General features: G+C 53.0%; 1 protein-coding gene across 2 annotated transcripts; it reads left to right on the forward strand.

Annotated features, from left to right (window-relative positions):
• The first annotated feature begins 4,324 nt into the window (after positions 1–4,324).
• Positions 4,325–46,193, forward strand: LOC102454835 (Na(+)/citrate cotransporter-like). 2 transcript variants are annotated; one of them, XM_075904904.2, is made up of 13 exons: positions 4,325–4,462; positions 5,256–5,421; positions 12,436–12,564; positions 20,779–20,915; positions 23,766–23,956; positions 25,749–25,920; positions 29,576–29,698; positions 32,357–32,569; positions 34,385–34,506; positions 35,397–35,515; positions 38,580–38,741; positions 41,336–41,473; positions 42,396–46,193. In XM_075904904.2, the coding sequence occupies exons 1-13, from the start codon at positions 4,389–4,391 to the stop codon at positions 42,522–42,524; spliced, it is 1,875 nt and encodes a 624-aa protein (XP_075761019.2). In that variant the 5' UTR covers positions 4,325–4,388; the 3' UTR covers positions 42,525–46,193. The 2 variants fall into 2 exon arrangements, with proteins under 2 accessions (XP_075761019.2, XP_089628225.1); XM_089772099.1 differs by lacking the exon at positions 29,576–29,698.
• The last annotated feature ends 23,897 nt before the right edge of the window (positions 46,194–70,090 follow it).

A 70,090-nucleotide genomic window follows, 5' to 3' on the forward strand; every position in this document is an offset into this window, starting at 1 on the left:
GTGAGTGTCCCACAGAGCTGGGGGGGAGGTAGACGAGGGGCAGTGTGGCAGGGCTGTGAGTGTCCCACAGAGCTGGGGGGAGGTAGACGAGGGGTAGTGCGGCTGGGCTGTGAGTGTCCCACAGAGGTGGGGGGAGGTAGACGAGGGGCAGTGTGGCAGGGCTGTGAGTGTCCCACAGAGCTGGGGGGGAGGTAAACGAGGGGCAGTGTGGCAGGGCTGTGAGTGTCCCACAGAGCTGGGGGGGAGGTAGACGAGGGGCAGTGTGGCAGGGCTGTGAGTGTCCCACAGAGCTGGGGGGGAGGTAGACGAGGGGCAGTGTGGCAGGGTTGTGAGTGTCCCACAGAGCTGGGGGGGAGGTAGACGAGGGGCAGTGTGACAGGGCTGTGAGTGTCCCACAGAGCTGGGGGGGGTAAACGAGGGGCAGTGTGGCAGGGCTGTGAGTGTCCCACAGAGCTGGGGGGGAGGTAGACGAGGGGCAGTGTGGCAGAGCTGTGAGTGTCCCACAGAGCTGGGGGGGAGGTAGACGAGGGGCAGTGTGGCAGGGCTGTGAGTGTCCCACAGAGCTGGGGGGGAGGTAGACGAGGGGCAGTGTGGAAGAGCTGTGAGTGTCCCACAGAGCTGGGGGGGAGGTAGACGAGGGGCAGTGCGGCTGGGCTGTGAGTGTCCCACAGAGCTGGGGGGAGGTAGACGAGGGGCAGTGCGGCAGGGCTGTGAGTGTCCCACAGAGCTGGGGGGGAGGTAGATGAGGGGCAGTGTGGCAGGGCTGTGAGTGTCCCACAGAGCTGGGGGGGAGGTAGACGGGGGGCAGTGCGGCTGGGCTGTGAGTGTCCCACAGAGCTGGGGGGGAGGTAGACGAGGGGCAGTGCGGCTGGGCTGTGAGTGTCCCACAGAGCTGGGGGGGAGGTAGACGAGGGGCAGTGTGGCAGGGCTGTGAGTGTCCCACAGAGCTGGGGGGGGAGGTAGACGAGGGGCAGTGTGGCAGGGCTGTGAGTGTCCCACAGAGCTGGGGGGGAAGGTAAACGAGGGGCAGTGTGGCAGGGCTGTGAGTGTCCCACAGAGCTGGGGGGGAGGTAGACGAGGGGCAGTGTGGCAGGGCTGTGAGTGTCCCACAGAGCTGGGGGGGAGGTAGACGAGGGGCAGTGTGGCAGGGTTGTGAGTGTCCCACAGAGCTGGGGGGGAGGTAGACGAGGGGCAGTGTGACAGGGCTGTGAGTGTCCCACAGAGCTGGGGGGGGGGGTAAACGAGGGGCAGTGTGGCAGGGCTGTGAGTGTCCCACAGAGCTGGGGGGGAGGTAGACGAGGGGCAGTGTGGCAGGGCTGTGAGTGTCCCACAGAGCTGGGGGGAGGTAGACGAGGGGCAGTGCGGCTGGGCTGTGAGTGTCCCACAGAGGTGGGGGGAGGTAGACGAGGGGCAGTGTGGCAGGGCTGTGAGTGTCCCACAGAGCTGGGGGGGAGGTAGACGAGGGGCAGTGTGGCAGGGCTGTGAGTGTCCCACAGAGCTGGGGGGGAGGTAGACGAGGGGCAGTGTGGCAGGGCTGTGAGTGTCCCACAGAGCTGGGGGGGAGGTAGACGAGGGGCAGTGTGGCAGGGTTGTGAGTGTCCCACAGAGCTGGGGGGGAGGTAGACGAGGGGCAGTGTGACAGGGCTGTGAGTGTCCCACAGAGCTGGGGGGGGGTAAACGAGGGGCAGTGTGGCAGGGCTGTGAGTGTCCCACAGAGCTGGGGGGGAGGTAGACGAGGGGCAGTGTGGCAGGGCTGTGAGTGTCCCACAGAGCTGGGGGGGAGGTAGACGAGGGGCAGTGCGGCTGGGCTGTGAGTGTCCCACAGAGCTGGGGGGAGGTAGACGAGGGGCAGTGCGGCAGGGCTGTGAGTGTCCCACAGAGCTGGGGGGGAGGTAGATGAGGGGCAGTGTGGCAGGGCTGTGAGTGTCCCACAGAGCTGGGGGGGAGGTAGACGAGGGGCAGTGTGGCTGGGCTGTGAGTGTCCCACAGAGCTGGGGGGGAGGTAGACGAGGGGCAGTGCGGCTGGGCTGTGAGTGTCCCACAGAGCTGGGGGGGAGGTAGACGAGGGGCAGTGCGGCTGGGCTGTGAGTGTCCCACAGAGCTGGGGGGGAAGGTAAACGAGGGGCAGTGTGGCAGGGCTGTGAGTGTCCCACAGAGCTGGGGGGGAGGTAGACGAGGGGCAGTGTGGCAGGGCTGTGAGTGTCCCACAGAGCTGGGGGGAGGTAGACGGGGGGCAGTGCGGCTGGGCTGTGAATGTCCCACAGAGCTGGGGGGAGGTAGACGGGGGGCAGTGCGGCTGGGCTGTGAGTGTCCCACAGAGCTGGGGGGAGGTAGACGAGGGGCAGTGCGGCAGGGCTGTGAGTGTCCCACAGAGCTGGGGGGGAGGTAGATGAGGGGCAGTGTGGCAGGGCTGTGAGTGTCCCACAGAGCTGGGGGGGAGGTAGACGGGGGGCAGTGCGGCTGGGCTGTGAGTGTCCCACAGAGCTGGGGGGGAGGTAGACGAGGGGCAGTGCGGCTGGGCTGTGAGTGTCCCACAGAGCTGGGGGGGAGGTAGACGAGGGGCAGTGTGGCAGGGCTGTGAGTGTCCCACAGAGCTGGGGGGGGAGGTAGACGAGGGGCAGTGTGGCAGGGCTGTGAGTGTCCCACAGAGCTGGGGGGGAAGGTAAACGAGGGGCAGTGTGGCAGGGCTGTGAGTGTCCCACAGAGCTGGGGGGGAGGTAGACGAGGGGCAGTGTGGCAGGGCTGTGAGTGTCCCACAGAGCTGGGGGGGAGGTAGACGAGGGGCAGTGTGGCAGGGTTGTGAGTGTCCCACAGAGCTGGGGGGGAGGTAGACGAGGGGCAGTGTGACAGGGCTGTGAGTGTCCCACAGAGCTGGGGGGGGGTAAACGAGGGGCAGTGTGGCAGGGCTGTGAGTGTCCCACAGAGCTGGGGGGGAGGTAGACGAGGGGCAGTGTGGCAGGGCTGTGAGTGTCCCACAGAGCTGGGGGGAGGTAGACGAGGGGCAGTGCGGCTGGGCTGTGAGTGTCCCACAGAGGTGGGGGGAGGTAGACGAGGGGCAGTGTGGCAGGGCTGTGAGTGTCCCACAGAGCTGGGGGGGAGGTAGACGAGGGGCAGTGTGGCAGGGCTGTGAGTGTCCCACAGAGCTGGGGGGGAGGTAGACGAGGGGCAGTGTGGCAGGGCTGTGAGTGTCCCACAGAGCTGGGGGGGAGGTAGACGAGGGGCAGTGTGGCAGGGTTGTGAGTGTCCCACAGAGCTGGGGGGGAGGTAGACGAGGGGCAGTGTGACAGGGCTGTGAGTGTCCCACAGAGCTGGGGGGGGTAAACGAGGGGCAGTGTGGCAGGGCTGTGAGTGTCCCACAGAGCTGGGGGGGAGGTAGACGAGGGGCAGTGTGGCAGGGCTGTGAGTGTCCCACAGAGCTGGGGGGGAGGTAGACGAGGGGCAGTGCGGCTGGGCTGTGAGTGTCCCACAGAGCTGGGGGGAGGTAGACGAGGGGCAGTGCGGCAGGGCTGTGAGTGTCCCACAGAGCTGGGGGGGAGGTAGATGAGGGGCAGTGTGGCAGGGCTGTGAGTGTCCCACAGAGCTGGGGGGGAGGTAGACGAGGGGCAGTGTGGCTGGGCTGTGAGTGTCCCACAGAGCTGGGGGGGAGGTAGACGAGGGGCAGTGCGGCTGGGCTGTGAGTGTCCCACAGAGCTGGGGGGGAGGTAGACGAGGGGCAGTGCGGCTGGGCTGTGAGTGTCCCACAGAGCTGGGGGGGAAGGTAAACGAGGGGCAGTGTGGCAGGGCTGTGAGTGTCCCACAGAGCTGGGGGGGAGGTAGACGAGGGGCAGTGTGGCAGGGCTGTGAGTGTCCCACAGAGCTGGGGGGGAAGGTAAACGAGGGGCAGTGTGGCAGGGCTGTGAGTGTCCCACAGAGCTGGGGGGGAGGTAGACGGGGGGCAGTGCGGCTGGGCTGTGAGTGTCCCACAGAGCTGGGGGGAGGTAGACGGGGGGCAGTGCGGCTGGGCTGTGAATGTCCCACAGAGCTGGGGGGAGGTAGACGGGGGGCAGTGCGGCTGGGCTGTGAATGTCCCACAGAGCTGGGGGGGAGGTAGACGAGGGGCAGTGTGGCAGGGCTGTGAGTGTCCCACAGAGCTGGGGGGAGGTAGACGGGGGGCAGTGCAGCTGGGCTGTGAGTGTCCCACAGAGCTGGGGGAGAGGTAGACGAGGGGCAGTGTGGCAGGGCTGTGAGTGTCCCACAGAGCTGGGGGGAGGTAGACGGGGGGCAGTGCAGCTGGGCTGTGAGTGTCCCACAGAGCTGGGGGGAGGTAGACGGGGGGCAGTGCAGCTGGGCTGTGAGTGTCCCACAGAGCTGGGGGGAGGTAGACGGGGGGCAGTGCGGCTGGGCTGTGAATGTTCCACAAGGCTGGAGGAGGTCGGACAATTGGCAGTTGGAGGAGCAGAGGGTGGCCCACAGGGCTGGGCAGGTGAGATGAGGGGCGGTGGGGGAGAGGTGCCTGTGAGTGGCCCACAAGGTTGGGGGGGTTAGATGAGGAGCAGTGTGGGCGAGGCTGTGAGTGACTCACAGGGTTCGGGTTGGTATCCTGGTGGCAGCGGGGGGGGCTGCGAGTGGGTCAGGTGGGGGGCGGGAGTTAGATGAGGGGCAGGAAGGGTTGTGAATGGCCCAGGGATGGGGAGTTAGGCCATGTGACAGTGTGTGTGGGGGGGGTGGAGCAGGGGTTGTGAGTATGCCACAGGGCTGGGGGAGGGGTAAATGAGGGGTGAGTGGCCCAGGGCTGGAGGTTAGAGGGGCAGGGGAGGGCTGCAAGTGGCATAGGACTGGGGGACAGTTAGAGGGCAGCTGTGAGTGGCCCAGGGCTGGGGGGGGGGGCTAGACGAGGTGCTGTGAGTGGCCCCAGTGACAGAGGTAGATGAGGGGTGTGGGGAGAAAGTGGCCCCAGCGTGGAGGGGTTAGAGGTACCACCGGGGGAAGACTGTGAGTGGCCTAGGGCTGGGGGGGGGGGGCTTGAGAAATAGTAGGGGGATTAGAGGAGGGGCGGGAGGGCTGTGAGCAGCCCAAGGGGGGTAAGATAAGAGGGGGGAGACTGTGAGGGGCTGTATGTGGCCAGGGCGGGGGGCAGGTAAGAGGATGGGTGGAGGGGCTGTAGAGGAACAGGGAGATAGGAGGAGGGGGCTGTGCCCAGAGGGGACGCTGTGCCCGACATGGCACAGTGGCAGAGCAGGACAAGCCGGAGTATTTAAACCATCCTCTACTACCAGGTCCTGCTCGCTTGCTGCCACAGCCACGCCAAGCTCGGATCCCCTCGCTGCGCCTCAGGCCATGGCCCCGCCGTACCTGAGATTCCTGCTGCGGATCCAGTCCTGCGTCATTCTCTTCGGCACACCACTGCTGATGCTGCCGCTGCTCCTGTTCATCCCCACCCGGGTAAGCGCCTCTGGGGGCTCCTCTCCCTGGGAGGGGTTGGGGGAGCTCCTCTGCCCTGGGAACCCTGGCTATCTAGGCACTGGAGGGGTCGCACCTGTCTCAGGACTGGCCAGCAGGGTGTGTGGGGGCGGGGGCGAGGGGACTGTGGGTTAATACTGAGGTCACTTTTGTCTGCTAGCAAAGTCCCTCTTACTCTGGTTTTCCTGCAGGAGGCCCCTCCCCCCAACCCTTGTTAATTGCACGAGCAGTACCAGGGGATGCTGGTGTCTGTGCTGAACTCCTGCCCACGGCTGCTTGTTCCCCCCTGCAGCCAGCCAGCGCTGGGGGCTCTCCAGAGGTCATGATGAGGCTTGGTCCTTGCCCCTGTCCCAGAAGCAACATGGGGCTGTCAGAGGCTTGGGGGATCCATTTCTCAGCGCCCAGCATCCATCGAGGAGAATAACGGGGAACCCCTTGCACCTCCAACAAGTCCTTCTGGGTAGCTGGCCACACTAGGGCTCGCCAGCTCCAAAACCCTGGTCAATGTAGCCTTTCACTCCCTAAACCAGGAAGGGCAATGCATGGACTTCTGCGGAGAAGTCTGCAGAGGGGAGTTGTTTCAACCAGTTCAAATGCGGTGTTGATGGTTTTTAACCCTTTACTACCTGAACTGGAGCGCCTCTTTGGATGACCAGTATTAGTAAATTTCAAGTTTTAAGGACTGGATAGGCATCACTTGCAGGATAACCCTTAAAAAATGCATGAATATCCCAGGCTATACCACTAGATAGTAAATCTCACAGTAGGAGCCTCTCAAATAGAATGAATGCAGATACTAACTGGTCGTAAGAAATCCCTCAGGGTATGTCTACACTACAAAGTTAGTTCGAACTAAAGGACGTTAGTTCGAACTAACTTTAATAGGTGCTACACTAGCGCTCCGCTAGTTCGAATTTGAATCGAACTAGCGGAGCGCTTAGTTCGAACTAGGTAAACCTCATTTTACGAGGACTAACGCCTAGTTCGAACTAGCTAGTTCGAACTAAGGGCTGTGTAGCCCTTTAGTTCGAACTAGTGGGAGGCTAGCCCTCCCCAGGTTTCCCTGGTGGCCACTCTGGCCAACACCAGGGAAACTCTATGCCCCCCTCCCGGCCCCGGACCCCTTAAAGGGGCACGGGCTGGCTACGGTGCCCGTGCCAGGTGCAAGCCTGCCAGCACCCAGCTAGCAGACCCTGCACCTGGCACGGCACAGAGCCACCCACCCGATGCCCGCCAGCCCACCCCCTCTTGCCGGGACCAGGCTGGCAGCTCCCGGGAGCTTGCCCTGGACCGCAAGAGGCGGGCACCTTCCTGGGCTAGTGCAGACATCGTGGACCTCGTCCACGATCTCCGCACTAGGCACAGGAAAGTGGCCGGCTAGGGCAGGAGAGCTGCCAGCCTGGCCACCCAGGAGCAGGTGTGCATGAAAATCAAGGGGGTCCACTGAGACCCCCGACCCTGAGCCCTGAGCTTACAATGGCCGTCCTGGGTCAGACCAAAGGTCCATCTAGCCCAGTAGCCTGTCTGCCGACAGCGGCCAACCCTAGGGACCCTGGAGGGGATGGACCGAAGACAGTGACCAAGCCATTTGTCTCGTGCCATCCCCCTCCAGCCTTCCACAAACTTTGGGCAGGGACACCACTCCTACCCTCTGGCTAATACCACTCCATGGCCCCAACCTCCATGACTTTATCTCACTTCCCTTTAAACTCTGTTCTAGTTGTAGCCTTCACAGCCTCCTGCAGCAAGGAGTTCCACAGGTTAACTCTTTGCTTTGTCAAGAACAACAACTTTCTCTTACTAGTTTCAAGCCTGCTACCCATTCCTTTCCTTTGGTGTCCTCTAGTCCTTCTTGATGGGAACTCAGGAAGAACTTTTCTGAATGCACCCTCTCCACCCAACCCCTGCTTTTAGAGACCTCTATCCTGTCCCCCCTCCGTCTCCTCTTTTCTAAGCTGAACAGTCCCAGTCTCTGTAGCCTTTCTTCATCTGGGACCTGTTCCCAACCCCTGATCATGTTAGTTGCCCTCCCCTCTCCCAGCCTTTCTCTTCCCCTCTCCCACCTCCTTTTCCCAGTCTCCCCCAGTTTTGTTCAATAAAGACAGAGTCAATGTTGGAAGAAACGTTATCTTTATTTTGTACATCAATAAGAAGGGGGGCTAGGGAAGGGCAAGTGGAAGGAGGTGAGGGAGGAATGGGGTACGAGCCCCCGATGGGGAGGACTGGGCTGGCTCTGCGGGCTTCTGGGGGTGGAAGCTCTCCTGCAGCCCCCCAATTACTCCCTCTCCCCAGATGGCAGCCTGCGGCAAGTGCAGCCGGGCTGATGGCCGAGTGGTGTGATGTGCCCAGTGTGGGCACTCAGGGCACTCCAAGCCAGAACTTCTTTGCAAGCGGGGCACCCCTTAGAACTGTGTGTCCGGGGTGGGGGTCGGGACCCTTTAAGCGCAGCCCTCGGCTAGCCTGAGACAGTATCTCCATGCTCTAAGTCCTCCTTTTATGCCCTGCCGGCACTGCTTCCGGCCATCCTTAAGCCCTGTTCAGAGTCCACTCAATGTGGACTTACTAGTTCGAACTAGCAAAACGCTAGTTCGAACTAGTTTTTAGTTCTAGATGCGTTAGTTCGAACTAGCTTAGTTCGAATTAACTAATTCGAACTAAGTTAGTTCGAACTAGCGCTGTAGTGTAGACGTACCCTCAGTACTAGGATCTGCATCACCCACAGACTCAAACATGCCATTTTTTAACCTTATGAGTGTTACAGCTTAGATACCAAGTTTGTTGGTCCACGAAGACATTGTTTCAAGTTTCAGCCTATGTTCATAGGTTTTTGTCAGAAGCATCCTCCTCTCCTGATTTTACCACTGACCTGTTGTGTTGCTGCCTCCATGCCTCAGTTTTCCCCTCTGTAAAACTGGCATAACATGGGTGTGGTATGACATTTGATATTTGTGAAGAGCTTTGAGATCTTCTCATGCCAACCTCCACAGATGTGCACCATGATTATTAATCTTGGAGAAGGTGAGGTGAAAAGTGAAACATTGTGTCCGATGATTTAGGACAACTGCACATCAATTGTCCACTGTTGTATTTTGAGTTCATTGGAACTATGCCAGTTAAAACCTCAAGGATCAGGCCTTTTATCTTTTCTGTCTCTTTGTTAAAATCTGCCACACATGTTTGCACCAAATATTATGGTCTGGCATAGTTTGTAGGACCTTCTCTAATAATAATGTTACAACTAGTCATTTTTGATTGACCTACAATGCTTGGTATATTTTAAACTTCAGAAAAACCTCAGGCATATTTGTCAACAATAAATGCCATCCCTTCTGGTTTACCTGCCTTTGTTTCAGCCCTGCCTTTTGGTCAGCCTGAGGGTACGTCTACACTTGCTCCCTATCTCAAGATAGGGATGCAAATGTAGGCGACCGAAATTGCTAATGAAGTGGAGATTTAAATACCCCACGCTTCATTAGCATAATCTCACCTGTGCACTATTCCGATCGCCAGCTGATTCGAACCAGGAAGTGCGCTCCGGGCTGCATTAGTTCGAATCAAACCCTTTGGTTTAAACTAACATTACTCTTCTGGGCTGGATCTGGTGGCTTGGCAGGCCACATCTGGCCCGTGGAAGGTATTTTGCCGGAGCTACATGGCAAATATTGTAGGATCGATGCCAAAGCTTGCGATAGGGCTGTGATGTACAAGAGTAGCGATGTGTGATTTAATAAGAGTCTAGTGAGGTGTTTTGTACTTTTTGAGCATGAGGCATAAACATTGTGTCATTTTTCCAGGAGATTGCAGGATTGCTTAACAGGAATTTCCATCAATGATCACTTTCACAACTGCTCTTCAAGAGGCCAGAATGTTATGTTTTCTGCCCCCTGTTCAAAGAAGCAAAATCAACATTGTACAGTTGTTAGTGTTAATCATAACTATATTTTCGTAACCTTAGTGCTTGTTTTTCAGTTTTCTAAGCAGGGCTGTGCTTGAATTGACTGCGTCTATAAGAGTTAATTTATAAGCATTGTTGTCTTTTTGAACTTTAAGTAAATTATTGACTTCGTGTTCTAAATAACCTGTGTTTGTTCTCTATTGTGAGATTTGTTCAAGAGTAGTATTCTCCTTTAGCCTCTCAACGCTGTTTCTATTTTTCACAGCGGCCAAATGCAATCACATTATGTAAATTCTGACACTTCGCTATTGCTGCAAGACCTCAGACCACGTTATAAAGACATAGATATTTTAATAGTAATAGAGAGGTAGCCGTGTTAGTCTGATCTTGCTAAAACAAAAGGAAAAACTATGTAGCACTTTAAAGACTAATAAGATGGTTTAATAGGTGATGAGCTGATGCGCTTTCGTTGGCCAGACCCACTTCCTCAGATCATATTCTGGAAGAGAATTGGCATGACCATATATACCAAAGGAATACAATGAAAAAAGTGAACACATTAGTAAACTGACAAATCAGATTTAGTACAGATGGTGGGGTGGGGGGAGGGAATATCTACTTGAGTCAATGAATGGCTAATCAGGGGTGATAAGTGGGAAGCTATCTTTGTAATAGTTAAGGTAATTAGCATCTTTGTTAAGGTCCATTCATAAAGTGTCAAATTTAAGCATGAAAGAAAGTTCTGAAGTTTCCCTCTGTAATCTGGTGTTAAAGTCTCTTTGAAGTAAGATGCATGGAGTTAGGTCGTTAAGACTATGTCCAGGTAGGCTGAAATTAAAAGCAACTGGTTTTTCCTTGCGAAGATGTCTGATCTGTGGGCATTAATTCTTTAGCAAAGTGTCTGAGAAGTCTGTCCAATATACACAGCAAAAGGACACTGTTGGCATAAATTATGGCATAAATTATATTTCTGGATAAAGAGGAATATGTGTTCTTGATCATATAACTGACATGGTGAGGTCCAGTGATGGTGTCACCAGAGTAAATATGTGGACAAAGTTCAAAGTTGGCAACGGGGTTTGTTGCAAGGGAAAGTTCCAGTGTTGGTATTAATGTGGTATGTCCTGTGGTTGTTGGTAAGAATCTTCTTGAGGTTAGGTGATTGTCGATAGGAGACTATGGGTCTGTCCCTGAGAGCCTCTCGGAGTATAGTATTTTGTTCCAGTATAGCCGTGGTCCCCAGTGCGGTGCCTGCTTAGTCTGCATTAGGCACACCCTAATGCAGGGGTGGACTGGCCCGGCGGGACAGAGCCACTGGGCTCCACACCTCTGCACTGGAGCCGGTAGGGGTGCTGCTGGCACTTACGGCCCCGCCAGAAGACCCCACGGGGCTGAGGGACTCCGACGAGGAGGCCAGAAAGCTGACCCCTGCCAGGGAAGGTACTGAGCCGGGGGAAGGAAAAGCAGGCATGGCAGCGAGAGGCGCGAGCATGCGCCGTCAACCCGGGTGGAGCCAGGGCTGCACCGGGGGTGAAGTCATGTGTGGCGCAGCAGAGGGGGTGGTGCCACGTCGGTGTGGCGTTGCAGCGCCATTTTTTAAAACAGCCAGATTTGAAGTGGGGAAGGAGGAGGAAGGAGATGTGCCGAGTGGGGCGTGGGGGATCAGAGCCTGGCTAGAGGCGGGATGGTGGTGAGCGCACCTGGTGGGGTGGTCGTGTTGTGATGGGCCGGTGCTCTGAACGGCAAGCGGCCCAGGTCCAGGTCCGGCACGTGGTCTGGAGCCCGGGCTGCAGGGACTTCTGGGGCCCGATCGCAGCAGACTCCAGCCCTGCAAACTGGAAGGCAGAAGGGAAGGGAGGGGAAGAATAGGGGGAAAGGGTGGGAGAGGAAGGGGCTTGTGCTGATGGGAGGGGAGTAGGTCAGGAGAAGAAAGGGGAAGGCACCAAGGGACAGGGTGGAGGAGATTCAAATGCCGGGGGTGGAGGGGGTGAGCAAGTGGAGACAATGAGAAAAAGGGCAGGAGGGGAGGTGTCAGTGGGAGGGGGGACAGGGTGATGCTGGGAGAGGAGAGGTGTACAGATAGTTCGGAATAGGAAGCCTAATCTGAACTACCTAGTCCGTGCCGCGTGTAGCCGCGGGCACGGAGTTCGGACTAGCCGGCATTTAAAAATGGCGGCGCCCGGCAACATGCAAATGAAGCCCGGGAAATTCAAATCCCGGGCTTCATTTGCAAGTTCGTATGACTACATTAACCACCCTAGTTCGAACTAGGGTGGTAGTGTAGACATACCCTAATATAGTGCCCCTCCTCAGAAGAAAGATGACACCAAGATTTTCAAGTGTTTGCAAGTGATTTGGGGTACCTCAGTTGTCAAGAGTTTGAGACACCTTAAAGATACTTGATGTTCAGAAAGCCATTATCTGTCCTGTGAAAAGCAGTGTCTTCAGATGAGAACCTACAAGTGGAGCCATCCAAAATCATGAATTGCTTCTAAACAGCTTGGCTACTAGGCATGGAATCTCCTGCTTGAATCAAATGCCAATTGGCATGTGAACATTTAGGTTAGCCATTTCTCTGGGAATTCTGGTTTTCCCGCATGCTACACTTTAGCCTGCAGCCTTTGTGCATTTACAATGCCCCTAGATTTGCCTATGCATTGTTTTCCAGGCGAGGCTTTAAGCTGTGACAGGAATGTTCACTTAGGCTAGTTTCTGAGTAACTGGTTGAGCTGTAAAGATCAAATGTCTCTTTCAGGATTTGGCTTCTTGTAGAGATGGGCTGGATCCAGTTAACTCCAATGGAGAGTTGCAGGTATTTAATACCACTGAAGTCTGTGGCAAAAATTGACTGACTTCAATGTGGCCAGGATGCCATCTCTGAAGAGTATATTTTTGCCTTTAAAATTTATCAGATTGCACCAGCTGTGTATCAAAGAATAGTTTCTTGGAGAATAAAATAACTCTCTGGTAGGAGTGTTGTTCCTTCCCTTCCCCTAAGGAACTAGAGAACTGCCATTTATATATCCTGGGATATAGAGGGAGACCCAGTGCATTCATCCATACGCTCGATTCCCTGTGCTTAAACCTTTGTTGTATTCCAGGAGGCCAAGTGTGCCTATGTTATCATCCTCATGGCCGTTTACTGGTGCACAGAAGTCATCCCTTTGGCTGTCACATCTCTCCTGCCTGCTATATTGTTTCCTATGTTTGGAATTTTGGAGTCTAAAAAGGTAAGAACTGATTCTAGGTCAGCTTGGATTTAAGCATAAACGTCAGAGGCCCAGATTAGACAAGCATACTCCAATGCACCGGTGTGTCTGTGCCTATCACATGTGATGTGTGGATTTTCATCGTGACAGTAACACTGAATAGAATCCCCTGGGTGCTTTACACTGCTGACCCTAAGTTCTGGTGCAGCTAAGGATCTGGTTGGGTTTCATCTCTGCCCTGGTTTTACCAACAAGATTTGAACTGGAGTGAGACTTTAAGGGTCAAATCCTGGCAGCAAGTTTGTAAAATGACATTCTAGCTGTTGTATGCTGTGCTGCTGTGTCGGTCCCAGGATATTAGAGAAACAAGGTGGATGAGGTAATCTCTTTTATTGGACAACTTCTGTGTGACTTGAAAGCTTGTCTTGTTCACTAACAGAAGTTGGTCCAATAAAAGAGATTGCCTCACGCTCCTTATTATTCTACCTATCAACATTTCCCCATCAATATATACTGGATGTAGGATTCTTGTTCACTTTCTAGTCTTCATGGTCATGCAGTGTTGCTGTGTGCTGTTAAATGGCCACTGTGCTGGACCCTAGAGGTGGTTGCACCATGTGGTGAGTGAATGGATTCCTCTGTCTGTAGTTTGTAAAAGTGGTTTGGGATCTGCTGAGATGAAATGTACCACATACATCTGATGGCTTTCTGCAAATCTCTCTCTATTGTGACAGGGTTAGAACAGAAGGCTATAAAAAGTAGTCCTATTGGATTCTGGGAGGTGACTAAGGGTACGTCTACACTACAGCACTAGTTCGAACTAACTTAGTTCGAATTAGTTAATTCGAACTAAGCTAGTTCGAACTAACGCATCTAGAACTAAAAACTAGTTCGAACTAGCGTTTTGCTAGTTCGAACTAGCAAGTCCACATTGAGTGGACTCTGAACAGGGCTTAAGGATGGCCGGAAGCAGTGCCGGCAGGGCATAAAAGGAGGACTTAGAGCATGGAGATACTGTCTCAGGCTAGCCGAGGGCTGCGCTTAAAGGGCCCCGACCCCCACCCCGGACACACAGTTCTAAGGGGTGCCCCGCTTGCAAAGAAGTTCTGGCTTGGAGTGCCCTGAGTGCCCACACTGGGCACATCACACCACTCGGCCATCAGCCCGGCTGCACTTGCCGCAGGCTGCCATCTGGGGAGAGGGAGTAATTGGGGGGCTGCAGGAGAGCTTCCACCCCCAGAAGCCCGCAGAGCCAGCCCAGTCCTCCCCATCGGGGGCTCGTACCCCATTCCTCCCTCACCTCCTTCCACTTACCCTTCCCTAGCCCCCCTTCTTATTGATGTACAAAATAAAGATAACGTTTCTTCCAACATTGACTCTGTCTTTATTGAAAAAAACTGGGGGAGACTGGGAAAAGGAGGTGGGAGAGGGGAAGAGAAAGGCTGGGAGAGGGGAGGGCAACTAACATGATCAGGGGTTGGGAACAGGTCCCATATGAAGAAAGGCTACAGAGACTGGGACTGTTCAGCTTAGAAAAGAGGAGACGGAGGGGGGACAGGATAGAGGTCTCTAAAAGCAGGGGTTGGGTGGAGAGGGTGCATTCAGAAAAGTTCTTCCTGAGTTCCCATCAAGAAGGACTAGAGGACACCAAAGGAAAGGAATGGGTAGCAGGCTTCAAACTAGTAAGAGAAAGTTGTTGTTCTTCACAAAGCAAATAGTTAACCTGTGGAACTCCTTGCTGCAGGAGGCTGTGAAGGCTACAACTAGAACAGAGTTTCAAGGGAAGTGAGATCAAGTCATGGAGGTTGGGTCCATGGAGTCCTATTAGCCAGAGGGTAGGAGTGGTGTCCCTGCCCAAAGTTTGTGGAAGGCTGGAGAGGGATGGCACGAGACAAATGGCTTGGTCACTGTCTTCGGTCCATCCCCTCCAGGGTCCCTAGGGTTGGCCGCTGTCGGCAGACAGGCTACTGTGCTAGATGGACCTTTGGACTGACCCAGGACGGCCATTGTAAGCTCACGGCTCAGAGTCGGGGGTCTCAGTGGACCCCCTTGATTTTCATGCACACCTGCTCCTGGGTGGCCAGGCTGGCAGCTCTCCTGCCCTAGACGGCCACTTTCCTGTGCCTAGTGCGGAGATCGTGGACAAGGTCCACGATGTCCGCACTAGCCCAGGAAGGTGCCCGCCTCTTGCGGTCCAGGGCAAGCTCCCGGGAGCCGCCAGCCTGGTCCCGGCAAGAGGGGGTGGGCTGGGGGGCATCGGGTGGGTGGCTCTGTGCCGTGCCAGGTGCAGGGTCTGCTAGCTGGGTGCTGGCAGGCTTGCACCTGGCACGGGCACCGTAGCCAGCCCGTGCCCCTTTAAGGGGTCCGGGGCCGGGAGGGGGGCATAGAGTTTCCCTGGTGTTGGCCAGAGTGGCCACCAGGGAAACCTGGGGAGGGCTAGCCTCCCACTAGTTCGAACTAAAGGGCTACACAGCCCTTAGTTCGAACTAGCTAGTTCGAACTAGGCGTTAGTCCTCGTAAAATGAGGTTTACCTAGTTAGAACTAAGCGCTCCGCTAGTTCGATTCAAATTCGAACTAGCGGAGCGCTTGTGTAGCACCTATTAAAGTTAGTTCGAACTAACGTCCGTTAGTTCGAACTAACTTTGTAGTGTAGACATACCCTAAGGGACCTGCTCCCAGCCTATGGGGAGTGATATCTAAAGGCTATCAGGACCCACAGAGCCCAGAACGCCAATGATTACTGAGGACAAATAAGGGAAAACAGGGAGGGAAGAATATCACCTTCCCAAACTTCTTAAAAGCTGCCACCACGGCTGTGGACCCCACCACAAGTGCCAACGCCTTCACGTAGGTCTCCACATGGGGCAAGGCTGATACCAGGGCAATGGACTCCATGCCTCCTGGTCAGGGTGGGAAAGGGGCTGCAGCCGTCAGAGACAGAATTCCGGGAGGTGGCCTGAGTGGATTATGAGGCAGCAGGTGGGGGCATGGTGGCTACCTGGGCATACACTCTGAGGGATGGGACACCATCGCCCCTGGAGCTGGTGGAGGGAAAAGGGGAGTGGGAAAGAGGGGAAACCTCGGCCAGCACCAGGGCCGTAGCAGGGGGTGAGCCACCTCTGCAGGGGTATGTCTACACTACAATGTTAGTTCGAACTACCGGACGTTAGTTCGAACTAACATTCATAGCCGCTACACTAGCGCTCCGCTAGTTCGAATTTAAATCGAACTAGCGGAGCGCTTAGTTCGAACTAGGAAAACCTCATTGTACAAGGACTAAGCCTAGTTCGAACTTACTAGTTCGAATTAAGGGATGTGTAGACCCTTAATTCGAACTAGTGGGAGGCTAGCCCTCCCCAGGTTTCCCTGGTGGCCACTCTGGCCAACACCAGGGAAACTCTATTGCCCCCCTCCCGGCCCCAAAGCCCTTAAAGGGGCACGGGCTGGCTACGGTGCCCGTGCCAGGTGCAAGCCTGCTAGCACCCAGCCAGCGGACCCTGCACCTGGAACGGCACAGAGCCACCCACCCGATGTCCCCCGGCCCACCCCCTCTTCCCGGGACCAGGCTGGCGGCTCCCGGGAGCTTGCCCTGGACCGCAAGAGGCGGGCACCTTCCTGGGCTAGTGCGGACATCGTGGACCTCGTCCACGATCTCCGCACTAGGCACAGGAAAGTGGCCGGCTAGGGCAGGAGAGCTGCCAGCCTGGCCACCCAGGAGCAGGTGTGTATGAAAATCAAGGGGGTCCAGTGAGACCCCCGACCCTGAGCCCTGAGCTTACAATGGCCGTCCTGGGTCAGACCAAAGGTCCATCTAGCCCACTAGCCTGTCTGCCAACAGCGGCCAACCCTAGGGACCCTGGAGGGGATGGACCGAAGACAGTGACCAAGCCATTTGTCTCGTGCCATCCCTCTCCAGCCTTCCACAAACTTTGGGCAGGGACACCACTCCTACCCCCTGGCTAAGACTACTCCATGGACCCAACCTCCATGACTTGATCTCACTTCCCTTTAAACTCTGTTCTAGTTGTAGCCTTCACAGGCTTCTGCAGCAAGGAGTTCCACAGTTTAACTATTTGCTTTGTGAAGAAGAACAACTTTCTCTTACTAGTTTGAAGCCTGCTACCCATTCCTTTCCTTTGGTGTCCTCTAGTCCTTCTTTATGGGAACTCAGGAAGAACTTTTCTGAATGCACCCTCTCCACGCAACCCATGCTTTTAGAGACCTCTATCCTGTCCGCCCTCCGTCTCCTCTTTTCTAAGCTGAACAGTCCCAGTCTCTGTAGCCTCTCTTCATCTGGGACCTGTTCCCAACCCCTGATCATTTTAGTTGCCCTCCCCTCTCCCAGCCTCTCTCTTCCCCTCTCCCACCTCCTTTTCCCAGTCTCCCCCAGTTTTGTTCAATAAAGACAGAGTCAATGTTGGAAGAAACGTTATCTTTATTTTGTACATCAATAAGAAGGGGGGCTAGGGAACGGTAAGTGGAAGGAGGTGAGGGAGGAATGGGGTACGAGCCCCCGATGGGGAGGACTGGGCTGGCTCTGCAGACTTCTGGGGGTGGAAGCTCTCCTGCAGCCCCCCAATTGCCCTCTCTCCCCAGATGGCAGCCTGCGGCAAGTGCAGCCAGGCTGATGGCCGAGTGCTGTGATGTGCCCAGTGTGGGCACTCCAGGCACTCCAAGCCAGGACTGGTTTTCAAGCGGGGCACCCCTGAGAACTGTCTGTCCGGGGTGGGGGTCGGGTCCCTTTAAGCGCAGCCCTCGGCTAGCCTGAGACAGCATCTCCACGCTCTAAGTCCTCCTCTGATGCCCTGCCGGCACTGCTTCCGGCCATCCTTAAGCCCTGTTCAGGGTCCACTCAATGTGGACATGCTAGTTCGAACTAGCAAAACGCTAATTCGAACTAATTTTTAGTTCTAGACGCGTTAGTTCGAATTAGCTTAGTTCAAATTAACTAATTCGAACTAAGTTAGTTCGAACTAACTCTGTAGTGTAGACATTCACTAAGGTTTAGCCCTCCAGGCAGGGCTCTTGTCCCTCTTGATCCCCTGGCCTTTCCTGCCCTTTAGGGGGGCCTTCTTAATGGTGACAGTGGTGGCAGGAGATACTGCAGCAGCAGCGGTGCGGGTCCTGGAATCCCCATCCATGCCCACCACCTCCACTGTATGAGCGGGTAAACTGGCAGCCTCAGAGGGGGCAGCATTTGCAGAGGTAGATGTGAGGCCGGGAGGGGAAGGGGCAGCAGTGGCATCACACGACAGTCCCTCCATTGTGTCCAGGGGCAGGGAGGGAACGACAGGAACAAACAAGTGGGAGAGGACAATAGTGCCAGGGGAGGGAGCAAGGGGAAGAGGAAGGTTCATTACTCCCTGCTGCGAGGCTGGAAGTGGGGTGGGAGGGCAGTGATACAGGAAGGAGAAACGGGGATAAAGGAACAAGAGGTCCGACTCCTAGCACAGGATGGCAAGACCGGCTCCTCTGGCTGCACTGGAGAGATGAGGGGGGAGATTATATTAACAACATTATGGGGGAAGTGAAACTCTGTGCGGGGAGGGTAACTAAGAAAAGAAGGGAGGTCAGGCACTAAACAGAAGAAAATGGGAGCAGGGACACACAGGAAAAACGAGGGAGGCAGTGGAGAGGGAGGGCAGGCAGCAAGAGAGGGCCTGCTATGGAAAAGGGGGGAGAGCACAGTGGGACACTGCTGGTGGGGGGAGAGGACAAGTGTGCCCATGGGCACCTGAGTGGCAACCACCCAGCAACTGCTGCAGGGCCCAGCAAAGCAAAAGGAGAGGGGGGTGAGCAAGCAGTGGGGCCAAGAATGGGGAAAAGGCCCCTGCAACAACTGAGGCTAGAGAGGGAACAGCAGTGATGGCGGCAGGAGTAGCAGAAATGCAGGGGGTGGAACCAGAGGGCGGTGATCCACCTGCCACCCCCAGTGCCCCACAAGAGCTGCACCATCCAGCCTAGTTCAGTTAGGACACCTGGGGGTAATTAAGAAAACCAGTTCAGACTGGCTATAGAAAGAAGCTTACCTGCAGTTGTAGGAGGAGAGCACCGCTGGGAGTAGGAGGAAAGGAGACAACAACTAGAAGGAAGAACCAGAGAGAAGGAAGGTGCTGGGGAAGGTGTGGGGAAATAGCCCAGGGGTCTTGGAGCTGTTTATAGCAGGTGCTGGGGATTGACACGAGCAGCTACTATCACGGGGCCCTGGGCTGGACCCCAGAGTAGAGGGTGGGCCTGGGTTCCCCCTAACACCTACCTCCCCATTTCCACTCGGGGAAAAGGACTGTGGAGTTTATTGTCCGTTTTACTATACACGAGTCAATGATGAAAAGAGCTCAATTGAAACGGTGGGCTGCTGTGAGCCTCTGAGGCTAGCAAATCCACCAGGAAGCGCAGGACCTGCTGAGTTTTCCTAGGAGCTTTGTCACACTATATATAAAAAAATGTTTCCTGTGGGACAAGAGAATGACATCATCATGTCATCTGCCTCCGCATTCTGCCACCTGCCTCCACCTCTGTCCTCAGCTGCTTGCTGTGACTAGCCTCAGCACCGCCCCTCCAGCCCAGGCTGCTTCATCTCTGGCTCTTGTGTCACACCCCGGGGGGGCTGCGCAGCCAGGGAGGAGCTGCTGCTGGGGCTGGGTCCCCTCTGCCATCCAAGCCAGACTGTGCCCTGAGCTGCCCCACGTTCCTAATTCACTTTTTTCACACCAGTCATGATTGTATAGACCTCTATCATATCCCCCAGTCCGTCTCCTCTTTTCTAAGATGAAAAGTCCAAGTCTTTTTAATCTCTCTTCATATGGGACTCGTTCCAAACCCCTCATCATTTCTGCTGCCCTTTTCTGAGCCTTTTCCAATGTCAATATATCTTTTTTGAGATGAGGTGACCACATCTGTACGCAGTATTCAAGATGTGAGTGTATCGTGGTTTATATAGAGGCAATAAAATATTCTTATTCTTTGTCCCTTTTTTAATGATTCCTAACATTTTTTTTGATGGCCGCTATACACTGAGTGGATGTTTTCAGAGAACTATCCACAATGACTCCAAGATCTCTCTCTTGAGTAGTTGTAGCTAAATTAGTCCCCATCATATCGGATATATAGCTGGGATTACTTTACATTTATCAACATTAAATTTCATTTGCCATTTGGTTGCCCAATCACTTAGTTTGGTGAGATCTTTTTGAAGCTCTTCATGATCTGCTTTGGTCTTAACTATCTTGAGCAGTTTGGTATCATCTGCAAATTTGGCAACCTCACTGTTTACCTCTTTCTCGAGATCATTTATAAATAAGTTGAATAGGATTAGTCCTAGGACAGACTCTTGGGGGACCCCACTAGTTACATCTCTCCACTCTGAAAACTTACCATTTATTCTTACTCTTTGTTTCCTGTCTTTTAACCAGTTATTAAACCTCAAGAGCCCCTTCCCTCTCATCCCATGACAACTTACTTTACTTAAGATCCTTTGGTGAGGGACCTTGTCAAAGGCTTTCTGGAAGTCTAAGTACACTATATCCACTGGATCCCCCTTGTCCACATATTTGTTGACCCCATCAAAGAACTCATGTTGTTTACAGTAGACTTCCGATAATCCGGCACCTTTGGGACCTAGGTGATGCTGGATTATCGGATATACCCGAGTATCAGGAGGTACTGCCTACTCCCAAACCAATCCCCCACCCCCAACCTTATGCTCGGGTCCCGGAGCCACCGGTACAGACACATGTCTCTCTCCAGACACTGGGACCGGCTTTTCAATCAGCTGGCCAGGACGCCATGAGTAAACCCAATCCCCCTCCCCTTCCCCAGAGCCAAACATTTCTTCTCTCTGCTGTAACCCACATGAGAGCGGCTGACCTGAATGTTCCGAGTTCCAAACTGGTTCCGTCAGGAGCGCTTGCCATTTTGATGCTGGACTATCGGGAGTGCTAGACAATTGGGTGCCGGACTATTGGAGTTTAATTGTAGTAAGGAATGATTTCCTTTTACAGAAACCATGTTGACTCTCCCCCCACAAATTATGCTAATCTATGTGTCTGACAATTTTATTCTTTACTATAGTTTTAACTAATTTGCTCTGTACTGATGTTAGACTGGTCAATAATTATCAAGATCACTTCTAGAGTCCCTTTTAAATATTGGCATCATGCTAGCTACCTTCCAGTCATTAGGGACAGAAGCTGATTTAAAGGATAGGTTACAAACCACAGTTCCTCTCATTGCAGGTGTGTATGCAGTACTTGAAGGACACCAACATGCTGTTTGTTGGGGGGCTGATTGTGGCAATAGCCGTGGAACACAGGAATTTGCACAGACGCATTGCACTGAGGGTCCTGCTGATTGTCGGAGTGAAGCCCCCACGGTGAGTGGCCCTGTTAAACCTGCCATCCTATCAATCTGTGATCAGGAACAGCCAAGCTTAGCAGAAGCTTCTTCAGATGCCAGGAGAAATGGGGAAGAGCAGGAGACCTGAGCTGCACAGCACACAGCCTACAAAAGCCTCCATAGTTTTGCTTGCTCTACAAAGGGCTTCCAGCGGTTGTGTACACCCACAGGAAGTGTTTGGAAGGCCAGAAAGGCTGCAAGGGAAGATGCTCATCCTTCAGCTATTTGAAGTCAGCGGGAGTCTTTCTGTAGAATTATGGGGAGCTGGATTCTGTTTTGTTCTAATCTAATTACAGGGGAGTGTGTGGGGGCCCCAGCTCCATGCTCTTGGAAGGGATGGGGCCTCGGGTGGAAGGGGTGGGGCTGGGACGGTCCAGGTGTTTTCCCACCTGACCTGCCCCGGGCCCTAACACGGGTAGTCAAGTCCCAGTGGGTGCAGGTGATGTAGGGCTCTAGAACAGACCTTGTAAGTGTGAGGCTGAATGCCCTGAGTTCTGGCTCAAATCCTTCCTACCTCCCACCTGCGTGGTTCTTAAGTCCCTCAGAATTGTTGTGTGGGGAGGCAGGCAATGGACACATCACCTAAGGGGACCGTGCCCAAGCTGTAGGCTGGGGAGCTTCCTACCAGGGCACCACCTTCTTTACCCGCACAGAGACTGGATGACAAGGGCAAAGGCCCCAGAGGGGGCAAGGAGATGCCCAGTGGGACCAGAGCTATCTGGACTGCACGGTGCGGGGTAACATCTGTTGCTCAAGCCATGGGCAGCAATAGTGGCCATAAAGTGGCTGTGGCAGTGCGGTGGGGAGGGGTTTACTCCCCTGCTCCCAGCAGAGACCATCTCTGCAAATCCCCTGTGCTCAGGCCCCAGGAACCAGTGTACCTGTGATGCTGAGAGCCCTGATGCCTTTTTCATGGATGCCAAAAGCCTGCATCCTGTTCCAGTTGTTAGCAAAGAGAAGACAGAAATGGTGCCCGTTCTGTGGTTATTAATTCCAGTGCTGATGTTAATAAGTGGGAGGCCAACATCACAGCTGTTTCCAGGCCCATCAAAATGGGAGAGCAAAGGGGACAGTTGCCCCCATAACTGGTGATTCAAAGGGGCCCACACCTCCTGGCCACTGCTACTGCTTCTGTTACTCGGGCAGTGGCCAGAGCCCAGAGTCCTATGAATCAGACTGGAGTGCTGTGCTCCATGTGGCTCTGAAGGCTGGGGAGGGCCTGCCAGGATTTGTGTGGTGCAGACATCTGGCTGCCCTGCCTCAGCTTCCTCTGCCTGAATTCCCGCCTCCTCTGTCTGAGGGCCCTCCCCCATGGGAGCATGAAGCTGCCCCACCCCCCTTCTTCAGGGGCCTGCACACATGGGCTGTGTCCAGACTCCATGCCTCCGTCGACGGAGGCATGTAGATTAGCCAGCTCGGAAGAGGGAAATGAAGCCGCGATTAAAATAATCGCGGCTTCATTTAAATTTAAATGGCTGCCCCGATCTGCCGATCAGCTGTTTGTCGGCAGATCGGGAGAGTCTGGACGCGATGCCCCGACAAAGAAGCCTTTCTTCATCGACACAGGTAAACCTGGTTTCACGAGGCTTACCTGTGTCGATGAAGAAAGGCTTCTTTGTCGGGGCATCGCGTCCAGACTCTCCCGATCTGCCGACAAACAGCTGATCGGCAGATCGGGGCAGCCATTTAAATTTAAATGAAGCCGCGATTATTTTAATCGCGGCTTCATTTCCCTCTTCCGAGCTGGCTAATCTACATGCCTCCGTCGACGGAGGCATGGAGTCTGGACACAGCCATGGTTCCGTATTAGCCAGGATTCACAGCCCGCGTCAGGTTCACAATATCAGAGAGCACAATTTTCCAGCTCTCCAGCAGCAGTCAGAGGAGAGGAAGGCAACCTCACTTGTGGTTTGCTGTTATAAAGTGGATTTTGTATGCTGGCTAAATGATAGGTGCTTACAACTAGGGCAGTGGTCACCAACCAGTAGATCAGGATCAGTAGATCAGTAGATCAGTTGATCTTGGAGCCTTTGACATGTGATCCTGAGAGGTTTGTCTGGGAAGCTATCAAGTGCTGGCACTTCATCTACCCCTCTCAGCACTGCTGTGCTGTCCCTGCCCTCACCTCTGGGAGCCTCCTGCTTGCTGTGCAGAGCATGGGAAGAAGAGGAAGGGGGGTGCTAATGTCAGGGTGCCACTCCCTCCACTCGGTACTTCATCTCCACAGAGAAGAGGTGAACAGGGTTGGAGAGAGTTTGCTGGTGGCTTTTGGGAGTGGTGCAGGGCCAGAGTAGGGGTGAGTCTGCCTTAACCCTCTGCTCCACCACCCAGAAGTCACCTGTGGTAAGCAGTGCCGGGCTGCAGCCCACATTCTGAACCCTTAGTGCACCCCAAATCCCTGCCCACAGCCTGATAAAAGTGAGTGAGGATGGGGGAGGGAGGATGGAGTGAGCAGGGGCAGGGCCTTGGAGAAGGGGCAGGAAGGAGGCAGGACAAGCGTGTTTGGGTTTGAGGTAGATCCTGGATTGCAGCTTAATTCAAAAAGTGATCTCCTGCTTAAAAAGGCTGGAGACCACTGAACTAGGGCTCACATGACAGAGAAGTGACTCACAAGGAGACGCATGAGGCTAACTGTACTGGTCTGACTCAAATGAGAGCAATGCGCCCACTAAAAACTGAACAAGGGTTTCCTTTCCTGGAGCAGGCCGTGCATCCAGGGTGGGGCCGGCTGTACTGGGTAGCCTGGAATAAGGTTTCGCTGGCTGGAAATTCCAGCAGGAGTTTCACAGTTATTTTTCCTTCCTGCTGTCTGCTTCTCTCCATGCAGCCTGATGCTGGGCTTTATGGGCGTCACCGCCTTCTTGTCTATGTGGATAAGCAACACGGCCACGACCGCCATGATGGTCCCTATCGTCCAGGCTGTCTTGGATCAGATGAACAGCACAGAGCAGAACCTGGTGATTATGGACCCACAGATGGGGCAAGTGAATTCAGCGCCTGAGCTAGAGGAGAGGCAGGGTAAGGGGCCATCCAACAGGCCCAGAGTCTGTTTCCATTGTTGTAGCAAACCGTGATCTGAACCAGAGCCCAGCCCACTGACTTCAGTGAAAAGACGTGTACTGACATTATTGGGCTTTGGCACAGGCCCTGAGAACAGGAGTGCTATTACCCAGAAAGGAATCCAGGAAATATAGTAAACTCAGATTTTCAAAAATGGCCACATGTTCTGGGTGCCTGCTAGCTGTGGGTGCTCTGGTCTTAATTTTCAACTGTGCCAGACATCCACAGCTGCCCTTGAGTTGGTGGTCAGAGCCGTTGAAACCGATCGGTAACATTTTCAAAAGCACCCAACTGTCTTAAGGAACCTGGTGTCAATGAGATTTTGACTCCTAAAGAACTGAGGCATGACTGAACATTTCCCCGCTCTCTTTTTGTTTTGTCCTTGCTGTTCAAGCAAGCTGGGGGCAGGCCGTGGGGAAGCGATGAAATACTGAAAAACTGATTGAATATAGACTGAGAAGGAGCTGCGGGGTCTCAGTGAAGCTGAGAGCTGGGACGTGTCCTCCCATGAAATGTACTCGCCCTCGTGGGGATTCTTTGCCTCTCCACGTTCGACAGTCTCTTTCTATGTACTTTGGGATTTTCGGAGACCCTTATCCTGCGATGAGCAGGATTTTTTCTGCATCCTTATTGAGTTCTAGTGTCTTGGCAGCCAGCCTGGCGGAGGCTGGGAACTCCGGGCCCCTTTGAAATGATGCAGGAATGTAGCGCCACTATTCTGAGGGTGGATGGGGAAGGCCTAGGGACATGCTGTGGGTGGTGCTAAGGGCTGAATGTCCTTCGCCACACCCCTTCCACCCAAGATGCTGCTTCCCCTGGGAGCCTGGAGCCAGGCCCACCCACACCTTGCCCCTAGGCTTGGTGTGGCCTGTGCTTGGCAGAGCCTAATGTACATTTCAGGGGAGGAAGGACAGTAGGGAACTACTGGAACTCAAGGGACCTGAATTAAATTAATCAGAAATGGACTGAATCCCAGATTCTCTGGGTGACCTCACTTAATCTCTCCCCTGTCTCTGTTCCTTATCTGTAACTTGGCGCTGATACATCCTAGGGATGTAAGCGACTAGTCAAGTGAATACTCAACTACTCGCTCCCCTGCCCCACCGCCCACAGCCAATGTATCGGAGGCAGCAAGAAGGGGGGAAACAGGAGCTGTTGCTGGAGGCGGCTTCCTCCATCACCATCTCCGCCATGCGGGGGGGCGGGGATTGGAGCTGGGGAGGCAGCGCTGCAGTGGTCCCAGGGGCTGCTTGAGCTGGGACTGTTCAGGGAGTAGTACTGTCAGGGCTTAGGAGGACATTATCAGCATTGATTGGCAGTCAGTACAATAAGAGGCATCAAGAAACTGAGGCACCAAGAGCGCTGCCTGCTGGCCCACCAATGGGAGGAGAGGAGGACAGTTGCCATGGGGTCTGGTGATTCAAAAGGACCCAGCGCTTGTGGCAGTGGCCAAAGCCTTGGGCCATTTAACTTGCTGCTGGAGCCCTGCGTGGCGCACTCCAGGCACTTCTCAGGGCTGGCTGGGGGGAGGAGCGCCAGCGCAGTGTACTCTGTGTGGCAGTGAGGACCAGCTGGCTTGAGTCCCATTCTTTCCTCCTGAAACCCCACCCCATTTTGTAGCATAGATCCCACATCCACCCCCACCTTGCCCAGAGATTTGCCAAGTCTCTCAGCCTTCCTGGCTGCCTCTGGGCTAAGCCTTGCAACTCCCTTGCTTTTCCGAAGGTAAGTTTCTATTTGTTGTTTCCAGTCCTTGGTAACGGACACATTCGTGATGAGCCCAAAGCTCCTGGTGCCGGGGAATTTAATAAGCACATCATGAAGGGGATGACACTGTGTGTGTGCTATGCTGCTAGTATTGGAGGAACCGCGACGCTCACAGGAACGGGGCCAAACCTGGTTTTTAAAGGCCAGATGGACCAGTAAGTTCTTGCTTTTTCTCCTTAATGCTCTCATGCTGCATTTGGACCAGCACACCTGGAAGTGTGAGTTGGTCGTCACTGCTGTGGGTTTCAGGAGCTGTCACCTGTGTGCGTGACATCATGAATAATGTATATGCTGTGTTTTGCCTCAAAAGCTTTTATTTAATCACAAGTGAGTAGTTGGTCCAGTCTGTCATTGTAGCCCATTGGGGGTATGTTTACACTGCAATGTAAACCCAGGTCTGTGAGATCTGGGCTGTTGTGTGTCAGCCTGCACTGGGCTTGCAATTCCTGTGCCCAGGTCACAGAGCTGTGCTAATGCATCCAGGCTACTCTATGCCAACTTTCCCCCTTGCTCTGCAGTTTGAGCTGTGTCTACATTGTGAAATAACAGAGTTTGTACCCCAGTTACAAGAGGACTGGGGGTCTAATCTCCCCCAGGACCTTGGATGTAGGACCTGATTCCTGAGTGCTTGCTGACTCAACTCAGACTGATTTATGTGTGGATGGAAGAGGGACGTGGGCTGAGTTAAAGACTAGATTTAATGCACCATTTAGACAGTTATGGAATCCACGTTGCTGACTCTGTGGGTGCTTCAGGGCTGGAGCACATACAAGGAAAAATGAGTGGGTGCTCAGTACCCACTGGCAGCCAAACTCCCCTTCCTCCATTGCCCACTGGTGGCCCAGCTGACGAACTCCTCCCCCACCCTCCCAGCACTTCCAGAGCATTATGAACAGCTGATTCACAGCAGGAAGCTCCAGGAGGGAGAGGGCAGAACGGGACACAATGAGTTCAGGGGAAGAGGCGGGGTAGAACAGGGTAGAGGTTTGGGGAAGGGATTAAATGGGGGTGGGGCCAAGGTTGGGGGAAGTGGTGGAGTAGAGGTCGGGACTGGGGCAGGAGAAGTTGAACACCTCCCAGCTAGAGGTAAAGTCAGCACCTATGTTAGGAGTGGTTTCCTGTAGACTGCAGAGAATAGATAGGTCACATGGTGCTGGTTCCTCCTGTTTTATTTCCATCTGGAATGGAATAAATTAGGGGAAAATGCAATGACAAACAGGACACTGTGATTAACTCTGCATAATGGACAGACATAATAAAGACCACAAAAAATGCAGTACAGGTACAGAGTTCTGTAACATGGCTTCTCCATGTAAGCAATTGCTGTAGAGGGTTTACCTGCGCCGGTCGACAAAGGCTTCCTTGTCAACCGCAGCGCGTCCAGACTGCCCTGATCTGCCGATAAACAGCTGATCATCAGCTGGTCGGCAGAGCGCGGCAGCGATTTAAATTTAAATGAAGCCGCGATTATTTAAATCGCAGCTTCATTTCCCTTTGCCGATCAGCCTAATCTACATGGCTCCATCAACGGAGCCATGTAGTTTAGACACACCCTGTGTGTGTCTGTGTGCAGTGTCCAGCAGGGGATGGGTCTCTGAGGAGAGGCACATAGGAAATAGCCCAGCTGCCTGACGCCTGGGCTAGGTGGAGGAATCTGAACAAAGCTAGGGGCATAGCCACCTGGGGGCTAAGGGACCAGTTGCTGGGAGTGAGTTAGACTGGGAGTGGGAGTTAGTAGGATGAGGAGAGTAGACTGAGAGCAGGAAAGGGGGGTTCAGGGCCCATGAGTCCCTTTCCTCTGAGAGGAATAAGGCTGTCTGCCCTGTGTTAACATCGCTCCTATGCTACGCTGTATCTCTGAGAAGCAATAAAACCTTCTACTCTCCTCATCGTACCCAGCCGAGACTGCTTCACCCCCACAGCCACAGCTCTCTCGCCCCAGGCAGCCCCCCCCCCCATTGTCCTCTTTCTAGGTCCAAGGTGTTATCTGCTGCCACCTGGGACTCAGGATGTGAGAGACTGCACATACATCATTCTCTTCTCCCCCCCTTTCCCTTCTTCCATTTATTTCAAGTTTTCTTATCCCCTCCTCATAACTTTGGTCATCTGAAGAAGTGGGCTGTGCCCACGAAAGCCCATGATACCATCTACATGTTTTATTTGTCTATAAAGTGCTACCAGACCATTTGTTGTTTTTTTTCTGTAACAAACTAACTCTGCTACCCCCTGAAGCTCCATACTCTCGGAGAGAGTCACACACAGCCGCCCCTCCTCATGCAGCTAGTGCTGCAGGGCCTGGGTAAAGTGAGGCACTCACACACAGCTTCATTACAGAGCAGCGTAGGACAGTAGGATTAGATATAACCCTATAAGACAAATGGTGAATGCAACACCAGCGCAAACATAGGATTACAAAAGTAGACCTCACCCCCCGCCTACATCACAGAGCCAAACATAGGTCCCATCAAAGTGAATAGAAGCTTTGTTGGTTTCAGTAGAAGCAAGATCATGTCCTAAATTCATAGCTTCTGGCAGACCCCTTAGTTCTAAGGGTTAGGAAAGGCAATGCTAAAAGCATAGGTTGTTGAGCAGACTTGCTGAAAACAGAACATTTTTGTTAGGATATCCATGGGTCTTTAAACTAGCCTTATGTCATATGGGTCCAAAATATGCCAGCTCATCTGATGAAGCAGGTCTCGTGTGTGTGTGTGTGTGTGTGTGTGTGTGTGTGTCTCTCTCTAAGGGTACGTCTGGACTACCGCGTTTTGTCGACGGAAGTTTTGTCGACAGATACTGTCAACAAAACTTCCGTCGACAAAGAGCGTCCAGACACATTGAGTTCTGTCGACAAAGCAAGCTGCTTTGTCGACAGAACTCCGTAGTCTGGATGCAATGTTACAGGCAATAACACCTTCTGTCGACAGAGTTCTGTCGACAGAAGGTGTTATGCCTCGTAAAATGAGGTATACCAGCGTCGACAAAACTGCTGAGTTCTGTCGACGTTATGTCGACAGAACTCAGCGGTAGTGTAGACGCTGGTATAGTTTTGTCGACAAAAGTCCACTTTTGTTGACAAAACTAGGTAGTCTAGACACACCCTAAGGCTATGGTTACCCTACTGAGTTATTTCAGGATATCTCTGGTATCTCAAAATAGCTATTTCGTGTCTTAAGAGCAAGCCAATTATATTGAAATATAACGGGCTTGCTATTCTGGTGTACCTGTAAACCTCAATGCATGAGGGATAAGGGGCATTTTGTAATAGTGCTTTATTTCAAAATAAGATCAAAAGCATACTACAAATTGCGTAGCTTATTTTGAGGTAAGGGTGCTGTATAGTCACATCCTAAGATGCCACAATATTACTACTTCTTTTTAAAGTTACAGACTAATACCTCTACTCCGCTGAGACTTTTGGGTGCAAAATAGTTAAATACAAGTTTTTCTGGCTCCACAAATGGGTAACTGGATGAAATGTAACAGGCTGTGATATGAAGGTATTCAGACTAAATGATCTATTGGTCCCTTTTAGCCTTAAATTCTATGAATTATGAAAAACAGCAAGATGGGCTACTGTGTGCAATTAATGTAAAGCGTTGTGTAAACAACAGAGGGCAATTCCATCCAGGCAGGTAGCGCCCAGGAGAGTCATTCCACTGACTTCAATTGGCTTTGGAGGAGGCCCATAGGGTTGAGTAATGAACAAAAAACCTTGGGGCTCTTGAATTTGTTTTCATTATCACATATAGAAGGGAGAATATACACAAGTGGTTTGACCCTGGTAGAGAAACCACTATTTTCTCTCTGTAGGTTGTTCCCCCAAAATGACGATATCGTGAATTTTGCTTCCTGGTTTGGATTTGCATTTCCTAATATGATTCTGATGTTGATTATATCTTGGTTGTGGCTCCAGTTATCATTCATGGGGTTCAAGTAAGTATACAAATAGAATGATGCTGGGCAGGTTCTGAGCAGATGTCAATCAACTGTAACTCTGGCCCTCTTGGTTTGTCTTTCTATTGTTGGGTATAGTCCCTTCTGACCTTAAAGTCTATGGGTATGTCTACACTACAAAGATAATTCGAACTAACAGCCGTTAGTTCGAATTAACTTTGATAGGCGCTACACACGCGAACCGCTAGTTCGAACTTATTTGAACTAGCAGAGCGCTTAATTCGAACTAGGTAAACCTCATTCCACGAGGACTAATGCCTAGTTCGAATTAAGTAGTTCGAATTAAGGGCTGTGTAGCCACTTAATTCGAACTAGTGGGAGGCTAGCCCTCCCCAGCTTGCCCTGGTGGCCACTCTGGGCACCACCAGGGAAACTCTTCTGCCCCCCTCCCAGCCCCGGACTCCTTAAAGGGGCACGGGCTGGCTACGGTGCCCGTGCCAGGTACAAGCCTGCCACCACCCAGCCAGCAGACCATGCACCTGGCACGGCTCGAGCCAGCCACCCGCTGCCACCCAGCCCTCCGCCTCTTCCCGGGACCAGGCTGGCGGCACCCGGGAGCCTGCCCAGGTCCGCAAGAGGCGGACGCCCGCCTGGTCTAGTGCAGACATTGTGGACCTCATCCACGACCTCTGCAATAGGCACAGGAAAGTGGCTGTCTAGAGCAGGATAGCTGCCAGCCTGGCCATCCAGGAGCAGGTTTGCATGAAAATCAAGGGGGTCCACTGAGACCCCCGACCCTGAGCCCTGAGCTTAGAATGGCCCTACTGGGTCAGACCAAAGGTCCATCTAGCCCAGTAGCCTGTCTGTCAACAGCGGCCAACACTAGGGACCCTGGAGGGGATGGACCGAAGACAATGACCAAGCCATTTGTCTCGTGCCATCCATCTCCAGCCTTCCACAAACAGAGGCCAGGGACACCATTTCTACCCCCAGGCTAATACCATTCCATGGACCCAACCTCCATGACTTTATCTCACTTCTCTTTAAACTCTGTTCTAGTTCTAGCCTTCACAGCCTCCTGCAGCATGGAGTTCCACAGGTTGACTATTTGCTTTGTGAAGAACAACTTTCTGTTATTAGTTTGAAGCCTGCTACCCATTCATTTCATTTGGTGTCCTCTAGTCCTACTATTATGGGAACTAATGAAGAACTTTTCTTTATGCACCCTCTGCACACCACTCATGCTTTTATAGACCTCTATCCTATCCCCCCTCAGTCTCCTCTTTTCTAAGCTGAAAAGTCCCATTCTCTTTAGCCTCTCTTCATATGGGACCTGTTCCAAACCCCTGATCATTTTAGTTGTCCTCCCCTCTCTCACCTTCTCTCTTTCCCTCTCCCACTTCCTTTTCCCAGTCTCCCCCAGTTTTGTTCAATAAAGAGAGTTTCTATTTTTGAACACACGTGTCCTTTATTTTGTACATCAGGAAGGGGGGCTAGGGAAGGGTAAGTGGAAGGAGGTGAGGGAGGAATGGGGTACAAGCCCCCGATGGGGAGGACTGGGGTGGCTCTGGGGGCTCCTCGGGGTGGAAGCTCTCCTGCAGCCCCCTGATTGACCCCGCTCCCCAGATGGCAGCCTGCAGCAAGTGCAGCCGGGCTGATGGCCGAGTGTTGTGATGTGCCGAGTGTGGGCACTCAGGGCACTCCAAGCCAGGACTGCTTTGCTGTCCCTCATCGAGTTAGACAAGCAAGTGGGGAACCCCTGAGAACTGTCTGTCTGGGGTGGGGGTTGGGTCTCTTTAAGCACAGCCCTCGGCTAGCCTGAGACAGCAGCTCCACGCTCTAAGTCCTAATCTGATGCCCTGCCGGCACTGCTTCCGGCCATCCTTAACCTCGGTTCAGGGTCCACTCAATGTGGACATGCTAGTTCGAATTGGCAAAACGCTAATTCAAACTAGTTTTTAGGTCTAGATGCACTAGTTCGAATTAGCTTAGTTCAAATTAACTAATTTGAATTAAGTTAGTTCGAATTAGTGCTGTAGTGTAGACATACCCTATGAGTTTATGAGTCTATGAGTATATGTATGTTCCTGAAATTACATGATGCCATGGTCTATAATTTGGAAGCAAAGTATTACATAGACAAGGAATGACATGTCATGTAACAATGTATCTTTAGTAGGTAGGAACTTCACATATTCATAAACCTCTAAGGTGAGATTGAACTTTTGTTGTTACCATCACATTTGTAGTTAATGTTTATTTTCCAATGTATTGCAGAGAGCACAACTGATCTTGAGGCTCCACACTTAGTAAGAAAAAGTTCGTGCCCCAATGAGTTTATAATGTAACTAGACAAAACCGAAAAAGAGTGGGCAGCGAGACAGAGGCACAGAGAGGTGAAGTAACATGCCCAAGGTTGTAGATTGAATCTGTGGCAGAACCAAGAAGCAAATCTAGCTCTCCTGACTCCCAGTGCAATTCTCTACCCCCCAGACCACACATCTCAGCAGGAGATGGTAACCAGTGGTAGCTATGTGCAAAGTATAATACAGGAACCGTTCACTTTATAGCATACCGCAGCCTTTCTAGGGTGCCACTAGCATGGTTCTGTGCCCCACAGAATAAGGGTCAAAGTGGATTCACTGGTAATTTTCTCTTGCAAATATTTATAATGTTCCTTCTTTTTTTCTTCTCAAGTTTTAAAAAAACATGGGGCTGTGGGATTGAAAGAACAGAAAAAGAGAAATCTGCTTTCAACGTGCTCAAGGACGAGTACCAGAAACTAGGCCCTGTCTCATTTGCTGAATTCAGTGTCCTTATGCTCTTCTTTCTGCTTGTTCTTCTGTGGTTTACCAGAGCTCCCGGCTTCGTTCCTGGCTGGGCCACTTTCCTCTTCAATAAAGATAAAGAGTAAGTTTGAATCCTGCAGTGTTTTGGCTGATGGAGCAATAAATTATTTGCCTCTACGCCTGTTTGATCATAAGGGGTGTTTCATTCAGCTCCTGTCTCACGTCACACATGGACGTTGCGTGATGGGTCTGATGCTAGTTCTCATTTGTTGGGCAGCACCAAACCACCAGATAATTGACAATCTCTGCTCTAAAGAGGCACATGTAACAAAGGTGCTGCAGAGCCAGTGTGAGGGATATTCATGGTATTTGTGTGTCAATCCAGTTTGTGTATATATTTTTATTAGCCTTCCAATTTTATGATAAGATCAGGTTTAATGTCATTTTAATAGGCAGTAATGTCATTTGCAAGGGAGAAGCTATCCATCACCCACAAAGAAACTGACTCAGTGATTTGAATGACTTCTCTATCTTCCTCTTGTGCTCTTAACCTTGCACACAAGTTTTAAGGGGAGACACAATTAAGATCATTTCTTGCCACAGCCCCACATGTGCAGCAACATTTGAATTGTTGTAGCTTTCCTGTTGAGAAGTGTCTTTACTCAGCTCACATGCACCAGTTGCACCTTTCTGTTTGGTCACCTGCACTGCTCGTATATTATTATTATTGTATTTATTTGCATTGTGATCATGCCTAGGGGTCCCAATCATTCCTCTATGGGGGAAGGGACTGCACAAAAGTAGATGAAAAAAGACTGTACCTGTCCCAGAGAATTCACTAGCTAAGTTCACAATTTGAGTTTCAGAGTTTGGAGCAAAAGTGGGACTTTTTGCTTTGAAATACGAAGGGAAAATGTTACATATCTATGTCATGCTGGTTGTTTTGAGACCTTGGTATTTGTTGCAGTCTAACATTTTCAAAACTACATACGTGATTTTGAAGCCTAAATCCATTTTCAAAAGTGACTTAGGACCTCCCATTAAGTGCCTACGGCAGACCTGGGCAAAGTACCCTCTGCAGGCCAAATTCAGCCCACCAAGCTGCCAGATCGGGCCTGCAGACTCCTAGCCTGCTCACTGCATGGTGCCAAGAAACACAGCCATGGAGGGGTTGTTTGAACAGCTGTGAGCATGGGGGAAGGAAGGAAGGAAAGGGATGAGTGCTGCTCCTGCTCCCAGCACATACCCATTGGCCACTTTCTGGCCAATGGGAGCTGTCTGTTGCCAACAAGCAGCTTGGAAGACGCCCTCTCCTCTGCCTATCAGGCTCCTAGCTGTTTAGAAATCACATGGCCCCTGCAGCCAGTGCGGGGGCAGGGCAGGCAAGGAGTCTGCTTGGAAAGGCTGCTGCCCGGGAGTCAAGCGAGCAATCTCCCAGTCAGAGCGTAGCTCTGGCACCCCAACCTTCAGCTCCCCTATCCCACATAACCCAAACCCCTTGCCCCCTCCTGTCCCCGTGCCCCCTCCCAGATCCTGCACCCCAATCCCCTGCCCAAGGTCACAGCCCAAGCCCCTGCACTCCCCTCGTATACCCTAGTCCCCTTCCCCAGGTCACAGCCCCCTCTTGCATAAGCTGACAACCCAAAACCCAAAAGGAAGCCTTTGTCGACCGCTCTCTTATGCCTTGTGAAACGAGGTTTACAGGAAGAGTGCGGCTCTTGGCCACTTTCCAAATTCTTGGAGTGCCCCCCTACATCAAAAATTATTGCCCACGCCTGGTTTAGAGGGATTGTATGGACAAATGTGAATAGAATTTGTGGGTTACAGTGTTTGGGACAATGGTGTGTGTGTACTGGATAGATCCCATGCTGGAGGGGTGCCATGTAATGGGACAAGGTATACTATATTTTAAATTGCCCTCTGGTTTTTCTTATAGGTATGTTACTGATGCCACCGTAGCTCTCTTTGTTGCACTACTACTGTTCATAGTTCCTGCCACTAAACCCAAGTTCAACTGCTTTAGTCAAAATAGAGTTAACCCTGAACAGAACAAAGAAGGTAATGGAAAGAGAAATTTACACTATTGCGGCTCTGTGATGAGAACACAACTCACCATGCAGAGATTGGTGCTGAAAGAAGCAATCCTCTGTGACTCATGGCTTGTCTGCAGGAACCTTTTGCATGTGGCAAAGTGGTGGGGAAATATACCCTAGGCCAACCTGCCGTATATTGTCTGTGTGGATCCTGCTAAAAACTCCCTAGTGCACGCTATCCTTCTCCTCCTTGAAAGCAGAGTAGATCAGAGTAGATCAGAACTTCCACTGTGTGTCCGTGTGGAGTCTAGTAATGGTGTCTGAAAGGCTAGATTGAAAGACACATTCATACTCCAGCCTGCTGTGAACTCAAACCTGGTTAACACTAAACCAGACAGGTTGGTTTAAGGTATGCAACTCTATCTATGCTAAACATGTAGCTGGAGTCAGTTTACCTTAAGCTGAGCTATGGCAGCATCCACAGAGAGGGAGGCCCACTGGAGCACACACTTGTTTCGGCTTCTCTTGCTCATCACAGAGGGAGGAGTAGTGGCAGGGGCTGCCCTTAGCCTTCATTTTACGTGTCTATGTTAGACCTGCTAATTCGAAAGCTAGAAGATCGACCTCCGACGGGCTAATCTTGCTAGTGTAGACATGTCCTCAGTGTGTGCAGTCCATGGGAGCTAATCCCACATCTTAGTTACTCCTGGTGCTTGGTCCTAACCACAGTGCACTAGAATGGGCAGTTTTCTCACTAGTATTCCTGTCCTGGGCAATCATGTACCCTCTGTGTCACTCGAGCTCTTCCTTTGCACGGGGGTGGTAGCTACAGTAAGCGCACATCTGAGTGTACAGCTGGATCAAAGTTGGTGTCTCCATCTCACAGCATTCCATGCTCTGCTTTTATCGTTTCAGTGTCAGAAGAGCCCTTTTTCCCAGCCCCGCTGCTGGACTGGAAGGTGGTTCAGAAGAAGCTGCCCTGGAACATTGTGCTGCTGCTAGGGGGAGGATTCGCCTTGGCCAGTGGAAGCGATGTATGACTTACCCTCTAGCTGCCACTGAGTCCCAGGGGGACTTCTAGGCTCTGCTTGTTGGTCCTTTATTCATAGTAATGAGTCCAAACAGCACCTGCATGTGAAGCAGGGTTTTATTTGCACCAGGGCTGAGCCCTGGCCCTTCTATGCTTGGCAGTATATAGCCCCGACACCTCTGGACTTACTGCTCAGTTCCGAATGTAAAAAATTACTTGAGCCCTGGCAATTCTTTCATTATAAATTAAGCACCCCTCTAAGCAAAGGGCTGAACTGCTAATTAGCATAATTAGGGATGGGTGCGCCTCAGGAATTGAACTTCAAAAGTTGAACTGCTTTGTTCATGTTTCTCCAGAATCTTGGCAGCCTTGACAGAAAGTCCTCTTTGGGGTTTCCTTAGTTGCAGCTCAGTACCTTCAGAAGCATTAGCAATTCTTTCAACGATTGCTGTGAGCAATTCATGAAATGCTTGGCAAGGTGTGACTTCCTTGATCTTGGAAATAACTCAGTATTGTGCTTCTACTTGGCAAAACTGTACGCGTATGTCTACACTAGCCCCCTAGTCCGAACTAGGGAGGCTAAGGGTATGTCTACACTACAAAGTTAATTCGAACTAACAGACATTAGTTCGAATTAACTTTAATAGGTGCTACACTAGCACTCCGCTAGTTCGAATTTAAATCGAACTAGTGGAGCACTTAGTTCGAACTAGGAAAACCTCATTTTACAAGGATTAAGCCTAGTTCGAACTAGCTAGTTCGAATTAAGGGGTGTGTAGCCCCTTAATTCAAACTAGTGGGAGGCTAGCCCTCCCCAGGTTTCCCTGGTGGCCACTCTGGCCAACACCAGAGAAACTCGTCTGCCCCCCTCCCGGCCCGGACCCCTTAAAGGGGCACGGGCTGGCTACGGTGCCCGTGCCAGGTGCAATCCTGCCAGGACCCAGCCAGCAAACCCTGCACCTGGCACGGATCGAGCCACCCACCCGATGCCCACCAGCCCTCCCCATCTTCCCGGGACCAGGCTGGCGGCTCCCGGGAGCTTGCCCGGGACAGTAAGAGGTGGGCACCCGCCTGGGCTAGTGCAGACATCATGGACCTCTTCCACGATCTCTGCACTAGGCACAGGAAAGTGGCCGTCTAGGGCAGGAGAGCTGCCAGCCTGGCCACCCAGGAGCAGGTGTGCAATAGAATCAAGGGGGTCCACTTAGACCCCCGACCTTGAGCCCTGAGCTTACAATGGCCGTCCTGGGTCAGACCAAAGGTCCATCTAGCCCAGTAGCCTGTCTGCCGACAGCGGCCAACCCTGGGAACCCTGGAGGGGATGGACCGAATACAGTGACCAAGGCATTTGTCTCGTGCCATCCCTCTCCAGCCTTCCACAAACCTTGGGCAGGGACACCACTCCTACCCTCTGGCTAATAGCACTCCATGGACCCAACCTCCATGACATGATCTCACTTCCCTTTAAACTCTGTTCTAGTTGTAGCCTTCACAGCCTCCTGCAGCAAGGAGTTCCACAGGTTGACTCTTTGCTTTGTGAAGAACAATTTTCTGTTACTAGTTTGAAGCCTGCTACCCATTCCTTTCCTTTGGTGTCCTCTAGTCCTTCTTTATGGGAACTAATGAAGAACTTTTCTGTATGATCCCTCTGCACCCCACTCATGCTTTTAGAGACCTCTATCCTGTAGCCCCTCCGTCTCCTCTTTTCTAAGCTGAAAAGTCCCAGTCTCTTTAGCCTCTCTTCATATGGGACCTGTTCCCAACCCCTGATCATTTTAGTTGCCCTCCCCTCTCCCGGCCTCTCTCTTCCCCTCTCCCACCTCCTTTTCCCAGTCTCCCCCAGTTTTGTTCAATAAAGACAGATTCCATTTTGGAAGACACGTGATCTTTATTTTGTACATCAAGAAGAGGGGCTAGGGAAGGATAAGTGGAAGGAGGTGAGGGAGGAATGGGGCACGAGTCCCCCGATGGGGAGGACTGGGCTGGCTCTGCGGGATTCTGGGGGTGGAAGCTCTCCTGCAGCCCCCCAATTGTCCCCTCTTCCCCGATGGCAGCCTGCGGCAAGTGCAGCCGGTCTGATGGCCGAGTGCTGTGATGTGCCCACTGTGGGTAGTCCGGGCAATCCAAGCCAGGACTGCTTTGCAAGCGGGGCACCCCTGAGAACTGTCTGTCCGGGGTGGGGGTCGGGACCCTTTAAGCACAGCCCTCGGCTAGCCTGAGACAGCAGCTCCATGCTCTAAGTCTTCCTCTGATGCCCTGCCGGCACTGCTTCCGGCCATCCTTAAGCCCGGTTCAGGGTCCACTTAATGTGGACATGCTAGTTCGAATTAGCAAAACGCTAATTTGAACTAGTTTTTTAGTCTGGATCCGTTAGTTCGAATTAGCTTAGTTCGAATTGATCAATTCGAACTAAGTTAGTTCGAATTAACGTTGTAGTGTAGACATACCCTAATGTAGGCATTCGAAGTTGCAAATGAAGCCCAGGATTTAAATATCGCAGGCTTTATTTGCATCTTCCCATGCAGGCGCCATTTTTAAATCCCCCTTTGTCCAAATTGACAGCCCACAGCTACACGCGGCAGTCAAATGTTAACTTGAACTAAGTCCTTAGTTTGAGTTAACTGTTATGCCTTGAACTGTTACACCATCGCGGGCAATCAGTTCGGACTAAGGGGGATTTAAAAATGGCGCCCGCATGGGAAGATGCAAATAAAGCCCGGGATATTTAAATCCTGGGCTTCATTTGCAACTTTGAATGCCTACATTAGCCTCCCTAGTTCGGACTAGGGGTCTAGTGTAGACATAGCCTAAGTTCCTTCTGATGAGAATTAGAGAAAATAAATCTGACAATTTCCAGCTGGCAGGGAATCTCCTTTATTATTGTTTTTAAGAAAGCTCACATTACTTCTTTTATAAATGACCCAGTTTCCTGCTTTTAAATGATCTAACCACTAATGTCAATGGCCTGTTTTCATATGTGTATTGGGGTTTGGCAATACATTGCACACTGCATGAGCAATGGTCTAGAGTTCTGTGTCTTACTGAAATGCACCTTTTGATCTTGTCAGGCTTCTGGTCTGTCGAAATGGCTGGGGAATCAGATGATCCCATTGCATGCTATTCCACCCTGGGCCATTGCAGTGATCGTTACACTTGTTGTCGCAACCTTCACCGAATGCACCAGCAATGTAGCTACGGCCACCCTCTTTCTACCTGTCTTTGCGTCCTTGGTAAGATTCATTTTCTACGTGGCTTTTTCTCACTGCTGATCTGTAAAGTTGACTTTAACATCAAAGAAAAATGGATAATCTTTTAAAACAGAGCAAGGCCACATTTATTACCACGTGCAGTATATATGTTTTAAGCCAGGGGACTTTTAATGCGAATAGGGTTACTCCAGAAAGTATACAGCGAACAACCTATCAGACAGCAAAGCTAGCTCCAGTGCTGGGGGAAACGTCCTTTGTTTATCCACAGGCCAGGTATCACACGGGCAGCAGCTCTGCAGACTTCCCTGGTACTGCCCCGCCACTGTGCATCAGCCTTGATGGGACAACTCCTGGAGTGAGAGAGTAAATCAACTTCCATGGCCCCTCTCCTAAGATTGCCTAATAGGAGGCCAGTTAATGCCAACTGCTGTGCAAGGCGGGCACTTGTCCACTAGAAAGAGGACTGAGCCACCAAATCATTTAACAGAGCCCACCCAACACCAGTCAGCTGGTAAGGACTTTTGGTCACTTGAGCTGTATTCAACCAGCAGTCTGGAGGTTAAAAGTTCTAGCTTGTCCCCGCGCGTTAGCTAGTCCCCACCAAAAACATTTCACCTCTTAAGTCTCGCATTCAGGAGAACAATGCTGAAGCCAATAGACTCTATACACAAGCTGAAAATTAAGCTATTGAACCTTATGCATCTACTTAAGTTCCAATGAAGCCAATAGGGGAAAACTTAAGTATATACTTTCCTGCCTTACAGAGAGGTAAGTTTAGCACTGAGGGCTTGGTTTTTCCATTGCCTTGCACCTTGCATGATCATTTACCCAAGTGCAAAATGATTACAAAATGTGTTTAATATTTTATCCCTACTTTGCACAGGTGTAAATGTGGACCCAAACTGGAGAGCAGTGGAGAATTGAGTCTTGAATGTGTATCATTGATTAAAACTCTTAGGGTACGTCTAGACTACATGCCACTGTCGCCAGAGGCATGTAGATTAGGCTACCAGGCATAGGAAAATGAAGCGGCGATTTAAATAATCGCTGCTTCATTTAAATTTACATGACTGCCGCGCTGAGCCGACAAACAGCTGATCAGCTGTTTGTCGGCTCAGTGCGGCAGCCATGTAAATTTAAATGAAGCGGCGATTATTTAAAACGCTGCTTCATTTTCCTATGCCTGGTAGCCTAATCTACATGCCTCTGGTGATAGAGGCATGTAGTCTAGACGTACCCTCAGAGAGGTAGCCATGTTAGTTTTAAAAACATTGAGTAGTGCTTAGGCACCTTAGAAACTACCAAAAATATATAGTATTTTGAGCTTTTATGGGCAAAACCCACTTCTTCTGATGGAAGAAGTGGGTTTTCCCATGAAAGCTCATGATATTATATTTATATATTTGTTAGTCTCTAAAGAGCCAGAGAACTACTCTTTCCTTTTATCATTGATTAAATACTTTAAGGTCCCTTGGGATTACAAATGCTGAATACATAGAAAACATTTTCCTCTGCTGTGATAGTCTTCTTGTAGACTCCAGATTTCCCCTCCCCCATCCTGAGATTTGTGTTCTTCTTTGGTAATAACCAGCACACTTCATTCATTTCCTAGGATGCTTCAGCCATCTCAGTCTCTTTCTGCAGAATAAAACAGAACATTTTTAAAACTTAGGAAGACACATAAGGAGAGGACTAAAAATGGCACAGATGTTTTGACAAAGTTGGCACCAGAGCAGATGAAAATAGATAGTCTTGTCTTTATTCCAAAATAATTTTAGTATTTTCTTTCAGGTAGAATTATCCTGAACTAGGCTGCTTATAGCTGGCAGTGTCTTGAATTGGCACTGAAATTCTGGGTACTGGAGAAGCCCACAAAATGGGCATAATGTTTAAAAGTTTTGCTCTGTGAGTCTAGTTATAATCAAGTGCCTATATCACTCGGACAACCCATCTCAAAGTGTTTTCAGAGATCAAACAAAAGAACTCCTTATAAATTTGACCATAACCACAAATTATACCATGTGGGGTGGGGGAAGGGAGAGGAAGCACCAAGCATCATTTGTATATGTAATTCTGCAGCCAAAAGTGAATTGTGAAGAGAAATAAACCAGACTTGTAGCAAGCCTCATTCAGGAAAAAAACTCACTGCATGAGTACATAAACGGTGATGGAACCAACCCTGTGCTGGCATCTCTGTAAATACCAAAATGGAGAGAATACCTACATTAGTCTCCCTAGTTCGAACTAGGGGGCTAGTGTAGACATACCCTCAGATACTAAGCTAATGAGCCATACAAGTACCTCAGATATACAGAGCCAAACTCTGCCCTCAGATATGCATGTGCAGTTGCCTTTAATTAGGATGGGATTTGGTTGCCCCTCTGAGGGCAAAATGTATTATTATTGTAGGGCCTAGGAGCCTCAGCCACGGACGAACTTTCTGTTCAGTGACTCCATCCTTTGCTAGGAGAAGAGCCCAGGGAATCATGAATTTACATTTCAGCAGTAACTTACACTGGGGATGAACTGAGATACTGCATCCGAGGATCGCAGACTCTCTTCCTGCTTCTGTTTCCGAATGTTGCTAATGCTGCTCTTGGTCTGTTTTTCCTCAGTCACAGTCAATCAAAGTCAATCCTTTGTACATCATGATCCCTTGTACGCTCAGTGCCTCTTTTGCCTTTATGCTCCCAGTGGGGACACCTCCAAACGCGATAGTATTTTCCTATGGTCACCTCCGCGTTGCAGACATGGTAAGATCATGATAACCATTCCCTGATATTTTGCCAAAGCTTTCCATTACCCTTTGCCGTAAATTTCATGGATGTTGCTTACGTTTATGGTCTGGCATTTCTATAGTTCCCTTGGCTCTCCAGAGTTACATGCAGGACTTGTGACAGAATTTGCCAGTGCAAAGGAGGGGAGGGGAGGAGACTCAGCTCTGGGATCCCCAGAAGTGGCAGGGCCTCAAGTGCAAGGGGCAGGACTAGAGGCAGCCAACCATCAGTGCTGCCCAGACTGCATCATGCTGGACTCTGGAAGAAATTTAAAAGGCCCAGAGCTCCAGCCACTGCTGTGGTAGCCTTGGGGGACAGCTCAGAGTCCCAGGTTTTTCTAAATTGCTGGGCTCCTGCCTTCCCCATTGGCAGCCTTGGTTCCATATAAATAACCTCAGCCTCATTCCCACTCCTGGGCAACATTGTTTCTGGGGATTTAAGCTGCAGCATAGGCATAGCCTCAGTGCGGCAGAATGAGGCCTTTAACCAATAAACCCATCTTGTTTTATAGTTAATGTGGGTGAGGCAGTATCTTTTATTGGACCAGGTTCTGTGCGTGAGAGAGGCAGTCTTTTGAGATGGTCCAGTAAAAGAGATTATCTCACTCACTTTATTTCTTTAATATCCCGGGAACTCCACTGCATACAACAATGGAAACTATCGTGTTCAATGGTCTTTCAAGATTGCAAACTAATTAAGAGTTTGCATACTGTTCCAGGGCAGTTCCATTTACGGAAGAACATCGAACAGCAAGCACAATGGTTATTTTCATGCTATTTATTGGATCAGGCATCTAGTTATGCCTTCAGGTTTCTTCATTGTGTTTATGTGAATGGGTTCTGGCAGCTCTAAGGAGACTCATTGTGCCAGTGTTTTGTGTTTCATTTTTCCTTGCCAGGCGAAATCTGGAATAGTGATGAACATTATCGGAATCCTCTGCGTCACTTTGGCCATCAACACCTGGGGACGTCCCATGTTCACCTTGGACATGTTCCCATCCTGGGCCAATACCACGGCTGGACAGTGAGGAGTAAAGAATTTAACAGCAGACCCAAAGGAATCCTAGTACTGTTTCTTCCTTGCCCCACATCCTGCCTAGAGCCTTATAAGCACCTCAGATGCTGCATTAGGATGAATGCAACATTTTGAGGTCTAAATTTCAGGTCAGCTACAAATCAACTCATTCCAGCCGAGACTGAGCCACATGTGCTGCATCTGCACTGCAGTCTAAGGAGCGCTGTCCCTATTGTGCCTGTGATCTCTGTGGGTCTCCACACAAGACAGGAATGTCGCTCAAGATTTGATTTTTTTTTTTTATATATATGAAGGAGAGGCGGCACTGCAATGAGTGGCTTGAACCTCCATGTAACTAGTGAGCACTTGAACTGAGCATCCCAACTGTTATTTGGAGGCTACTGCAGGAATGGTCCATTCTCAGCAATGTCATGAGAATGATTCCTTCAGAATACAGAGCCAGCAGTGTTCCCTGAAGCCTGGTCTCCCTCCCAAATCTTTGCACATTAGCACGCAGCTGGGAAGAGTCCGGGTGACTAATACCAAGCTGAGAGACCAGGACTCAGCAGTCACGCCAGGCTGAGCTTTGGTCAGTTTCACGTTGTTGCCCGTTGCACTCAGGATTCAAAGATAAATCCCTTAAGTGCTCACCCAGCATACTATTAGTGAACTCTTTAATTCTGGGTTGAAGACAAGGCCTGAAAGACCAGCCCTTCAGTGGGAACAGACTTTGAACTTGAATCAAAATATAGCAATAATCAGAGAGTGAATTTACAGCTATTTGTGGGATGGGTCCTGAAATCCTTATGCACGGATCCCTGTGCCAAGGGGCTCCAATAGCTGGGCCAAGGGGCTCCAATGGCTGCTTTGTCTGACACAGGTCTGACTACCGGTCTGTGTGTAAAATGTTTTGTAGCATCTAGAATAGCACCATGATTTATGGGGGTGCTGTGATGCTTAAGAGCCCAATTCCTGCAGCCCTGAGAGGTCAGCTTGGAAAAGGATTTCAGGATTTGGCCCCAATGTAACAAATTAATGCACATAAGATGTTAAATATTGTTATGCTTTTTCTTTATAGAACTGGGAAAATAATTATTGCTTTGCCTTTAAAAGCAAAGACAATATTTATCTGCAAAAACCTCTAGTGAAGAGCGAGAGGTATGTCCTGAAGGAAAACCCTGTTTCATAATTATTTAAATTCATTGTGTAAGGTCCTGATCCTGTAAGGTGCTGAGCACCATCCCCTCCCATTTGACTCTGGTGAGAGTTGCACTTGGCCTCTCCAAGGGATGTGCTCATTCTCTCATGCAGATGTGGCCAACCCTCCAGGCTTGTCCTGGAGTTTCTAGGAATGAGAGAGAAATCTTAAAGAGATCTTATGTCATGGGTTAAATCCTCCATGAATATATCTAAGGAGAAATGGTAACCCTAGTCTCAGGCTTAAAGAGTCTGTAGTTTGGCCAAAAGCCCAATACAGTCTGGATGGCCCCCTCCCTATTACTGCAGGGGGAGTACAAAGCTCATCAGCTGTTGGGTTTTCTGGTTGATTAACTTCATCTAACAAGCAAGAGCTGTTATGGTTGTGGGCATCTGATGAACACTTGACCACACAGAGAAGCACAGTGAAATCAATGGGTATGCATCACATACCTTGCTTAGCTGCTTGTGTAAATCCCACTAGGCACCTCTCTACATCTTTTGTAGGGTGACCAAAGGTTTAAGAAGGTTTAATAAGGGTAGTACTGATACTTGAGGCTTTTTCTTCTATATGAGCCTATAACACCCAAACCTGGCCCCATTTTCGCCCTTGCTATCCAGTTACCATAACCTTTGGTGCCTAAATCTCTTTGTAAATCTGGCCCAATGTGCTGCCCTGAGATGCTGATTGCCCTTGACTCCCAGTGATTTTGTAGGAAGTGATCCAAGGGCCTCTTTGCGGGAGAGTAACAACTCACAAGTCTCCTTTTTAACTGGTGGGATTAGAGCTGGGTAAAACTTTCCAGTCCATTTGATAACATTCAGACTTGTAGCAGATTTGTTCCATGATTTTCAACATGAAGCATTTCAGCTATTCCATTTGGAACAACCTTTCCTTTTCAGATTTTGCTTTCTTTTCTTTTAAAAAAAAATTCAGAAGAGTTTAAAAAATGGACAAAATTAAATCAAAAGCTTTCCTTCCATCCAAAATATTTTTATGGCTTTGCAAAACTTGCCATTGAACTGAAAATAATAATTTTATTCATCCCGCTCTAGTTGGGATTTGAAATCTGGGTGAACTAGGATGCCATGGCGAGTTCTTATTTTTCCTGTCTAAACTAACTTAATTAAAATTTTTCTACTTCAATGTAGGTGTTTCAGAAGGCCCCTAATTTAGGTGTTTCCCAGCTATGTGTGCAGGAGGAGTAACCTTGGGGGAATTTTCATAAGATGAAGAAACAACATTGTTATTGAGTTGTCGTGCCAGGAGATTTTTTTCTCATATTGCTGCAAAGTGGAAATTAAACTTTATTTTCCTATGCTGGTATATACGATGTTTTATTCTTGGCAGGAGAAAGGGAGCATATAGATGTGAAAAGAAAGAACCTGGTTTCAAAGGTTTTGTGTCCTTTTGTTGTAATTATTGAGTCCTCTTCATACATGTCATAGTCCTTTAAATATCAGTTCTTTCCTTCCAAGGCAGCTTAACTGGAGAATCACAGGATGTGAACCTGCCAAAACAAGTGTGTGAATTCCATCTTCTCTCCAACAGAGATTGTTTTCCTTATTACCCAACGCAGGGCATGATGACTTTACATTACACCAGTGAAGGGCAACCTAGGCTAGTGAGTGGGCTTCATGTGTGATCCTCCATCATCTTAGTGAGCTGTAAGATTAACCTAGCCATGGTAGCCTCCCCAGATAGTTAAATTTGCTAACTGTGCTTGCGTACTTAGAATTTGTGGGGCGTTCCCAGTGAACCGCAGCAGCACTTTGATTGGATGCAGAGGGAGCGCAAGTCAGTCAGTATAGAGTGCAATCAGCACGCACCTCACTTCACAAGCCTTTCCTGAAGGTCTGTGTCTCTTTAGTAATACCGATAGGAAAAAACCACAGAGAAGGAAAGTAGCAGAATCTGGCAACCCTGCCCATGGGCAACGGTAAAGAAACTATCTCGCAAACTGCATGTAGAGCCCCGATGGACCGCATGTGGCCCTTGAGTTGCAGGTTGCCTATCCCTATGTTACACTCTGTTGCATTATGCTGTATGCTGGTGTCGCTGCACTCAAGCCAGTGTGAAGGTGTGGTTTGTGGGAAGGGAGCAGAAGAAGAATCCCAGGCCTTGATGAAGTGAGGATTTCAAGGGGTGCTGGCAGAGCGTGTTAGCTAACACTCACTAAAAAGCTATGTACATAAAGCAGTGTAGACTTGTGTCGGGGGGCTCGCCCCTGTCTTGGGGTTGCCACCCCCATCCGGGGCCTAACTCGGGCCATCTGGGCCTAGCCCTCAAAGTACACTGCCCCTCTCACAGGGGAAATACGGCCCACCGGCCTAGTCCCAAAGTACAATGCCCCTGTGCTAGGGGAAATACGGCCTCCCGGCCTAGTCCTCAGTTTGCAGGCCCGGAGGCCTAGTTCACAGTTTGCAGGCCCGGAGGCCTAGTTCACAGTTTGCAGGCCCGGAGGCCTAGTCCACAGAGTGCAGGCCCGGAGGCCTAGTCCACAGAGTGCAGGCCCGGAGGCCTAGTCCACAGAGTGCAGGCCCGGAGGCCTAGTCCACAGAGTGCAGGCCCGGAGGCCTAGTCCACAGTTTGCAGTTTGTTACCCTGTTCCCACGTGTCAGGGTCTCAGGCAGCAGGGGTAGGGGGGTCCGGGCCCTCCCTCTCCACCGGACCCCGACCCAGGGCCCTAATAGTTTCGGGTGGTTCCCACCACCGGCTCGGCGGGGGCTCCTCCCCGCAACGCCCCGAGCCCTCAGGGGCTTCTCCAGCTCCCTGCCCTGGGTCGCTTCCTACCCCCTGCTCGCAGCCTGCCGCGGTCCCACCTGTCGGCGCCGGTCGATGGGCTGTAGTGGTCCTCCCCCTGGCAGCTGCAGAGTCGGCGGGGTCCGTTCCAGCACTCGGGTCGCGGGTGGTCGGTCGGCGGCTCCGGCGTTGGGGCCGAGCCCGGCAGAGGCCCGGCAGCAGCACGCTCAGCTCCCCTGGCGACTCCCTCTCTGGCCAGTGGTCGCTAGCTCCTGCTCGGGTCGCAGTCCGCCCTTTCTGAGCAGGCCAGCAGCCTTTTATACCTTGGCTCCCTTTGGAGCATGCCCAGTAGGGCTGTGTGGGTGGGGCCCTCTCCGCCCCAGGCCCCAGGTGGTTTCCCTGGTCTTGAGTGCGGGGCGGGGCCGCCCCGTCACACACCCCCCCCCCCCTTAAGTGGGTACCTATCCTCTCGCCCGTTCCCGTCTCTTCTTCCCCCCCTCTGGAAAGGAAATCAGCATTCGTGTGCGCCTTCCCTGGGCGATGGGTTATACTGAAATTGTACGGCTGTAAAGATAGATACCACCGCATTAAACGGGGGTTCGTCTCTTTCATGCTATTTAACCATTTCAGGGGGGCATGGTCTGTCACCACCTGAAACGTGTTGCCCAATAAATAATATCTTAGGGCGTCTATAGCCCACTTTATTGCCAGTGCCTCCTTTTCTATGGTAGCGTAGTTCTGTTCTCGTGGGAAGAGCTTGCGGCTCAAATATACTATCGGGTGCTCCCCTCCCTCTGCCTGTTGGGACAGCACTGCCCCCAAGCCTCTTTCTGATGCATCCGTTTGCAGTAGGAAGGGCTTTGAAAAATCTGGGTGGAACAGGACCGGGGCTTTAGTAAGCTGGTCCTTCAGTGTCCTGAAAGCCACCTCACAGTCCGCTGACCATTGTACCTTGTTCGGCTGGGTACTTTTCGTGAGGTCAGATAGAGGGGCTGCAATGGCCGCAAAGCCGGGGATAAACCGGCGATAGTACCCCGCAAGCCCCAAGAACTGGCGTACCTGCTTTTTGGTTGCGGGTGTCTTGCACTCCTGCACGGCTTTCACTTTGTCCACCAGCGGTCGTACTGTCCCTTGCCCGACCGTGTACCCCAAGTAGGTTACTTCCCGGCGTCCCAGCTGGCATTTTCGCGGGTTGGCTGTGAGGCCGGCCTCCTTCAGGGACTTCAATACGGCTTCTAAATGCTGCAGATGGGCCGTCCACGTTGGGCTATAGATCACCACGTCATCTATATATGCGGCTGCGTAGGCGTGATGGGGCTGTAACAATCGGTCCATTAATCGTTGGAACGTGGCCGCTGCCCCATGCAGTCCGAATGGCATGGTCACGAATTGAAACAGGCCCCATGGTGTAGGGAAGGCCGTCTTCTCCTTAGAGGCTGGTGTCAGGGGGATCTGCCAATACCCTTTCGTCATGTCCAGGATGGAGAAGTATTCCGCTTGGCCGAGCCGTTCCAAGAGCTCCTCGGTTCGTGGCATCGGGTAGGCATCGAACCGCGAGATGGCATTCACTTTCCGAAAATCGATGCAAAATCGCGTCGTGCCATCTGGCTTCGGGACTAGAACTATGGGACTCTTCCACTCACTATGAGATTCCTCCACCACTCCCATATCTAGCATGGTCTGGAGTTCCCGCTGGACCGTTTCCCACATCTTCCTAGGGAGGGGCCTGTGTTGGTCTCGCACCTTATGGCCTGGCCGGGTAGCGATGTGGTGATGCGTGGTGTGGACGCGGCCGGGTTGAGTGGAGAAAAATGGCGCGAACCTCTGGGCCACTCGCTGTAATTCTCCTCGCTGTACTGGATTCAACTCGGGCCCCATCGTTACCTGAGCCTCCCCCTGGAGGTCCTCTACGGCTGGCCCGAGCTCTGGCTCCGGGGGATATGGGGTGACCAGTAGTCCTTCGGCGGTCTTCCACTCCTTCAAGAGGTTGATGTGGTATAGTCGTACCTCTCTCCTCCTCCCCGGCAGCCTCACTTCGTAGTCCACCGTCCCTATTCGCCGGACCACCTCGAACGGGCCTTGCCATCGTGCCAGTAGCTTGGACTCTCGGGATGGCAGTAGGACGAGGACGTGGTCCCCCGGTTCAAAAGAGCGGAGTTTGGCCCCTCGGTTGTAATATCGGGCTTGGACCTCCTGCGCCTGTAGGAGGTTAGCCCTGGCAAATTCCCCTACCTTCCGCAGGCGTTCCCGCAGCTGTAAGATGTAGGGTACTGTCCCTTGTACCCGCGATTCTTGTTCTTCCCAGCTCTCTCGTAAAAGGTCGAGTATTCCCCTCGGCTGTCGCCCATACAGGAGCTCGAATGGGGAGAAACCCGTTGACGCCTGGGGGACCTCCCGAATGGCAAATAACAAGGCTGGTAGGAGCTTGTCCCAGTGTCGAGGGTCCTCAGCCACGAACTTACGCAGCATCGTCTTTAGCGTTTGGTTAAAACGCTCCACCAGGCCGTCTGTCTGGGGATGGTAAACCGTCGTCCTCAGAGGGTGGATGTTCAGTAGCCGCGACAGTTCTGCCATCAGCCGGGACGACACATTGGTCCCCTGGTCGGTCAGGATCTCCTTCGGTATCCCTACTCGTGCAAACAGTTTAAAAAGTTCCTCGGCAAGAGTGCGGGCGGTGGTATTACGTAGGGGAACCGCTTCTGGGTAACGGGTGGCGTAGTCCACCACCACCATAATGTACTGACAGCCTGAGCTGGCCTTTTCTAGGGGTCCCACCAGGTCCAACCCGATCCTTTCAAAGGGGACCCCTATCACGGGCAGGGCCACCAAGGGGGCTTTCGGCACCCCCTTTCTACTGGTGAGTTGGCACTCGGGGCAGGATTCACAGAAGGCCCTCACGGCGTGGTGTATGCCCGGCCAAAAAAACCTCATCCCTATCCGTTGCAGGGTCTTTTCTCGCCCGAGGTGGCCAGCCCAAGGCAGCCGGTGCGCCAGCCGGAGTACGGCGTTCCTAAACCTGTGGGGGACCAGGAGCTGCCAGATGTCTTCCCCCGTCTGGGGTTCCCGGACCACCCTATATAGCCGATCTGCCTTCACACAGAACCGCGGGCCTTGGGGCTTATGGGGGTCTTGGCTGGTCCCCTCCCCTGGGTCCTGTACCTGCTCCCAAGCTCGACTCAGGGTCTGGTCTTCCCTTTGCTCTCTCATAAAGTCGCCCTCTACTTCTAAGGTTTCGATTTCCTCCTCCCAGGCGGGGTGGTCTCCCCGGTTCGGTGGCAGGCCCGTCGCTGTTCCTGGGTTCGGCCTCTCCTCCCCCCTTAGACTCTTGCCTTGGGCGGCTTCCTCCAGGTCGTGTAGGGGGTTGCCCTGCCCTGGCACTGACTGCTGTCCCCACTCCCGCAACACCCGGCCTAGGCCTCTCCAATCGCGGCCTAATATCACGGGGTAGGCGAGCGTCGGGACCAAACCCACGCTATAGACCCCCACCTCCTGGCCATCATCTAGCTGCACCCATGCTGTCGGGTACGCCCGTACGTCCCCGTGTACACACAACAACCGGATGGGGCCCCCGGCTGGCTCTGGCTCAGATATTAGGTCGGCCCTAACTAGGGTCTGGCTGCACCCTGAGTCCACCAGTGCCACCGTGGGGTTCCCTTCTACCCTAAGTCTCACCACCATTTTAGCAGGGTCCGTTGGCCCCCTACCAGGCTCGGCAATCGGCGCTGGCCCAAAGGGGCAGACCCCGGGGGGCACCGCCCTTCCCTGGGCCCCCAACTGGCTCGCGACCTCCCGCTCCCATCGGTCCTGTCGCTCTTGTAGGCCTGCCAACTGCCTCCGCAGTTCGGTCAGGTCCCCTTCATACCGCTGTCGCCAGGTCAGCAACCCCGGTTTCTGTCCCCGGGGTTCTCGCGGCCCACATCTACCAATCCCCTTTGCCAGCCCCTCTGTCCAGGGGCGGGGTCGCGCACCCACATTCTCCACCATGTGTCGGGGGGCTCGCCCCTGTCTTGGGGTTGCCACCCCCATCCGGGGCCTAACTCGGGCCATCTGGGCCTAGCCCTCAAAGTACACTGCCCCTCTCACAGGGGAAATACGGCCCACCGGCCTAGTCCCAAAGTACAATGCCCCTGTGCTAGGGGAAATACGGCCTCCCGGCCTAGTCCTCAGTTTGCAGGCCCGGAGGCCTAGTTCACAGTTTGCAGGCCCGGAGGCCTAGTCCACAGAGTGCAGGCCCGGAGGCCTAGTCCACAGTTTGCAGTTTGTTACCCTGTTCCCACGTGTCAGGGTCTCAGGCAGCAGGGGTAGGGGGGTCCGGGCCCTCCCTCTCCACCGGACCCCGACCCAGGGCCCTAATAGTTTCGGGTGGTTCCCACCACCGGCTCGGCGGGGGCTCCTCCCCGCAACGCCCCGAGCCCTCAGGGGCTTCTCCAGCTCCCTGCCCTGGGTCGCTTCCTACCCCCTGCTCGCAGCCTGCCGCGGTCCCACCTGTCGGCGCCGGTCGATGGGCTGTAGTGGTCCTCCCCCTGGCAGCTGCAGAGTCGGCGGGGTCCGTTCCAGCACTCGGGTCGCGGGTGGTCGGTCGGCGGCTCCGGCGTTGGGGCCGAGCCCGGCAGAGGCCCGGCAGCAGCACGCTCAGCTCCCCTGGCGACTCCCTCTCTGGCCAGTGGTCGCTAGCTCCTGCTCGGGTCGCAGTCCGCCCTTTCTGAGCAGGCCAGCAGCCTTTTATACCTTGGCTCCCTTTGGAGCATGCCCAGTAGGGCTGTGTGGGTGGGGCCCTCTCCGCCCCAGGCCCCAGGTGGTTTCCCTGGTCTTGAGTGCGGGGCGGGGCCGCCCCGTCACACACCCCCCCCCCTTAAGTGGGTACCTATCCTCTCGCCCGTTCCCGTCTCTTCTTCCCCCCCTCTGGAAAGGAAATCAGCATTCGTGTGCGCCTTCCCTGGGCGATGGGTTATACTGAAATTGTACGGCTGTAAAGATAGATACCACCGCATTAAACGGGGGTTCGTCTCTTTCATGCTATTTAACCATTTCAGGGGGGCATGGTCTGTCACCACCTGAAACGTGTTGCCCAATAAATAATATCTTAGGGCGTCTATAGCCCACTTTATTGCCAGTGCCTCCTTTTCTATGGTAGCGTAGTTCTGTTCTCGTGGGAAGAGCTTGCGGCTCAAATATACTATCGGGTGCTCCCCTCCCTCTGCCTGTTGGGACAGCACTGCCCCCAAGCCTCTTTCTGATGCATCCGTTTGCAGTAGGAAGGGCTTTGAAAAATCTGGGTGGAACAGGACCGGGGCTTTAGTAAGCTGGTCCTTCAGTGTCCTGAAAGCCACCTCACAGTCCGCTGACCATTGTACCTTGTTCGGCTGGGTACTTTTCGTGAGGTCAGATAGAGGGGCTGCAATGGCCGCAAAGCCGGGGATAAACCGGCGATAGTACCCCGCAAGCCCCAAGAACTGGCGTACCTGCTTTTTGGTTGCGGGTGTCTTGCACTCCTGCACGGCTTTCACTTTGTCCACCAGCGGTCGTACTGTCCCTTGCCCGACCGTGTACCCCAAGTAGGTTACTTCCCGGCGTCCCAGCTGGCATTTTCGCGGGTTGGCTGTGAGGCCGGCCTCCTTCAGGGACTTCAATACGGCTTCTAAATGCTGCAGATGGGCCGTCCACGTTGGGCTATAGATCACCACGTCATCTATATATGCGGCTGCGTAGGCGTGATGGGGCTGTAACAATCGGTCCATTAATCGTTGGAACGTGGCCGCTGCCCCATGCAGTCCGAATGGCATGGTCACGAATTGAAACAGGCCCCATGGTGTAGGGAAGGCCGTCTTCTCCTTAGAGGCTGGTGTCAGGGGGATCTGCCAATACCCTTTCGTCATGTCCAGGATGGAGAAGTATTCCGCTTGGCCGAGCCGTTCCAAGAGCTCCTCGGTTCGTGGCATCGGGTAGGCATCGAACCGCGAGATGGCATTCACTTTCCGAAAATCGATGCAAAATCGCGTCGTGCCATCTGGCTTCGGGACTAGAACGATGGGACTCTTCCACTCACTATGAGATTCCTCCACCACTCCCATATCTAGCATGGTCTGGAGTTCCCGCTGGACCGTTTCCCACATCTTCCTAGGGAGGGGCCTGTGTTGGTCTCGCACCTTATGGCCTGGCCGGGTAGCGATGTGGTGATGCGTGGTGTGGACGCGGCCGGGTTGAGTGGAGAAAAATGGCGCGAACCTCTGGGCCACTCGCTGTAATTCTCCTCGCTGTACTGGATTCAACTCGGGCCCCATCGTTACCTGAGCCTCCCCCTGGAGGTCCTCTACGGCTGGCCCGAGCTCTGGCTCCGGGGGATATGGGGTGACCAGTAGTCCTTCGGCGGTCTTCCACTCCTTCAAGAGGTTGATGTGGTATAGTCGTACCTCTCTCCTCCTCCCCGGCAGCCTCACTTCGTAGTCCACCGTCCCTATTCGCCGGACCACCTCGAACGGGCCTTGCCATCGTGCCAGTAGCTTGGACTCTCGGGATGGCAGTAGGACGAGGACGTGGTCCCCCGGTTCAAAAGAGCGGAGTTTGGCCCCTCGGTTGTAATATCGGGCTTGGACCTCCTGCGCCTGTAGGAGGTTAGCCCTGGCAAATTCCCCTACCTTCCGCAGGCGTTCCCGCAGCTGTAAGATGTAGGGTACTGTCCCTTGTACCCGCGATTCTTGTTCTTCCCAGCTCTCTCGTAAAAGGTCGAGTATTCCCCTCGGCTGTCGCCCATACAGGAGCTCGAATGGGGAGAAACCCGTTGACGCCTGGGGGACCTCCCGAATGGCAAATAACAAGGCTGGTAGGAGCTTGTCCCAGTGTCGAGGGTCCTCAGCCACGAACTTACGCAGCATCGTCTTTAGCGTTTGGTTAAAACGCTCCACCAGGCCGTCTGTCTGGGGATGGTAAACCGTCGTCCTCAGAGGGTGGATGTTCAGTAGCCGCGACAGTTCTGCCATCAGCCGGGACGACACATTGGTCCCCTGGTCGGTCAGGATCTCCTTCGGTATCCCTACTCGTGCAAACAGTTTAAAAAGTTCCTCGGCAAGAGTGCGGGCGGTGGTATTACGTAGGGGAACCGCTTCTGGGTAACGGGTGGCGTAGTCCACCACCACCATAATGTACTGACAGCCTGAGCTGGCCTTTTCTAGGGGTCCCACCAGGTCCAACCCGATCCTTTCAAAGGGGACCCCTATCACGGGCAGGGCCACCAAGGGGGCTTTCGGCACCCCCTTTCTACTGGTGAGTTGGCACTCGGGGCAGGATTCACAGAAGGCCCTCACGGCGTGGTGTATGCCCGGCCAAAAAAACCTCATCCCTATCCGTTGCAGGGTCTTTTCTCGCCCGAGGTGGCCAGCCCAAGGCAGCCGGTGCGCCAGCCGGAGTACGGCGTTCCTAAACCTGTGGGGGACCAGGAGCTGCCAGATGTCTTCCCCCGTCTGGGGTTCCCGGACCACCCTATATAGCCGATCTGCCTTCACACAGAACCGCGGGCCTTGGGGCTTATGGGGGTCTTGGCTGGTCCCCTCCCCTGGGTCCTGTACCTGCTCCCAAGCTCGACTCAGGGTCTGGTCTTCCCTTTGCTCTCTCATAAAGTCGCCCTCTACTTCTAAGGTTTCGATTTCCTCCTCCCAGGCGGGGTGGTCTCCCCGGTTCGGTGGCAGGCCCGTCGCTGTTCCTGGGTTCGGCCTCTCCTCCCCCCTTAGACTCTTGCCTTGGGCGGCTTCCTCCAGGTCGTGTAGGGGGTTGCCCTGCCCTGGCACTGACTGCTGTCCCCACTCCCGCAACACCCGGCCTAGGCCTCTCCAATCGCGGCCTAATATCACGGGGTAGGCGAGCGTCGGGACCAAACCCACGCTATAGACCCCCACCTCCTGGCCATCATCTAGCTGCACCCATGCTGTCGGGTACGCCCGTACGTCCCCGTGTACACACAACAACCGGATGGGGCCCCCGGCTGGCTCTGGCTCAGATATTAGGTCGGCCCTAACTAGGGTCTGGCTGCACCCTGAGTCCACCAGTGCCACCGTGGGGTTCCCTTCTACCCTAAGTCTCACCACCATTTTAGCAGGGTCCGTTGGCCCCCTACCAGGCTCGGCAATCGGCGCTGGCCCAAAGGGGCAGACCCCGGGGGGCACCGCCCTTCCCTGGGCCCCCAACTGGCTCGCGACCTCCCGCTCCCATCGGTCCTGTCGCTCTTGTAGGCCTGCCAACTGCCTCCGCAGTTCGGTCAGGTCCCCTTCATACCGCTGTCGCCAGGTCAGCAACCCCGGTTTCTGTCCCCGGGGTTCTCGCGGCCCACATCTACCAATCCCCTTTGCCAGCCCCTCTGTCCAGGGGCGGGGTCGCGCACCCACATTCTCCACCATGTGTCGGGGGGCTCGCCCCTGTCTTGGGGTTGCCACCCCCATCCGGGGCCTAACTCGGGCCATCTGGGCCTAGCCCTCAAAGTACACTGCCCCTCTCACAGGGGAAATACGGCCCACCGGCCTAGTCCCAAAGTACAATGCCCCTGTGCTAGGGGAAATACGGCCTCCCGGCCTAGTCCTCAGTTTGCAGGCCCGGAGGCCTAGTTCACAGTTTGCAGGCCCGGAGGCCTAGTCCACAGAGTGCAGGCCCGGAGGCCTAGTCCACAGAGTGCAGGCCCGGAGGCCTAGTCCACAGTTTGCAGTTTGTTACCCTGTTCCCACGTGTCAGGGTCTCAGGCAGCAGGGGTAGGGGGGTCCGGGCCCTCCCTCTCCACCGGACCCCGACCCAGGGCCCTAATAGTTTCGGGTGGTTCCCACCACCGGCTCGGCGGGGGCTCCTCCCCGCAACGCCCCGAGCCCTCAGGGGCTTCTCCAGCTCCCTGCCCTGGGTCGCTTCCTACCCCCTGCTCGCAGCCTGCCGCGGTCCCACCTGTCGGCGCCGGTCGATGGGCTGTAGTGGTCCTCCCCCTGGCAGCTGCAGAGTCGGCGGGGTCCGTTCCAGCACTCGGGTCGCGGGTGGTCGGTCGGCGGCTCCGGCGTTGGGGCCGAGCCCGGCAGAGGCCCGGCAGCAGCACGCTCAGCTCCCCTGGCGACTCCCTCTCTGGCCAGTGGTCGCTAGCTCCTGCTCGGGTCGCAGTCCGCCCTTTCTGAGCAGGCCAGCAGCCTTTTATACCGTGGCTCCCTTTGGAGCATGCCCAGTAGGGCTGTGTGGGTGGGGCCCTCTCCGCCCCAGGCCCCAGGTGGTTTCCCTGGTCTTGAGTGCGGGGCGGGGCCGCCCCGTCACAACTTGAATATATGCTAAACTGGTTACTTTATAGCTAAGACCCTAGATGGGGCTTAAAATGGGAGGAATTGCCTCAGACGGACGAGTAACCTTAATTGTGGAAAGCAAAGCTTAGACGAATGCTCTGGTGAAGATGTCAAGGCTGCCTTTTCTCCTCCAGGCAGCAAGTTTACACTGCTCTGAGCAGCTGTATTGGGAAGGAATTTTGGTTTTATTTCTGTGGAGCAATACCTTGTTCCACAAGCAGTGCCATTCATTTCAATGAGCTTCTGCCATAGAGTGAGGAACTATCTCCGCCAAGCATAGATGTCAGAATCTGGCCTTTAAGGAAGAACTAGCCTTGTACAATGTATCCTGTGTAAATGGCACAAACAGGCTTTTCTTCAGCTTCAATCATGCGTATCGTCCTGTACCAGTGCCTTGAGTAAATATAGGTTGGCAATGCAAGGGGAATTGCACTCTGTTTGTCAGTGCTAGATTATGTCTGCTGCTAGCATTCCTGAGTACACACTGTTCTTTGAGGAGTGTCCCTAGGGGTGCTCCAACTTTCGGTGTGTCAGCGCCGCTGTGCCTCTGTTTGGAGATTTGTGACAGCAGTGTCTGTGGGTGGCTGTGCCCGTGGAGAGCCGGTGCGTGTTCTGAAGAGGCTACTGCGCATGCTCAGCAGGTTGCCTTCTCGGTTTCTTCTCAGCCACCTACAGCTTCAGTCACAGCTCAGTAGTCTCCTCTTACCTCATTCATTATTTACCTAGCTATAGATAGTTTACCTCAGAAACCCTTCCTACTTCATTCTTGTTTAATTTCCTCTTAGTCTTTAGGAAAATTAGAGAGACCCTTGCTGGACAAGTGCTTAAAGGGACATACCAGTCCCTCACAAACTGCCCGCTCTCTAGGATATGCCTGGTTCGCCCAGATTCAAAAGTTGTATGCGCTGCAGGCTATTCATTTAAATCTCAGATGGGCATGAACAGTGCATTCGCTGTCTCGGGGAACAGCACACCACGGAGCACTGCCCACATTGGCAGAAACTGACAACCCGATCAGGGACAGCCCGTAAGCCTAAGCGAACTAGGCAGTTGCCTAGAGCACCGCTGGCCCGGGTGCCCGATGATGACGTCATGGGGCGCCAAGGTGCCCTGTGATGACATCATGGCTGTTGATGGTCATAGGGGGAGGGGCAGCCAATTGCGCCACCTGCTGGGGTGCCAGCTGCTGCAGCCGGCCTCAGGCTGCTCCTGAACCCAATCCAGACGATCAAGAGAACTACAATTGAAAATGCTCCAGATGGAGAAAAAGTCTCGGTTGGCTTCTGACCCTGAGCAATCTACCCTCCCAGACAAAAATCATCTGGGACGGGGTCAGAGAGAGTGGCTCCCATCAGATTGAGCCCAAAGGACTGGGAAAATGGTAACCCTAAGAAACGATCCTATTCTTCTTCAGGGATGGACTCCCCTGAGGAAGCCCTCTCTCCACAAAAATGCTGCACCTCCACCCCCAGCACAAAAGGGATCAGACAAGCAGCACGCCAGCAGGACCAGCAAGGAAAAAAGCCGGGATCTCAAGCACACACGATGTGTCTTGAAACAGACAACATTTGCAGGCCGCACCGAGCACAAGCGCTTTATCTGAGGCGGCTCCGCCGGCACTCAAAATAACTTGGCGCCAGCCTCACATACAAAGCAGCCAACGTTCTAATTAACACTGCTGCACATTCCACACACCTCCTGCCCCCCACTACTCTCTGCTCCGCCACTGATACTGCATTTCACAACGACAGCGGAGCTCTCAGTAAACTCGGCACCGGGGATGCCTCTCTTTGGCACCGATGGTTCCCTGAACACCTCAAGGTGTCCTCTCTAAGCCACTCCAGCTGCCCTTATATTTAGTGACGACGAGGACATGGTGTCCAAACCACCACATTTACTGCGACACGCCTTCCCTAAGACTCAACAACAACTTCAACAATGGCCGCTCCCACAGTGGTTTCCACCACATATCATGCCTAACTGGCCATACTGGGACCCTTGGATGGCTTATAGACAGCAGTAGCTTACACAGCCACAACAGCCATCTCACACACTAATGATGCAGTCCATTGAGCAATACAGTTCAGATGCAGAGGAACAGGATGTGACTATTACTGGGGAAGGGCAGAGATCACCCTCTTCCCCACTCACGCATACTTCCTCCACACCTCCTGATGATACGATCATGCCTCCACCATCAGATGTGGCAGCATCAGGATTTTCAGCCTGAACGGGCTGTACAGAGATTATTTCTCTCCCCTGGGCTAGGACACCAACCAGCTGCTGTTACCACGTGCTGACAGAGCCTGGTTCTTTCAGATCATTGCAATGGCAGATGACAAGCTGGCTGACACTACACTTCTGGTGTTCTGTAAGCCAGACTGCTTAGTCCTGGGGCTCAGGCCTGTGCTCTGGCCAGTAAATAACCCCCAACGGCCCCTTTCAAGCCTGACCCTGCTTACAGAGCAGGGCAAGCAAACAAGCGCCATTCAACAGTCTTGATAGGCCCCAGGACTTGGTGCAGGGCACGGTCAGTAAACAAGCAGAAGTTCACTTGCAGGAGAGGATACTGCTACCCAGGGTGTGAGATGGCAGGGGGGACGCAGGTCCTCCCTACTCCCCCGCTTCTCAGCCCAGGGCCCTGGTAGTGGCAGGACTGTCTGCCACTGTGGTCAGGGGGGATCCAGCCTGCGACACGCTGACTCACTCAAAGATAATGAGATCAGCCTGACTGTCGTCAGCCACCCCTGGACCCCTTTAAATTCCCCCTTGGAGTGTACCTTGCATCACAGCAGGTTCTTGGGGTCATTGGGGTCTGGACTAGGGATGTGAAAGATTAGTCAACTTATCGGATAGTCAACAAAGTTGTCAACTAGTCACTCCCCGCCCTTTGCTACCTCTATTAGAAAGAGGCAGTGGGGGGAGGAGGGGAAAGGGGGTACTTCAAAGCAGCAGCGCCACATGGAGCCTGGGGCCAGACCCTGGACTCCAAGCGGCGCTGCCTCTTTGAAATGCTGGGAGGAGCCTGACGCTGGGCACCCGCAGAGGCATTTCAAAGCGGCAGTGCCTCACAGAGTCTGGGGTCAGCAGGGAGTCCACATGGCACTTTTGCCTTTAAAGTGTAGCAACAGCCCTAGGGCTGTTTCCACACTTCAAAGCCATAGACACCCTATTGACTTTTCGATTAGTCTATTACCCGCAATTTAACATCCCTAGTCTGGACCCTCAGGCATGGCCAACAATTTCCTCATCGGTCTGGGGACCCAATGGTCCAGGCCAGTCCTCAGCCTCAACAGCCACCCAGTTCAGGAGCTCAGGGTAGGCCTCTGCTTCCACTGGCAGCTGGGGCCCCACTGAGCCCCTAGCCTGGGTTTTTATATAGCTTGCCCCTCCGCTTGGCCCATCCAGGTTTGGAGAAGGGCTCTTCCCCCTCCTGGTCAGTGGTGGCCACTCTGCGCCCCACTCTGAGGAGTGTGTGGTGCTGCTCCCGTCTCTCCCTCTTCCCCCCGTCCTGCTCCTCCTTCTTCTGCTACCACCTCCTCCACCGGCTGCCTGTCTGCCTGCCCTGCTGCTGCTACTGCTGCTTGGAGGAGGGGGCTACTGGCCTGCCCATCCCCGGAGGGAGAGGTACAGAGGACCCCACCACCAGCACTCGTCATCTAGGGGTTTCCCCTTCCTGGTTGACCTGCACCCCATCAAGGAGGAAGAAGAGACCCACCATTTGGACTCATGGAGGGGGTTTGTTTTCCATTACTGAGCTTGTTAACATCTGTGCTCCTGGGGTGGTGGCAAATTGAGTTGCTGTGAGAGAGGTGGGAGAAGAGTCGTGGAGCCCTCCCCCCCAGTCTGGCTGCCCTCCACTTCTATTGCCACCACCCCCCTTGTACAACCTGGACCTGCTCTTTGTCCCTCAGTGGGACTAGCCACTGAGCCTCCCTTTTCCACTGGGGACTGTGTTCGCAGCAGCGAGTGAGAGACTGAGCCCCACATGCGTTTGTGGGTGCATCCCCTCCCCTTGGACTTGGCCCCCCTCCATCACCGGCATTTGGCTGAGGGCCTCCCCCACCCCTTGCTCCTCCACCACAGCCGCTGGCTCCCCTGCTGCCTGCTCTGCTCTAGTAGCCCAGTTTGTTTCTCCTTCCCTCCCTGCTGCAGTCCTCCATGAGACTTAGTTTGTTACCTGCCCAGCTCCAAAAGTTTGTTTCTTTGCCTGCCCTGCCCCATCTCCAGCAGTTTCCTGGGCCGCCCCTCCGCCACCTGTGGTCAGTTTGCTGAGGTGCCTGCCCCATCCTCTCAGCTGTTGCCTCCCCCCGTGCTCCACCAGCCCCACCCTCCCATTGCTAGCATTTGCTTCCTCCCCTGAAACTCTCATTAACCCCCTGCCTACCAAGTGTGCCCTGGTCCCCTCCCCAAGCGCTCGTGTCCCTTTCCTCCCCCATTCACTGCCTTCTCGGTGTTGCCATAGACCCCCCTGTCCCATCCCATTGTAGCCAGAGGAGCCAGCACCCCTGCCCTGCACCTGTGACCTTGCCCTCTGTTGTATCCCACTAGCGCCCTCCTTCTCTGCCTCCAGCCTTGCAGGGAGGAGTGGTTGCCTTTCCCGCCTTCCCCCTCGATCGCCCCATTCGTGCTCTTCCCTCCTTGCACACACTCTACTGGGAGGGAGTGGTTGCTTTCCCCATCTCCTCGACCCCCAATCGTGCACCCCTCTTCACGCCGCTGCCCCTCTCTTCAGCACCCTCCTCCTCTGCCCCCAGCCTTGCAGGGAGAAGTGGTTCTTCCGCCCCTCCCCTTTGCCTAAGTCCCTCCACCATTTGGTGCCCTCCTCCCCAGCCTCCAGCCTAGCAAGGAGGAGTGGTTGCTCCCCCCTTTCCCTCAGTTGCGCCCCTCCCCCACGGCCTTGCCGGGCATGCTCCCTGGTGAGCAGCACTATAAAAGGCCCTGAGAGCACTCACTCAGGGATGACCGCTGAAGGGGAAGGACCAGCAGAGCCAGCTCCAGAGGGGCCCACTCAGCCTGAACCGCCGCAGCCTCCAAGCGCCCAACAGGTTGAGGGGAGAAACTCCTGGCTGAGCAAGCAGTGGACTAAGCCACTGCTAATAGGCCCTGGGCTGGGACCCAGTGGAGTGGGAGGGCCCTGTCCCCCATCCCTCCCTCTGCAGTGCCCCGGAACAGAGGAAGGCCCAGAAGCTTATGGACTAGGCTGCAGGGCCATATTTACCCTGGAAGGGGAGCCTGATGTGGACTAGGCTGCAGGGTTGTAGTTACCCCAATAGGGGAGCACTGCAGAGACCCAGCCCCAGGGCAGTATTGACCCAGATATGGGGAGGGGGGTCTGGGACCCAGACACCAGCCATTGAGCTGCACAGACCCTGATGAGTGGACCCTCAGGGGGGATTCTAATGGTGAGACCCCGCTCAAGGGGGCCATGCCCCTTACCACCCTCCCTTTCAGGTTCTCTGTTTGCAAGATCAGCTTCCAAACAAAATGACTCTGAATTTTGTGCTGAAGGACTTTTTGGAAACTCATCCAGGTACTGGACAACTTTTCACTAAGCTAGAGTGGTCACCTGTGGTCCTTTTCTGCCAGGAAACAAGTCTATTGAGCTGGTAGAGTATCATGCACTAAGTGAATCATTCTGTTTTGATATTGGGTTACTTTTTCCAATGTGGCTAATACAATACTTTCCCATTAATTCATAATACACTTTTGTTTTGGGTTGTTGCATATCTGTATTAATTTAATCCTACTGTTTATTCACATGCCGATGAGTCTTCCAGGGTAACAGTAAGGGTTCTTTAATTTCTTTTGAGCCAAGGTTTAGTTACCATGTTTATATTCACGACTATCTACATTTGTGTTGCTGTCCTTACTGGCAATCTTCAAATGCCCCATAAATCCTTAGTCTTTCCTTTGTCATAATCAATGCACTAAACTATTGTTACAAAAAGAAAACTTCCAACCCACAAACACTTTTGTAACTATTGATATTAAATATTCATACTCTCTGTTCCCATGAGAGGTTCCAATGCATTATTGGTGATTATATTCTGTCTGAAGGTACCTCAGAGCTCAATGTTGGCCATGTTTGGGGCCTTTTGACCATTGTTGCGACATTATTTTAAAAGAAGAAATGAGGCTGTATCATGGGTGGCCCCACCTACAGCCCTGCCCGCACCATGGGGAGGGGAAGAGGCCACATGGCCCCAGCCAGCCTGAGCCTCCCTCGCCCCCAGAGCAGCAGGAAGGAAGGCGGCCGCAAGGACCAAGCCTCTCCTGCACCATGAGCAGTGGGAAGGGAGGTGGCCGTGTGGCTCCAGCCTCCCCAGCCCCTGGAACAGCGGGAAGGGCAGGCGCCGGGGGCGGATAGAACACCTACAGTAGGGTTCTGGGAGTGGAGTGTGGGCGGGGCCAGGCTGGCAGTTTGGGAAGACAAACTTCCCCCGCGTAAGCCACCAGATGCCCGGGACAGGAGTTGAAGTTTCTTTATGGACACTGAGCAGGCATGGATGTCTGCTTTGCTAGGCAAAGGGGGGCTCTAGGCAGCCTCCCCTCCCTGCTTCCAACTGCCATGTGGGGTGGCTGTGGACTGTTAGTGGGGTTCCGGTAGGTTCCAGGGTGGCTGGGAAGGCAGAGTAGCAGGGACCCTCCTCAGCAGCTGGCCCCCGAAGCTGCATGGCACAGACACCAGGCTCCAGTAACAGTGGATAGGAGCTCCCTGCTGCTGCAGCACTCCAGCTCCAGGAGGATTGTAAGCCCTGCTCTGCAATGACCACCGCACCCAGCTTGCTGTGCTGTTGCTGGCCGGTTTGCTTCCCTCCTCTCTTGGCCCCTCACCCATCCAGTCCCCTTCACTGCACTTTGGCCCAGGGTGGGCAGAGTGAGCCTTCTCCTTGCTGCCCCTCTGCTCTGCCTTTGCCCTCTCCCTGCTCGGCTGGCTCCTCTCGTCTTGCTAGCATGTGGAGTGGCGGTGGGTTTGGTTTCACTTTCCCTGTCCATTTACTACTGAGCCTGCTGCTTGGTGCTCTTCTCCCCTTGCCCTCTTCCCCACACGTGCTCCCCATCGCCCTCATCCCCCTTGATAGTGTGTGGAGTGGTGGTGGGTGTTGCCTCGCCTAATGAAGTCTGCAGAGATAACTGCCCCATCCCCTCCCCTTTTTGCCCTCTCCCCGCAGGCTTCCTGTTTTCTGTGCCCTGCAGTGGAGTTGGAGGTTGGGGCAGGAATGAGACAAGTGGGCGTGAGGGAAAAGGCAATGAGGAAGAAATGGGAGTGAGGGAATGAGGGAGGGGGATGGAGAAGGAAAGGGGATGAGTAATTGGGAGGGAAGGGGGGAAGCAGGAGTCTGACATGAAGTTTCCCCTCAGCAGAAGCTGGGGCTTCCGGGTTAAGCAGGTCCATCCTGACAAGCCCTGCTCCCCTTACACCTGGACTCATCCAACAAGCTTCCCAGACTCCCACCCCACTTAGCCCTAGCAAGCTGCACCTATCCTATGAAGTCTGACCTCCTCAGCACCTGGACCGCACATCAATCCCCACCTCCCTCTGACTCCTCTATTGAGGTCAACTAGAATCCCATTGCCCCTACACCAGAACCCCCACACGGAGCCCCTGTGGATCCAGATCACCCACTGAGCTGCCCACACCCAGACTGCCCCACACTCGGATCCCCCACAATAACCCCTCCGCACTTGACTCGTGCTGGTCTGGCTCAGGATCCGGGTCAAGTGCAGCCTCACTGCCAAGTTCCTATACTGGAGGAAGCTGGGCTTTCAGGGAGATCTCCCAACCTCAGTGCAGCCAGTGGCTTCTGCTCCCCATTGCTAGGAATGTGAAGACGAGGCGTTTTCTTAATGGCCTTCCTGTCACCGTCTTCCAGTAGGACACTGGACACAGCTGCACTCTTCGGGTATGTCTACACTACCCTCCTAGTTCGAACTAGGAGGGTAATGTAGGCATACCGCACTTGCAAATGAAGCCCGGGATTTGAATTTCCTGGGCTTCATTTGCATAAGCGGGGAGCCGCCATTTTTAAATCCCCGCTGGTTCGAACCCCGTGCAGCGCGGCTACACGGGGCATGAACTAGGTAGTTCGAACTAGGTTCCTATTCCGAACTACCATTACTCCTCATGAAACGAGGTGTACCGGTAGTTCAGAATAGGCACCCTAGTCCGAACTACCTAGTTCGAGTCCCGTGTGGCCGCGCTGCACGGGGTTCGAACCAGCGGGGATTTAAAAATGGCGGCTCCCCGCTTATGCAAATGAAGCCCGGGAAATTCAAATCCCGGGCTTCATTTGCAAGTGCGGTATGCATACATTACCCTCCTAGTTCGAACTAGCGGGGTAGTGTAGACATACCCTTCCATATTAACGGAGGAGGTACAGGGCCTGAGATGCAGAGCTTGCAGTAAGGGACTGGGCTGCAGGAGAAGGTGTAGGGTCTGGGAGGGAGTTCGGGTAAAGGAGGCAAGTGTGACCTGGGGAATGGGCCTAGGGTGTAGGAGTGGGGGGAGGGGTTTGGGCTGTGACCTAGGGCAGGAGGGAGTTGTGACTTGGGGCAGGGGTTTGGGTTGTGACCTGGGTTAAGAGAATGGGGTACAAGATCTGGGAGGGGATATGGGGGCAGGGGGTTTGGTTTTTGTGAGGTGGGGGGGGCTAAGTGTTGGGGTGCCAGAGGCAGGCTCTGACTGGGAGACATTGCTTGACTCCCAGCCAGCAGCCTTCCCAAGCAGACTCCCTGCCTGCCCTGCCACTGCACTGGCTGCAGGATCCTTGTTTCTGAACAGCTAGGAGCCCGAGGGGAGGAGAGGAGGTTGCTTCCCCAGCTGCCTGTTGACAACAGGCAGCTCCCATTGGCCTGAAACCAGCCAATGGGATTCTGTTGGGGGCAGGAGCAGCGCATAAATCCTTTCCTCCTGCGCAGGAGCACAGCTGTTCAAACATCCCCGCAACATTGGTATGTCTCAGCAGTGTGCCAGGTGCACTGTGGCAATCCATGGGCTGGATCTGGTGACTTAGTGGGCTGCATCTGGTCGCTGGAGGGTATTTTGCCCAGGATGGATTTTAGGGTTTGTCAAGGGTAGTTTTTCCACTTTTTTTAAAAAAATCCCAGCAGATAAGGAAGTTAATTATCCTGTGCCTCAGTTTCTCCATCTGAAAAAAGGGATGATAATAATACTTGCCTGCCTCATAGGAATTTGTGTAAGTTCATTGGGTTTAGTTGGGTGTTTTGATGTCATCAGATGGAAAGTGCTGAGAAGTGCAGTTTTCCAGAGCGTTTTTTACAATTTCAAATTCTTTCTGCATTATTCATGCAGTTTCCACTGCTCCTGGAGTGCAGGAGCATTTCAATTTCAAGGGGCTTTATGGGATGGCTCCTTCCATTGTGTGATGCTGGCCCAATTTGCCAGAAGAGGAGGGGTAGTGAGAGCAGGGCTCCGCCAGGCCTCCTCCATCATCACCTTTCAAAAGGCTAGTCAAAGATGCAGGTAGGCCAGTCAGCCTTATTCTCTATGGCTGTGTCTAGACTGGCCAGTTTTTCTGGAAAAACTTGCCAGCTGTCTACACTGGCCACTTGAATTTCCGCAAAAGCACTGACTTCCTACTGTCTGAAATCAGTGCTTCTTGCGGAAGTACTATTCTGCTCCTGTTCAGGCAAAAGTTCCTTTTGCCCAAAGCTTTTGCGCAAAAGGGCCAGTGTAGACAGCTCAGATTTGTTTTCCGCAAAAAAGCCCCGATCGTGAAAATGGCGATCAGGGCTTTTTTGCGGAAAAGCACGTCTAGATTGGCACAGACGCTTTTCTGCAAAAAGTGCTTTTGTGGAAAAGTGTCCGTGCCAATCTAGATGCTCTTTTCCGAAAATGCTTTTAACGGAAAACTTTTCCGTTAAAAGCATTTCCGGAAAATCATGCCAGTCTAGATGCAGCCCTCGTGTGCTGCAGGGAAGGCTGCATCATTTGTGGCAGTAGGTACCCTGTGCTGGCTTGGTAAGTGGGACTGGGCAGAACAATAAATGGACAGAAGGAATGGGATCCCCCTTAGGATTTATGGTGCCCTAGGTGGGATTATTAAACCCCTATGCCTGACTTGCTCTTCCACCCCTTCCCCCACCCCTTCCCAGAGACCCCAGCAGCCAATCCCTTCCCTCGGACTGTGCTGCAGGCAGCGCATTCGGCTCTCTCCAGGACCCAGCCCTGCTGTTACATGCTCCACTGCTTCCTGTTATAGGTGTGCATAGCACATTTCATTAGGGTGTGCACATTTTTTTAAAAAATGTACTCTCTGACCCCCCCATTAGCCACATCCCTGAGCCCTGTTAACCACGCCCTGGCCCCCATGAGCCATGCCTCTGGAGGCAACACTCTCTGGGCAAGATGGACACCTGACCAAAAGTAAAAGGTGTCATGTGACCCCCCTCTAAGGACTCTTCCCACCATCCTCTTATCAACAGGGATTAGTTTGTCCCCCACCAAACCCCCCTCATGCAACTATCCTGCAATTGCATTAACCCAATGTGTGTGACATTAACTCGGGGGCAGAGAGGCTGGGGGAAGTGTTCCCTCTAAGGGGTGTGTCTAGACTACAGGGTTTTGTCGACAAACGTGGACTTTTGTCGACAACACTATACCTGCGTCCACACTGCCTCTGAGTTATGTCGACATAACATCGACAAAACTCAGCAGTTTTGTCGACGTATGTAAACCTCATTCTACGAGGAATAACGCCTTTTATCGACAGAGTTCTGTCGATAGACGGCATTATTGCATCTACACTGTCCTTTGCGTCCACTCTGTTATGTCGACAAAGCGGCTTGCTTTGTCGACAGAACTGGATGTAGTCTAGACGCTCTTTGTTAACAGAAGCTTTGTCGACAGTATCTGTCGACAAATCTTCTGTCGACAAAACCCTGTAGTCTAGACATACCCTAAGAATTTCCTCCCATGAGCAGAATGGATTTTGTGTTGTGCACCAGTACTGAGTTCATGTGGCTTGTTTGGATGTGCCACTGTGGCACCCAAGTTATTAATAAATATCTTATAAATCTCTACCTTTTCCCTCTGCTGCAATGTCTCCTTCTCTTGCTCCATCAGCTCCCCTGCCCCTTAACCCCTTCCCCTCCTCTGCTGTCCTGACTCCTGCCCTTCTCACTGCCGTCAGCCTTCCTGAGACCTACCCCCCTCCACCAGCCCTTTTCTCCCCCATGCCCACTCCTCCAGTAGCCCCACTCTGATCATGTGAGCTACCCTTCCTTATCCCTCTCCTAACACCTCCCTCTACACAGCTGCCCTGCCTCTCTCCTCTGGTACTGGTCCCTCCCCTGCAGGTGTCTGCCCTTCTGCTTCACCTCGGGAATTCCCTTGCACCTGCACCTTCCCTTACCCCTGCACCTTCCTGGTGCCACCCTTTTCCCTCACTGCCCTTGCCTTCTTTGCCCTCTTTTTCCCTGATGCCCACCCCCTCACCATCCTCTGCCCCCATTCCCCTCATGCCCCGGTGCCCTCACACATGCCTTGCTCCATCCCCACCTTCCTCATGCCCACCCCTTCTTTCAAGCCTTCTCCCAGCACCTTCCCCTCCAGCCTCCAATGCCCTTACCCTCTCCTCTCCCAGCATCACCCTGTCCCTCTCCCACTGACACCTCCCCTCTTGCCCTTTTCCTCATTGTCTCCACTTGCCTCTCTCCCCCCCCCCCCCCGCATTTGTCTCTCTTCTCCATCCTGTCCCTTGGTGCCTGCCCCTTTCTTCTCCTGACCTACCCCCCTCCCATCATCACAAGCCCCTTCCTCTCCCACCCCTTCCTCCTATTTTTCCCGCACCTCTCCCCTCCCCTCCCTTCTGCCTTCCAGTTTGCAGAGCTGGAGTCTGCTGCGATCGGGCCCCAGAAGTCCCCACAGCCGCCATACTGCCTCTAGCCAGGCTCTGCTCCCCCGCGCCGCGGTCGGCGCGTCTCTTCCTCCTCCTTTCCCGATCTGCAGCTGGCTGTTTTTAAAAACGGTACCGCAATGTCACACCGATGTGGCACCGCCTCCTCTGGCATGCTGTGCATGACCCCTCCCTGGCGCAGCCCCAGCTCCACCATCTGCTGCCACCCAGGTTGATGGCGCATGCTCGCACCTCTCACGGTCGTGTCCGCTTTCCCTTCCCCCGGCCTGGTACCTTCCCCAGCCAGGGTCAGCTTGCCAGCCTCCTCGCCAGAGTCCCTCGGCCCGGTGGGGTCTTCTGGTGGGGCCGTAAGTGCCAGCAGTGCCCCTACCGGCTCCGGTGCAGAGCGCGAGCCTATGCTTCCCGTCCGTCCTAGCAGAGTGGTGCCCCAGAAAGAGTGGTGCCCTAGGCAACTGCCTATTCTGCCTATGCCTAAGGACGGCCCTGGCCAAAGGATCCCTTCAGAGAGAGCTCGGTTGGGGAGGGCAGTGACCTTGAGCAGCGGGAGCCTGGGGAGAGAGGGCTGTGAAGGGAAGAAATGGGGCACAGGGAGGAGGGATGCGGTGGCAAGGAGGAGAGAAGTTATTGGTAGGATAGGTCTCCGCTGTCTTCAGTCTCAACTCTTTCCAGTGGTTGGGAGATTATGTTTGCCTGGTGAGAACAGGGCTGGGGATTTGGTTCCTTTACCCCTGGGGATATTGGGTCTACCAGTCTTATACAGGCATTTGGCACCATCATGCTGCCTCAGTGGGACACTTTAACCTTCTTGGTACTGTGCGCTGGACAGGTGCTGTTGTTAAATCAGAAGCCAGCCTGTGTTTTACTGGCATGTCCCTTGGCAATTCTTATTCATTGTCTGAGGTGCTTACTGCTATTGAAGCAATCAACATAAGAAACCCTCATTTGTTTGTGTGAAGAAAAGAAAATGAGGTGGCAACATTTGCAGTTTGATTCTAGTCATTTCTTCTTGTCAGGAAGCAAATGCTAGCTGAGGGTAAGGCCTAACACCGTTTCTGATTGTGTGAAGAAAGGATGGAGGTTTCTCAATTAGCTTTAACTGGGGCTTGCCATTCTGTGTTCCTCAGGATCAATGAGAGGAGTTCCAAGCATTTGCAAGCTGTCTGCATGTTAAGTGTATAATAACCTGTGACTGGCATTTCTTATTCCCAAATTTAGTGCTGTTAATTATGTACTTTCTGCATATCTGGCAAATGGTACAAAACACGCTCTATTCTGTTGACAGAGAAATTGCAGAAAAGTGGATTTTTTTAAAAAAATTTGCTTGGTTTCAGGGGTTTGACTGGAAGGGGATAAGCATGCAGTGAACAGGGACAAAGGGTGCATAGGGAAGAGAGGAGGCAGACAGTGGGAAGGGAGCGGTGCCTGGGCTGGGAAGCTAATGCTTCCCCGAGTGGAAGCTTCACCAACTGCCCATGCTGAGCAGCTAATACTTCTTCCTACTGACTAGGAGATCAGTGTGAGGGTTTGGTGTGGAACTTCTGTACAAGACTGGAATCTGCCAAAGTCCCAAAGATGCAGGACCATGGCAAGTAGCTCACTCTCATGTAAGGCTTGCTCCTGAAAACAACAAAATCTAGGTGGATTGTGCTTCCCTTAGTCTCACTGACTTGGGTCAAAGTCTGTGTGTGAATGACTATGTATTAGCTCTCAGTTAGCAAGTGAGCAGTCAACCCACAGAAGAAGGGGCTCGATGAAGGAAGGGAAAATGTCTTCCCTGGTTGTGTTTGGTTAGAGGTAGGGAAAGAAGTAGGACAGGTTTTCTGTCTTACTCCCTGCAAAATAAATCACTGTATCAGATTCACACGCGAGGATTCCAGTAGAAACAGCTCCTTAGAGCCCTGCAAATCTGCGGATTTCCACTTTATATCTGTGGGTATCCACATCTGCGGCTATGGATATCTGTGGTTTATTTTTGCAGGTGTGGAAAAAAATGCACTTAGAACCCTGCAAATTTGTGGATACCTTCTTTATATCCAGGGGTATGCACAGCCATGGCTGTGGATACAGGTATACACTGTTCATTTTTGTTGATACAACATTTGTATCTACACAGGGCTCTACAAATCTGAATCCGTATTCCACTCAGATCTGAAATTGATTTCCCTCCAAGGCAAAAAAGAATTCCTCTTTGAATATAGGGAGAAGTTTGAGCCGTGAGCTTTGAATGAAATTTTACAGCCTGTGTTATGCAGAAATCCGACTAAATCATCAGAAAGCTTCTTTCTGGTGCCTAAATCTATGGGCCAGCTCCTCACCAGGTGTGAATCAGCTTAGTGCTGTTGAATTCAGAGCAATGCTGATTCCCTCCCCTGAGGATCTGGCCCCAAAAGAATCTGAGTCCAGAGATGGATGGCACTTGGTCAAGTTTGAGAGGAGCATTGCCAGCAGATCCAGAGATGTC

Source organism: Pelodiscus sinensis, chromosome 21 (genome assembly GCF_052426305.1).
Source record: "Pelodiscus sinensis isolate ZL-2025 chromosome 21, ASM5242630v1, whole genome shotgun sequence".
In the NCBI taxonomy this organism is placed as follows: Eukaryota; Metazoa; Chordata; order Testudines; family Trionychidae; genus Pelodiscus; species Pelodiscus sinensis.

What these genes read in the sequence shown, in the direction of transcription:
- LOC102454835 (XM_075904904.2), top strand. Translation starts at nt 4,389, where the DNA reads ATGTTCCACAAGGCTGGAGGAGGTCGGACAATTGGCAGTTGGAGGAGC. An exon ending in TGGCCCACAGGGCTGGGCAG is followed by an intron (nt 4,463 to 5,255) that starts GTGAGATGAGGG and finishes CTCTACTACCAG; the next exon opens with GTCCTGCTCGCTTGCTGCCA. An exon ending in ACCTCCGCGTTGCAGACATG is followed by an intron (nt 41,474 to 42,395) that starts GTAAGATCATGA and finishes TTTCCTTGCCAG; the next exon opens with GCGAAATCTGGAATAGTGAT.